At 40.7% G+C, this 72,089-nt stretch overlaps 2 pseudogenes; one reads left to right on the top strand and one right to left on the bottom strand.

Annotated features, from left to right (window-relative positions):
* Positions 1-28,057: 28,057 nt before the first annotated feature.
* Positions 28,058-30,113, top strand: LOC138846851 (SURP and G-patch domain-containing protein 1 pseudogene; annotated as a pseudogene).
* A 4,519-nt stretch (positions 30,114-34,632) lies between these two features.
* Positions 34,633-62,278, bottom strand: LOC103346192 (homeobox protein SIX4 pseudogene; annotated as a pseudogene).
* Between the last annotated feature and the right edge of the window lie 9,811 nt (positions 62,279-72,089).

Genomic DNA, 72,089 nt, shown 5'->3' with positions numbered 1-72,089 from the left:
TTAACTCTCTGAGAAGTAAAGTGTTCAACAAATTGTATGGAAAAGAAACTATTCTTCTGTAGTCAAGACAAGGGGTGTTGAAAGTAATTGCTTCTCAAAGAGTCCATTTCACTTCTATAGATTACATTTTAGGTGCTCTAGTAGTTGTCATAGTTCAGGGAGAACATATGATATTTGTCTTTTTGTCACTGGCTTATTTCAGTAAGTATGATGTTTTCCAGTTCCATCCATTCTGTTGCAAATGACTGAATTTAGTTTTTTTATTACTGCTGTGTAGTATTTCACTGTGTATATCCCATAATTTCTTTATCCAGTCTTGAACTGATGGGTATTTGGGTTGATTCCATATCCTACCTATTGTGATTTGAGCTGCAATAAACATGGGGGTTACAGATCACTCTTTCATTTGCTGATTTCATTTCCCTTGGATAAATTCCCAGGAGTGGGATGGCTGGGTCATATGCTAGGTCTATGCTCAAATTTCTGAGGTATCTCCATATTGTCTTCCATGGTGGCTTTACCAGCTTACATTTACACAAACAATATATTATGTTTTTTTTTTAATACAGTCAGCCAGTCCGTATCTTTTATCTGGAGAGTTGAGGCCATTTACATTCAATGTGACTATTGACAAATAACGATTTGACCCTGCCATTTTTTCATAAATATTTATATTGTTTACTTTGGATTACTTTTGTGATTTTAAAAAATTTTTTTATTTATTTATTTTTTGAAAGGCAGAGTGGACAATGAGAGAGAGAGACAGAGAGAGAAAGGTCTTCCTTTTGCCGTTGGTTCACCCTCCAATGGCTGTCGCGGCCAGTGCACTGCAGCTGGCGCATCGCACTGATCCAAAGCCAGGAGCCAGGTGCCTCTCCTGGTCTCCCATGTGGGTGCAGGACCCAAGGACTTGGGCCATCCTCCACTGCCTTCCTGGGCCACAGCAGAGAGCTGGACTGGAAGAGGGGCAACCGGGACAGAATCTGGCACCCCGACTGGGACTAGAACCCGGTGTGCCAGCACCACAAGGCGGAGGATTAGCTCATTGAGCCATGGAGCCAGCCTACTTTTGTACTTTCATTGAGTGTTTTCTGACTTCATATTCTTTCATAATCATGGTTATCTTTCTGTGCTTCTGGGTATAACACCCTTAAGCATGTTTTGTAAAGCTGGATGAATTATTGACACATTATTTTAATTTATGTTTGCTATGGAAGGTGTTTATTTCACTTTCATTCATAAATGAGAGCTTTGCAGGGTACAGCATTCTGGGTTGAAGTTTTCTTCTCTTAAGACTTGGACTATATCTCCCCATTCTTTTCTAACCTATATGGTTTCTGATGAGAAGTTAGCTTTGATTATAATTTTAGATCCTCTGATAGTAGTCTGACATTTCTCTTCTGCACATTTTAAACCTTTTCTCTTTGTTTTTCTCTTGAAAGTTTGACTACAGTGTGTCATGGTGAAGTCATGTCTGGTCATGTCTATTAGGAGTTGTCTGTGTTTCCTGTTATTAGATGTCCCTTTGGTTCTCTAAATTGGGGTTGTTTTCTGTAGTTATTTCACTAAATAGGCCTTCTAGTCCATTCTCTATATCCAGGGCTTTTGGAACTCCTAAGAACTGTATGTTGATTGCTTGATAGTATCTTATAAATCTCCAACACTGTTCTTAAGTTTTCTATTTTCTTCTTTGTGTTTTCTTTTATCTGACTGAAAGATTTCAAAAGACTTGTCTTCTAGTTCAGATAATACCAATGGCTCACTGAATTTTTGTTAAGGCTTTCCACTGCTTTTCCACTTTATAGTTGATCTATTTTATATTTATATTTATTTATATTTGATCATTTTATATTTGATCTATTGAGTTCTTCATTTAATATTTCATTTTGATTTATATTTGAAATCTCAATTTCATGGGAAAAATTGATTCATTTCATGTACATTTTTCTTTTGTTCGTGGATTTGTTTCAGATTGCTTTTGATTAATCCTAGGTTTAATCTTTGGAATTCATTTCCTGTATTTCATTAATCTCTTCATCTTCACATTCTAATGTTGATATATTGTTGTGTTCCTTTGTGGGGATCAAGGTGTCTTCCTTTCTCTTGTTTCTTGAATTGCTACATTTATTTTTAGGCATTTGTGGTGTCTTGGTTTTTTTCCTTTGATGTCTTTTATCTCTGACCTATTCATCTATGGCTTAGTAGAATGTCTGCACTTTCAGGGAACACCAAGAAGTGTGTGCTGGGCGTGGCCCAGGAGTTCTGGTCAGTACTATAGGCTGGGGCAATTATCTAGGGTAAGACCCAAGTTGGGCTTAGAAGATCCATTCTTTTTAAAAGAAGAGGGAATTTTTCACCTCTGTTGATGCGATCACCCCTTCACCTCTTCTCCTCCAAGCTGAGTGATGCCCACTTGTTAGTTACCAGTGTGTTCAACACTTATCTGCACTGCTGTATGAACCACAGAAATTATCTGCACAGTCCTCACCCTGAGTATGGTTCCCACAGCCATGACCCACTCCAGGCAACCACTGATCATGTGGAGCACTGATCATTTGGGGCCACTCCCAGTGATGCCCAGAGACACAGCTATACCCTGTAGCCTCTCATGTAGACACCAAGTCCCCACAGTCTCAGCTCACAAGGCTCCCTCAGTCATTGGGTGCAGAGGTTTGGCTCTTCTCTGCCAGCCTCTCTAAGTCAAAAGAGAGGCAGATGTTTCCTGAGCCACCTCTGTCTAGGTGGCTTGAGCCCTGGAGCCTATGGTATGTTGGAGGGCTGGGAGCACAGAGTGGGTTCACCTCCACCTGTCAATCCTCCCAGCCAGGCTCAAAGTCTATGGAGACTGTGGATTTTTCCCTCTGCTAGAATCTCTGGATCACACTCATATACAAGAGCCACTCGTCAAATGTTGCCCTCTCCCTGCCACTGCCACCAGTACTGCTGAGAAGATGACATCTTATCTCAGCCGCTTGCTCTGCATATAAAAAGCCCAAAAGTGGTGTTCTCACTTTCTCAGCAGGAAGCAGGTGCTATTGTGGGCAGAATAAGGTGAGATAAATGTGGCTCTTTTACTTCCACTGGGTCTGCCACTGATAATCTCTTGCTTCTAGGCTCCAGGCTAACTCATGCAATGCTCTCCCTCCAGCTATATCACCACAAAATACTACAATCTAGTCTCACCTCTGTCTCCAAGCCTCTGCTTGCTTCTATCAGCTGCTGCAGTCATGTGTTGTGTCTGTGTTTGTGCTGTGAATTTGCACTTTTTTTTATTTTTTATTTTTTATTTATTTTTTATTTTTTGACAGGCAGAGTGGACAGTGAGAGAGAGAGACAGAGAGAAAGATCTTCCTTTGCCATTGGTTCACCCTCCAATGGCTGCCGTGGCCAGTGCACCATGCTGATCTGAAGCCAGGAGCCAGGTGCTTCTCCTGGTCTCCCATGGGGTGCAGGGCCCAAGCACTTGGGCCATCCTCCACTGCACTCCCTGGCCACAGCAGAGAGCTGGCCTGGAAGAGGGGCAACCAGGACAGAATCTGGCACCCCAACCAGGACTAGAACCTGGTGTGCCAGCACCGCAAGGCAGAGGATTAGCCTAGTGAGCCATGGCGCCAGCCAGAATTTGCACTTTCTACATATGTATACAGTATTACCCTTTCTTTGTAGAATTTCTAGTGTGGTTTTTTCTCCAATTTTTCCCTGAGAGTGTACTTCCTTTTTTTTTTTTTCTTGACTATTTTTCGCTAGCCTAGTACAATTCTATTCATTCCATATTCTGCCATTTTGAAGTATTCCTAAGATGTCTCTCTTCTTTATTGTCCCTATTATGTGGTGAATTTATAAAGAAATCATGCTTTTCTAGATGCACATAAAACATGTGTCATCAGGTACTTCCTTGCTGGATTTTTGCTGCCTCCGGAGCCCAGTGATAGTGCTGTAGGTGTGCCAAAAGGTATCCTCACAAAGTGAAAACAGGAATATGTTCTAAACTCTAAGTTCAGGACAATAGTAGCACAGCAATGCTTCTAAATATGAATGCACAGCATGACTCTGGATGACTTACAATGTTTTTATGACATTAAAATATATTGCACAATAATACATTTACAATATCACAGTGATGATTTATGACACAATAATTGATTAAGACAATACAGTGTTTTAAAACATCACAAGAGTTGTTTTATGGCATGATAATATTGCTTTTGATATCAATGGTTTTCATGACAGCACAATTGATTATGATTTTTTTAAAGATTTACATTATTTATTTGAAAGACAGAGTTACAGAGAGAGAGGTCTTCCATCCACTGGTTCACTCCCCAGATGGCCACAACAGCCAGAGTTGCACCGATCCAAAGCCAGGAGCTTCTTCCAGGTCTCCCACGTGGGTGCAGGGGCCCAAGGACATGGGCCATCTTCTACTACTTTCCCAGGCCATAGCAGAGAGCTGGATTGATAGAGGAGCAGCCAGAACTAGACCTGGTGCCCATATGGGATGCCGGTGCTTCAGACCAGGGCTTTAATCCACTGCACCACAGTGCTGGCCCCAATTGATTATGATTTAATGTTGGTTTATGTTATCACAATTGATTATGAAGTCATAATAGTAGATTAAAGATATCACAGTGGATTTTATGACATCACAATTAATTATGAGGTCACAATACATATTTATTATATCAAAATGTCTTTAAGGACATTATAATTGATGTTGACATCACAATGTCTTAATGACATCACAATACTATATTTATGGCATAACAATTGTTTATTATATCATGTTTTTTATGTAAAATTATGACATAACAATGGTTTTTAGGACATCACAACTTATTATGGCATAATTTTGGCTTATATCACAGTCATGATTTATGACTAAGCAATAATTGATTCATAACATCATAATGGTAGGTTTATAGCATAACAGTGGTGATTTTTTAAAATTTATTTGACAGGTAGAGTTATAGACAGTGAGAGAGAGAGACAGAGAGAAAGGTCTTCCTTCTGTTGGTTCACTCCCCAAATAGCCACTATGGCCGGTGCTGCACTGATCTGAAGCCAGGAGCCAGGTGCTTCTTTCTGGTCTCCCATGCTTTTGCAGTGCACTTGGTTGCCTAAGAACTTGGGCCATTCTCCACTGCCCTCTTGGGCCACAGTGGAGAGCTGGACTGGAAGAGGAGAAACTGGGACTAGAACCTGGTGCCCATAGGGGATGCCAGCTCCACAGGCAGAGGATTAACCAAGTGAGCCATGGTTCCCGCCCCGACAATCATGATTTATGACATGAGAATTGATTATGGCATCTCAGTTGATGTCACAATTGTTCATTTTGAAACAATGACCATTTTATGACAGAATGGATTATATCTTCACAGTTGTAGGTTTATACCAGTCCAAAGACAGGAGCCAAGATATTCAACTGGATCTCCCACATGAGCACAGGGTCTCAATTATTTGGGCCGTCTTTGCTGCTTTCCCAGCTTCATGAGCAGTTAGCTAGAAAAGAAGAGAAGCAGCTGATACTTGGATTGGCATCCACATGGGATGTTGGTGACACAGGAAGTGGATTAATCTGCTGTGGCACCATACTGGACTAACAACAATGGGTTTTTGACATCACAAATGGTTTTAACAAAGCAATGGTCTATTTATGACACCACATAAATGTTTTATGGCATAGCTATATTTGTGACACCAAAATTAAATGATACATGTTTTATGATAAATGTTTTAAATGATTAATGTTTTATGACAGCACAATTAATTTTGATGTTGCAATGGTAGGCTTATGATGTCACATTTTATATCTTCTCATTGATCATGACAATGCCATGGTTTATTATATTGCAATGTTTGAATTATGACATACCATTATTGGTGTATGACATTAAATGGTTTTAATGATATCACAATCAATCTCAATATCATAATGATGATTTATGACATCACACTTGATTTATGGCATCAAAATGGTGGTGGTTTATGACACCACAATTAATTATGATGATCTGATTTGTGATGTTGCACTGGTTTTTATGAAGTCATGCTTAATTATGATAGCAGAATGGTTGCCTGAAGATATCACAATGAGTGGCCGGCACTGTAGCACAGCAGGTTAACGCCCTGGCCTGAAGTGCCAGCATCCCATATGGGCATGCCTTCAAGTCCTGGCTCCTCAACTTCTGATACAGCTCTCTTCTATTGCCTTGGAAAGCATTAGAAGATGACCCAAGTCCTTGGGTACCTGAACCCACATTGGAGACCTGGAAGAAGCTCCTCGCTCCTGGCTTCAGATCAGCACAGCTCCAGTCATTGCAGCGAATTTGGGAGTGAACCATCAGATGGAAGACCTCTCTCTCTCTCTCTCTCTCTCTCTCTCTCTCTCTCTCTCTGCCTCTCCCTGCTCTGTGTAACTGACTTTCCAAAAAAATCTTTAAAAAAAAGATATCACAATGGTAAATTTGTGGTATCACACTATTGGTTAATAGCATCACAATGGTTAGTGATATCACAACAGATTATGATACCAAAACATCGATTTATGACATCACTGATTATGATGTCATACTCTTAGAATTATCAATCCCAATTCCTTATGATATGACATCAGGTTTTCTATGACATCACAATATAGGTTTATTACATCTGAATTGAATATTTATGACATTAAAATTGCAGTTTAGAACATCAGAATTGATTTTGAACAAAATGATTTTTATGATAAAATTATTTTCATAATCTCATGATCTATTATGACATCACAATGGTAAATTTGTGATAACAATGATTCTTTTATTTTTAAAAAGATTTTGTTTATTAATTTGAGAGGTAGAGTTACAGAGAGAGACACAGAGACAGAGATAGAGAGGTCTTCTAGCCATTGGTTCAGTGCCCAAATTGCCACAATGGGTGGAGCTGAACATATATGAAGCCAGGGACCAGGAGCTTTTTTCTGGGTCTTCCATACAAGTGCAGAGGTCCAAGCACTTGGGCCATCTTCCACTGTTTTCCCAGGCCATAGGTAGAGAGTGGGATTTGTAAGGTGAGCAGCTGAGAAACAAACCATCACCCATATAGGATGCAAGCACTACAGGTGGAGGCTTAGCCCACTACACCACAGCACTGGCCGCATAACAATTATTTTTATTTCACAATTATGACAACACACTGTATTTTTATGATATCATCATGGTTTATTACATCACAATTGATGATGACAAAATCATCATCACAATCTTAGCTTATAACATCACAGTGTTTTTATGGTATCACAATAGTTTTTGAAAATACATTTCATTATGACATTACAATAGCTTTTAGGACACCACGATTATTTAAGATATCACAATGGAGGTTTATGACATTACAGTAGATTATGACAAAAATGATTGATTTAAGACATCATAATTGTTGGTTTATGACCTCCCAATTATTTCTGGCATCACAGTGGTTTTATGACCTCTCAATTGATTATGAAATCACAATGGTTTTTAGGATATCATGATTTGTTATGACATCACAATTTTTAGCATATCACAGTGGTGGCTTATGACATCACAATTGAGTAAGTCAAAACAATGGTTGATTTATTATGTAAATCCTGTTTTCACTGTCCACCATATTATGCTTCTGTTTAGAATTATATCTGTGGGCCTGCAAGAACCTGGTTAGCAATTATGATACCTAATCTCATATAACTATGGAAGCCACTGCATCTTGATGAAACAAACTTTTTTTAAAGAAATTTCTCTCAGGTAGTTTAGTAAAATAACAAATAGTGGGGTAATTCAGAAAATTGGTGCCAAGAAGTTGAGTTATGCAATTAATTGTACATGAGGTTGTGGAGGAACCTTTGAAATTGCTTTGATGTGAAAGGTTGTAAGAAATTGGAGAAGGCTAGAGAAATCATAAATTTATGATAAGGGCTCAGAAGACTAGAATGCTGGTAGAAATGTGGACAGTAAAGGCCATACTGATGAGATTTCAGATGGAAATGAGATTCCTATGGGGAACTGAACTGAAAACTATGTATGTTACGTGGTGGCAAATAACTTCACTGTTTTTCATCCTTGTCTTGAGAGTGTGTGATGCTGAGTTTAAAGACTGTGTATTGATTTTATTTTGGCAGAGGGGACTTCAAAGCCATAATATATTCAAATGGTGGCATGGGTGTTAATCATATATTTTACAGTGATAATCAGTAGCCAAAGGGAACAGGGCAAAAATACTTGCAAAATTCCTAGGTTGGCCAGAGAATGAAAGAAGAAGCACTCTTATGTTTGGGACAGGCAGATGTCAATGACAAAAGTCTTGTTAAAAATGTCAATTCAGACAAAAGACAATCATGTGTTAATAAGCAAGACAATGGAGAAAGATCCAGAAGGCATCATAGAGGTATTTGAAGTTGCTCTTTCAATCACTGCCACATCAAATTCACAGAAGTGAAGAAATGTTTCAAAATCTTCCAAGAAACAGTAATTTTTTTTAAGAAATTGCAGGTGTGTCATCTGTTGATGTCAGAGCTTGACATTTTCCATGTAGCACTGGTTTTGGAGGCATATAGCACTGAAGAGATAAGATAATCTTACAGTCTTTGATGTCTCTGTGACATCAAACAGGAGCATGTAAGGCCAGGTTGAGTTGTACTTAATGGCAGGAAGACCTCTATGGAGAAATATAAAGTGAAAGTGTAAGAATTGAATTCCAGAGGAATTTACAAAACAGCATAGGTGCCAGCAAGGTGAAACATATGCTGAGGAAATCTACAACAAGTGTGTCACTGTAGTCTGGACAACAATATCAGCATGCAGCCTCAGAGTACACCTATTTAGTGAAGACCAACAAATCCATGAAGACAGAGACTTCCACCCAGATTTCAAAGGATGGTTTAATCAGGGTGCCCATCCCAGCATCATAGTCACTATAAGGAAGTTCCACTAGTATAGCTCCTCATGAAGCTGTGTAGAGTAGACACATCTGTGACATATATCACCAGTGAAGAAATGATAAAACATAAAAGAGATTCCATTGAACATCATAAGGATTGAGGACAGAGAGATGTCTGCAGCCAGCTGTGTGGCACAGCCAGCTGCCAGCTGGGAATTACCACCTTCCCACTGTAAAAAGTTGTTTTTTGTGCCCCATTGGTGGCAGTTTCACTTGAGGGAGAATCTTTTTTTTTTTTTTGGACAGGCAGAGTTAGATAGTGAGAGAGAGAGACAGAGAGAGAAAGGTCTTCCTTTTTCCATTGGTTCACAACCTAAATGGCTGTTGGGCCAGCACACTGTTCTGATCTGAAGCCAGGAGCCAAGTGCTTCCTCCTGGTCTCCATGCAGGTGCAGGGCCCAAGCACTTGGGCCATCCTCCACTGCCCTCCCAGGCTGCAGCAGAGAGCTGTACTGGAAGAGGAGCAACTGGGACAGAATCTGGTGCCCCAACAAGGACTAGAACCTGGGGCGCTGGTGCCACAGGCAGAGGATTAGCCAAGTGAGCCATGGCACCAGCCTGAGGAATCTTACAGTCCCTAACTCATGCTAACTGGGAGCCAACCATGTCTGAGCAACAATTTGGTTCTGAAAAATGAAGCCACCTAGCTTCCCTCCCGTCCCCTACATCTGCAGAACACCAGACTCAACTTTCCAGGGTCATGCAGCTAATATCTGTTCTGCTGCTATTAGAAGTGACAAGAACAGAGTCAGAGCAACTCACACCATATAGAACAGATGTCTTGCCCCCTGTGACAGTAGGAGTTTTGGGCATAATCCCAAAAGCTGTATCCATTGACTCTATATGATTCAGGGGAGTTCTCTTCTGCTACTTGGGAATAGCAAGAACAGTAGCCCCCAAAATATCTGGATCTGACATGAGGAAGTTCCCGCATTACTTCCTAGACCATAGTGCTAGGAGCCATGGGCACAAAGCAAAAAAAAAAAAAAAAATCCATGTATGTCTTGTGAGAACTGGGGTCAGTTTCTTTGACTTGCAGAACTGGGACTGTTGACATTTATGTTATAAACTTTGGAGTGATTTGCACATGTGATATCTGGAGTGCTCTATCTACATCACTTTGCTTCAGATAGGTGGCTATCACTATCCCCCACACCTGACTCATACTCTGAAAGATCTAAATAATGATTCCATGGTTCCTGGATACTCTAGCACTGTAAAAATCAGTACTAATTTGCTCCACTCAACTAGAATTGGCCCTGTGGACCCCAAGGAAGATCTGTCTGCATTCTATTCTGAACCTATATCTGCCACTGCAAAATATTCTGTATACCTTATACTCATTCTGTAGGACTGGATATGGTTCAGTTCACATCTCTCAGTCCAGGGACTAGGAATGTTGGTTTTACCAGTCTGAGCACCATTGCCACTTTCTCAGCAAGACCTGAAGAAGGAACCAGTCACATCATACAGTGATAGATCCCCAGATATTGGTGACAAATGCCCCCCAAATCTCCCAAGCTCTCTGGTGAGACAATGGGACAGTCAGCTTTTTGTCAATATGAACAAAAATTAGACCCTGGCAATCACAATCCCTAGTGTAATGCACCAAACTCTCTGGGGACTGAATATACGCAACTTGAAAGTCCACATTCACTTCCAAGTCACACTTCTATCCTATGAACTACATCAGAATAGACCACTGTGTCACTTATAGACACATCTGACACTGAATAAAAAGAAATCACTCAAAGGCTACCCTTGTGGGCTCACCTAGAATCAAAGACAAAGCAACAAATTAAATGATACTCTACATGCCATCTAAACCATAAAATCTTTTCTAATAAAACTTGCTCCATAGAGAAGGGATTAGTACATCAGATGCAAAGACATCAACATGGGGACCAAGTAAAACTGAAGCAATGTAGCAAGACACCACCAAAAGCACACAGGATTTCTCCATAATTAGATCATCATCTAAACAAAATCAATGAAATTGCAGAACTAGAATTCAAAATAATGATTGTGAGGAAACTTAATGAGATGCAAGAGAAATGGAGAGAGCAATGTTGAAATGAATGAATATTTCACTAGAGAGATACAAATCATTAAGAATAACAAAGTAGAAATACTGGAAGTGAAAACTTCAGTTGGTGAAGTAAAAATATAATAGTTTCAAAAGCAGAATACATCAAGTGGAAGAAAGGATTTATTATCTGGACAAAACTTTTTTATATTTTATTTTATTTAATGAACATAAATTTCCAAAGTACAGCTATGGATTACAATAACTTCCCCCCCATAACTTCCCTCCCACCCACAACACTCCCCTCTCCTAGTCCCTCTCCCCTTCCATTTATATCAAGATTGATTTTCAATTATCTTTATATACAGATGATCAATTTAGCATATGTTAAGTAAAGATTTCAACAGTTGGCACCCACACAGAAACACAAAGTGTAAAATACTATTTGAGTACTAGTTATAGCATTAATTAAACACCTAAGAGTAATTGTGTATTAATTATAGAGTTTAACCAATAGTTTTAAGTAGAACATAAAAAATACTAAAAGGGTAAAGTACTAAGTTCTTTTTTTTCTGTTTTTTTTTGTTTGTTATATAGTTATTTTTTTATTTAATAAATGTGAATTTACAAAGTGCAGCTTTTGTATTGTTGTGGCTTCCCCCCACAACCTCCCTCCCTCCCATGGCCCTCCCCTCTCCCACTCCCTCTCCCATCCCACTCTTCATTGAGTTTCATTTTCAATTACCTTCATATACTGAAGATCAACTTAGTATATACTAAGCAAGGATTTCAACAGGCTGCACTCACACAACCACACAAGGTATAGGGTATTTTTTTGACTAGTAGTGTTGTTTTTAAGTTTCATAGTAGAACACATTAAGGACAGAGATCCTACTTGGGGAGCATGTACCCAGTGACTCCCGTTGTTGATTTAACAATTGGCACTCTTATTTATGATGTCAGCACTGGACAAAACTTTTGAAATAGCCCAACCACCCAGTGCTGTGATGTAGTGGTTAGAGCCATTGCGTGCAGTGCCAGCATCCCATATGGGCAATGGTTTGAGTCCTTGCTGCTCCACTTCTGATCACAGCACCTCTCCTGTTCTGGTCTGGGAAAATCAGTGGAAGGTGGCCCAAGACCTTGGACCCCCACACCCATATGGAAGACCTGGAAGAAGATCCTGGCTCCTGGCTCCTGGCTTTGAATCAGTGCAGCTCTAGCTGATGTGTCCATCTGGGGAGTGAAACTGTAGTTGGAAGACCTCTCTCTCTTTGTTTCTGCTTTTGCCTCTCTGTAACTCTGACTTTCAAATAAATAAATAAATCTTTAAAAAAGAAAAACAAATAAGTAGAAAAAAACAAATAGAAAGTTATTTAAAAGAATGAACAAAGTTTATGTGAAATATGGGTTTAATGATTTAAATGGACAAATATTCACATGATATTGATTTCTGAATAAGAAGATGAGTAAAATATATTGAAAAGCTATTAAATGAAACAGTAGTCATAAATTTTCCTGGTCTTGAAAGAGACAGGGACATCAGGATACAAGGAACACAAAATACCCCAATAAGACTCAACCAAAAAAATCTTCTCCAAGGTATATTGTAGAAAAGTTGTCAAAAAAAATAAAGACAAGTAGAGAATGTTAAAGATAATAAAAGTGTCAAATTACATAAAAAGAAAAAACACCCTAACAGAAAACTTTTTATTAGAAACTCTATAGGCCAGAAGAGAGTGAGAGGTTGTATTCAAGGTCTGAAAAAACATCTTCCAGCCAATAATATTATAAGCAGTGATGCTATCTTTAAAAACTAAATGTGAAATAAAGTATCTCCAAGATAAGCAAAAAAGAAAAAAAAGACTTCACCATTACCAAATCAGCCTTACAAGAAATTCTGGGTTGCAAGATAGTAGAATAGGGAAAGGATGGGCTGCTATAGGCTAGGGGAAAATAGTTTTTAAAAAGTGGAGAAAGTGCATTCTCAGGAGAGGGTTAGAGGAAAATCTCCATTGGAGATTCTGCAGCAGGAGGAGAGACATCATGGAACTGTGTGGAAGGTGCAAATGTGCAGCAATGAGCACAGACACAGCACAAAACCTCAACAGCACAGAGCCAAAAAAGTGCCAGCTTGGAGAGGAAGGTGAGATCAGACTGTAATTGCCCATGACACTGGAGATTTAGCCTGAGGGAGATCCTAGAAGACTACACTGTCTTTGATTCTAGCCAAGAGCCCTGAGAGGATCAGGATGCCTGCTCACTCAATCAAGAAAGGGACACTTTTCTTTTTCCCTATCCCCTACAATGCTGCCCAGAAACCAGATGAGAAAGGGAGGGCACCATTTTAGACAAAAGTAGGTAGCAGCTGTCATAGCTCTTTTGTGCACATCTCATGAATGTTGGAGCCTTGTGTGCTGAGACAGAAGGAACTTTGTGACTGCATAAGAGGGTATGAAGTGTAGCTGGATCTCAAGGAAATCACTGTGTGCAGCTTCACACCCTCAGAGCTCCCTGATTACCTGTGGTGGGTCACAGGAGTGGGAACCATGCTCACATTCAGAACTGCACAGATTCCTTGTTCATGTGGAATCTCAGATGAGTATCACATTCACTGATGGCTAATACCTAAGCATTGATCACATTTTTAGAGAGGAAGTGAGGGTGTGGTTAGAGAGATGACAATACCTCCCTTTCTGTTAACAAGAGATCTACCATGCCCAAATTGGTAGTCACCTGGATACTTGGCCTACCCTTTAGCGCTGATCAGAGCTCCCTGGAAACACTCAACACACACCTCTGGGTATTCATTGAAACAGCAGACACCCTATTAAACCACAGAGGCCTAGTTCAAAGGTAAGAACAGTAAGAGGGAAAAAATCAACAAGTATCTCCACAAATGCATAAAAATAAGTACAGAAATTCAAGAAGCAAGAATAAGGAAGTTGGAGGCAGTGTTTTGGCATAGTAGACTAATGCTCTGCCAGTGGCCTGGCATCCCATATGGGCACCAGTTTGTTTCCCAGTTGTTCCTCTTCTGATTCAACTCTCTGCTTGTGGCCTGGAAAACCAATGTAAGATGGCCCAAAAGCTTGGACCCCTGCACCTGCATGGGAAGCCTGGACAAGGAACCTGGCTCCTGGCTCCTGGCTTTGAATCAGCTCAGTACTGGCCATAATTTCCATTTGGGTAGTGAACCAATCGACAAAAACCTTTCAATATGTCTTTTCCCTCTATATTTGTAGCTGTATATCTCAAATAAATAAAAATCTTTAAAAAATAAGGAAGACAAAATGACTTTCCTAAAAGAAACATGAAACTTCAATATTAGAATGTTAAGATGAAGAGATTGATGAAATGTCTGAAACAGAATACAAACAATCATAGGATTACTCAGAAGCAATGAGAAGCAAATTCACAAATTAAAGAAATCTGTAAATGACGTGAATGAAAAATTTGCCCATGAAATTAAAATTTAGAATTCAAAATGAAATACAACAAATGAAGAAATCAATATATCAATTAAAAAATACAGTGGAAAGCCTTAAGAACAGACTTTGTGAGGTAGAAAAAATATTATCTAAAAGACAAAACTTTGGAAATGTTTCAGTCATATACACACACACACACACAAATGGAAGAGGAAAATAGAAAAATTATAAACAGTGTTAGAGATTTATGGGTTACTATTAAATGACCCAATACACAGGTCTTAGTATTTCCTGAATCTGTAGAAAGAGAGAACAGATTATAAGGCCTTTATACTGAAATAACTAAAGAAAATTTCATAATTTGGAGAAAGAAATAAATGCCCAAGTTCAGAAGTAACATAGAACTCTTAATACACATGGCTAGGAAAAATCTTCACCACAACACATTGTAGTCAAAATTTCCACAGTAAAACATAAGGAGAGATATAAAAAATGTGAATGAGAGAAAAATGGATTAGTTTCAGAGGATCTCTAATTAGACACATAGATGAATTCTCATCAGATTCTATAGGATATAAGAGATTAGAGAGACATAGTACAAGTCTTAAGATAAAGAAACTGTCAACCCAGAAAACTGTACATTGCAAAGCTCACATGTATGATTGAAGGTGAAATGACAACCTTCCATAACAAACAGAACTTGAAGAAATTTGTTAACACTCATCCAACCTTACAAAACATGATTAAGTATGTGCTACACACAGAAACACAACATGATATGCATCATTATGATGCAATGTGAAGGTAAAAATTCTCCTAGTAAAAGGTCAAAATATAGAAAGTAAACAATAGGAATATTTATGAAAATAATTGCAGGGCCACATTGTCACTTATCAATAGTAACCTTAAATTTAAATGGCCTAAAATCATCTCCAATTCAAAGATATAGACTGGCTGAAGGAATTAAAAAATAAGATCTAATTGCTGTCTACAAGAAACACTTCACCAATGAATATACACATAGTTTGAAAATGAAAGAATGGAAATAGATATTCCATGCTAACTGAAGGCAAAAAAGTAAGTGTAACCATCCTAATATCAGACAAAATAGACTTTAACATTAAAAAAAAAAACAACCCGGTGCCATGGCTCAATAGGTTAATCCTCTGCCTAGTGGCACTGGCACACTGGGTTCTAGTCCCTGTCAGGTGCCAGATTCTGTCCCGGTTGCCCCTCTTCCAGGCCAGCTCTCTGCTGTGGCCAGGGAGTGCAGTGGAGGATGGCCCAAGTGCTTGGGCCCTACACCCCATGGGAGACCAAGATAAGCAACTGGCTCCTGCCTTCGGATCAGTGCGGTGCACCAGCCACAGCGCTCCAGCCAGCTGCGGCAGCCATTGGAGGGTGAATCAATGGCAAAGGAAGACCTTTCTCTCTGTCTCTCTCTCTCACTGTCCACTCTGCCTGTCAAAAAATAATAACAGCTAAGGAATCTCTAGAACATATGCAAACACATTGAGACAGTACAACATGCTTGTAAATGAACAGTGGATCTCAGAAGAATTCAAAAGAGAAGTAAAAACTCTAGAATTAAATTAAGAATAAATTACAGGGCCGGCGCCGCGGCTCACTAGGCTAATCCTCCGCCTAGCGGCGCCGGCACACCGGGTTCTAGTCCCGGTCGGGGCTCCGGATTCTGTCCCGGTTGCCCCTCTTCCAGGCCAGCCCTCTGCTGTGGCCAGGGAGTGCAGTGGAGGATGGCCCAGGTGCTTGGGCCCTGCACCCCATGGGAGACCAGGAGAAGCACCTGGCTCCTGGCTCCTGCCATCGGATCAGCACGGTGCGCCGGCTGCAGTGGCGGCCATTGGAGGGTGAACCAACGGCAAAGGAAGACCTTTCTCTCTGTCTCTCTCTCTCACTATCCACTCTGCCTGTCAAAAAAAAAAAGAATAAATTACAACATATAAGTTTAATGGGATACAGCAAAATCAATATTAAGAGGGGAGTTTATGACAATTGGTGCCTGCATCAAGAAATTGGAAAGGCCAAAATAAGTGAGATATGAATGCATCTCAAGGAACTAGAAAAACTACAGAAAACCAAGCCTCAAATTAGTAGAGGAAATACTTAAAACTAGAGAAGTAAACAAAATAGAAACCAAGAAAAAATAAAAAATATTCAGTGAAATGAAAGAGCTGATTTTTTGAACAAATAAACAAAATTGATACACCATTTGCCCAACTAACCAAAAAAGAGAGTGAAGACCCAAATCAATAAAATCAGAGATAAAAAAAGAAACATAATAAAAGATACCACAGAAATAAAAATAATCATCATGAATTACTACAAAGAGCTGTATGCCAACAAATTGGGAATCCCAGAAGAAATGGATAGATTCCTGGACTCAGACAATCTACCAAAATTGAGTCATGAAGACATTGAACATCTAAACATACCAATAACCAATACGGAATTTGAATCAGTAATAAAGACCCTCCCAACAAAGAAAATCCCATGTCCAGGTGGTTTCACTGCTGAATTCTAGCAGACACTTAAAGAAGAAATAGTTCCAATTCTTATAAAGCTTTTCAAAACAATTGAAAGGTAGAGTATCCTTCAAAACCCCTTCCATGGGACCAGCATTACCTTAATTCCTAAACCAGAAAAGAAACAGCAGAAAAAGAGAATTGGAGACAAATTTCCCAGATGAATATAGATGCAGAAATCATCAACAAATACTAGCCATTCTAATCCAACAGTACATCAGAAATATCATTCACCTGAACCAGGTGGGATTTGTATGCAATCTATTTGTATGCAATGATGCTTCAACACCCCAAAATCAATAAATGTGATACATCACATTAACAAACTGAAGAACAAAATCATATGCTTATCTCAATAGATGCAGAGAAAGCATTTGATTAAATTCAATACCTTTTTATGTTGAAGATATTAAGCAAATTGGGTATATAAGGATCATTTCTCAACATAATCAAGGCAGTTTATGACAAACACACAACCAGCATCCTACTGAATAGGAAAATATTGGAGGTATTCCCATTCAGATGAAGAACCAAACAAGGATGCCCACTCTCACCCTTGCTGCTTCATATAGTCCTGGAAGATTTAGAAAGAGCCATTAGGAAGGAAAGAAATTAAAGGGATACAAACTGAGAAGGAGGTAAACAAATTATTCCTATTTTCAGGTGATATGATTCTATACATAAGGGACCCAAAAGACTCCACAAAGAGAATATTGGAACTCATAAAAGAGTTTTGTAAAGCATCAGGATATAACATCAGTACAAAAAAATCAATTAGCTTTGTATACCCAGACAAGTAGGTGCAAGTAGTTGCAAACTATACAACTGATAAAGGGTTAATTTACAGAATGTATAGAGTTCTAGAAACTCGGCCGGCACCGCAGCTCACTAGGCTAATCCTCCGCCTAGCGGCGCCGGCACACCGGGTTCTAGTCCCGGTTGGGGCGCCGGATTCTGTCCCGGTTGCCCCTCTTCCAGGCCAGCTCTCTGCTGTGGCCAGGGAGTGCAGTGGAGGATGGCCCAAGTCCTTGGGCCCTGCACCCCATGGGAGACCAGGAAAAGCACCTGGCTCCTGGCTCCTGCCATCGGATCAGCGCGGTGCGCCGGCCGCAGCGGCCATTGGAGGGTGAACCAATGGCAAAGGAAGACCTTTCTCTCTGTCTCTCTCTCTCACTGTCCACTCTGCCTGTCAAAAAAAAATTAAAAAATAAAAAAAATTAAAAAAGAGTTCTAGAAACTCAACAACTACAAAAAAAAAACCCAGTTAAAAATTGGGCAAAAGAACAAATATTTTTGATGAGCATAAATTCGAATGACCAACAGACACATGAAAAAATGCTCAGAATGGATAGCCATCAGGGAAGTGCAAATCAAAATCACAATGAAGTTTTACCTTACACCTGTTTGAATGTCTTTCCCATAGAAATCAACAAACAAGTAATGCTGGTAAGGGTGTGGGGAAAAGTGAATCCTCTTGCACTCTTAGTGAGAAGGTTAACTGATACAGCAACTGTGGGAGACAGTATGGAGATACTTCAGAAATCTGAATATAGATCTGCCATATGATCTAGAGATCCCACTTTGGAATTTTTCCAAAGGAAATGAAATTGGTATATGAAAGAGTAATATGTACCCCCATGTTCATTTCAGCTCAGTTTACAATAGCTAAGATATGGGGGTGCCAGCATTGTGCTATAGTGGGATAAGCCTCTGCCTGTGATGCCCACATTCTGTATGGGTGCCAGTTCATGCCCTAACTGTTCCTCTTCCAATTCAGCTCTCTGCTTATGTTCTGGGAAAGAAGCAGAAGATTGCCCAGGTATTTGGGCCCCTGAACCTGTGTGAGAGACCTGGAAGAAACTCCTGGCTCCTGGCTTCAGATTGGCTCTGTTCCAGCCATTGTAAGGAGTGAGTCAGTGGATGGAAGACCTTTGTCTCTGTCTCTGTCTCTCTCTGCCTGTAACTCTACCTCTAAAATAAATTAAAAAAATCTTTAAAAATGAAGATATTTAATCAACCTAGACATCCATTAACAGAAGATTGGATATGAAACTATGGTATATATACACTATGGAATAGTACACAGTGGTAAAATGATATCCTGTCATTTGCAACAAAATTGATGCAACTTGAAACCATTATACTTACTGAAATAAGCCAGTCACAAAATGACAAATATTATATGGTCTCTCTGATCTGTGGTTACTAAAGGGATATCTAAAAGTTAATCTATAGGAGTGGAACACTTTTGATATGCCGAGATTTTGAACAGCCCTTGTCTTGACTGTTGAAGAACAATGTTTTTTGTTTGTTTATTTGTTTATGTTCTTTTTTTCTCATGCTAGTCAGTGGACTCTCTACTCATTGAGTGTAGGGTTAAACCCATGAGTATAAAATTAACTGAAAATAAATCTTTGTAAAAGTAAGAATGGGAATGGGAGAGGGAGGAGGAAGAAGAGAAATTGCAATGAAATATTAGGAATGAAGAACTCAACAGATCAAATAAAAATGTAATGGACAGCCATAACAGCAGACATGGTGAGGAAGAAGAAAGAATTTCCAAACTAGAAGAGAAATATTTGGAAATATTACAGTTAGACCAAAAAAAAATAAAAGCAAAACAAGATAAAAATAGAAAATGTAAAAATAGCTTTGGAGACCTATGGGATATTATCAAAGGACCCAACATCCAGGTCTTAGGATTTCCTGAAGGTGTGTAAAGAGAGAATGGACTAGATGGCTTATTTAGTAAAATGTTTACAAAAACTTCACCAATTTGGGGAAAGAGAGGGATGTCCAAGTACAGGAAGCACACTGAGCCCCTAACAGACATGACCAGAAAAAGATTTCACTTTGACACATTGTAGTCTAACTTTTCACAATAAAACATAAAGGAAAGATTCTCAAATATTCAAGAGAGAAATGCCAGATTACTTCTAGAGGATCTCCAATAGGACTCACAGCTGACTTCTCATCAGAAACCCTACAGGCTAGGAGGGAAGGGAGAGATATAGTCCAAGTCTTTAAAGAAAAAAAAGATTTCAATTCTGAATACTGTACCCTTGCAAAGCTTTCACTTATGAATGAAGGTGAAATAAAGACTTTCTACAACAAACAGAAATTGAAAGAAGTTGTTGCCACTCATCTAGCCTTTCAAAAGATGCTTCAGGATGTGCTACACACAGAAACACAGAATGATATCCATAATTGTGAAAGAATGAGATGGCAGAAAATCCCCTAGTAGAAGTACAAAAGAAATCCAAATTTAACAATAGGAATATTTATCAAAAAATGGAAGGGCAAGTCATTATTTATCATCACTCACCTTGAATGTAAATGACCTCAACTGTGCAGTTAAAAGATGCAAACTTATTAGAAATTAAACTGATTGAGCCGGCGCCGTGGCTCAATAGGCTAATCCTCCACCTTGCGGCGCCGGCATACCGGGTTCTAGTACCAGTCGGGGCGTCGGATTCTGTCCCGGTTGCCCCTCTTCCAGGCCAGCTCTCTGCTATGGCCAGGGAGTGCAGTGGAGGATGGCCCAGGTGCTTGGGCCCTGCACCCCATGGGAGACCAGGAAAAGCACCTGGATCCTGGCTCCTGCCATCGGATCAGCACAGTGCGCCGGCTGCAGCGGCGGCCATTGGAGGGTGAACCAACGGCAAAGGAAGACCTTTCTCTCTGTCTCTCTCTCTCACTGTCCACTCTGCCTATCAAAAAAAAAGAAATTAAACTGATTATCATTAATTTATACTTAATGAAGGCTGGAACTTATGATAACTAAGTAAACTGAAAGTAGATGTTTGTAAAAATTAAGAATGGGGATGGAAGAGGGAGGAAGAAGAAGGGTTGGTCTTGGGTATTAGGAGGTTTGCATGGGACGTATATCTATGTTCCTAAATCTGTACATATGAAATGCATGAAATTTGTGTAACTTCTATAAAATTTCAAAAAAATAATGCTTTTTATTTGGTGTGATTTTGCTATCATTGAAACAAAATGGTCACAAGTTTCATGAGTGATAATATGGGCTTATACTATCAGGGCTAAAGTAATAGCTTGATATGCGCTCTCCTATGTATATTACTTTTCTACGGGGATTGCACCACAAGGTGTAAATCTGACTTTCCTTCAGAAATAGCCTATAATAGTCATTTTAGATATAAGTTTCTGGCATATAATACTATATTCCACAAAATCTGCTTTATCATCTCAACTGAATAGTTAACTTATACTTAACAAATAAAGGCTAAATTACTTAGAAATGGACTTAGAACTAACTATAACATCAAGTGTGAAAAAATAATAGGAGAAATCCATTATGTCTATCCATTTATTTGAGCAAAATTATGACACAACACATTCTCTTCTTTTTAGTGAGGTTTAAACCCACCTTAAATTTGACTTTGGTGTAGCTTCAGTTTTGTCTTCTTTGTACTATTTCCAAGATGGTTCCAAGATCATTAGGAGGGCTAAAAAGAGTAAAAGACATAAAATATTACTGTAGAAAGTCTTTCTTTAGTTGTGACTCCCAAACTCCAAACTACACAGAATATATAAATCTTACACAAGGCTAATAATAGAAGTATAATTTTATTTTGTCAGTTGTGGCCAACCACATTAGGAGTATTTTCAATAAAAGCTACATCCAAATTGTATCTATGAACTACATGGAATACATCTTCATTTTTGTATTAATATCATATTAACATGAGAATTGTGTCATAAAAATCTAATAGAAGCATAGAAAAATTGGCAATAATTGTCTGAGACTGAACCAAAGCCAGCAGCCACCCAGTTGTGGACTCCTTATGAAGTCAGAAAGAAAAATGTCCCTCATTTCAAGCTGCCATAATTGCATTTTCTACTACTTGCTGCCAAATGCATCTTTGAACTATACAAATACCTTCTAACCTCTTTAAAAATGAAGTAGTGGATAAAATATATACATAACTAAAGGGGGAGAATCTCTAAACTAAGTGAAAGTAAGAAGAGAAATTGAAGAATACCAAAGACTTGACTTATTTTCCTTTCTTGGCGGGCTTTGTTTTCCATTCCCTTTCTGGTGCCTTCTCACAGAGTGGGTATGAAGTGAAAGGGCTGCACACACACTTGGTACTTTCTAAGTACATCCTTTAATTCTCCATGCCTGAGGCCTCAGTGCTCTGCAAGGGAAGGGGAAAATTAAGGATCTCTTGTCCCCATGGCCACTCTTACAGTTTTCTAGGCACAAGCACTAACAAGTACTGGCTTCTAGCTGCAAGATGTTGTTATAGAGAGGCAAGCAGTTCCCCATCCTGCACATATACCCAATGCATGAAAGGCAGTTATACCAAGTGGGCAGGTATCTCTAGGCAGGCAAATACTGTGATGCAGCTCAGTTCCAAGAGAAAGACAATTGCAGTTTTCAGAAAAGAAATGCGCAGGTAATGTAACCTTTCATTAGCTTTCCTCCTGTTTTTCTGAATCCTTTTCTTTCCTTGGAGGTTCTCCTTCCTCCTGTAACCCACCTGCAGACCCATGGACCAATGCTGGCTGTCTGATGCATCCAGTTTCAGCAACTAACCATGTAGGATGTGTTGAAGATAATGTGCTTTTACATTAAGCCTTCTCTCCAAGGGTTGTACAAAAGGATTTGTCCTTTCTAAAGATGTTCAGTTGTGTATCAGTAAAATGAAAGGTAATATTAGAAGACAGGTCAAGTGAGGCCGTCTCTGTTATCCTTAAAGTCACATACAGGAGGTGGCCATAGCTTTCCAGATGCTAGGTAGGTCCTATCTTGAATCCTTCTGTTATTTTTCTAAAACATGAAACTCTCACATAGCAGACAACTGTGTGAGAGGAGGTCCATGGGATTTTCTTAGTAGGAGGCTCTCTGGTTTTGAAAGCTCATTTACTCTTGGGCCAAAGTTAACCAGTGTCCTCTGGGTGCCTGTATGAGGAGACAAAGGGATTGGCAGAAGGATGGTGATCTTGCTGAGGGGCTGCTGGCAAAGTCCATTCTTCTGGCAAAGTAGTAACCAGCATTTTCTCTCTCCCACTTCTCTGTCCTGGTGGGATGGTTGCAGGGGCTGACCTGTGGGAAGAGCATCTTGGTGAAATTGAGAAGCTGCACCAGCACCTAGAGGAACCCATCTACAGCAGAGGAGGGGAATGTGTGTCCCATGGGCCACATCAATTGATTCGTTGTAAGTGATTGTCCATGTTGTGTATGTGATTTTGTAGGGTGAAAACTGTGATGTGTGTTACACGTTTGTACATGGTACTAGTTGTGTCTGTAATGTAAAATCCCCTTACTATTTCTGATAATTTGGCACATGGACAAATGTGTACTCACACAAAGAAACTAATCTAAGTACTCTTGGGGCCCATGCCTTAAATAAATCTGTGGTACACTAGGTTGTCTGAAATTTGTTGGTAAAGGAGTAGGCATAGTGTGATGGATAAAGCCTTCACTTGCAATGCCTGCAGCCATATTTGAGTGCCAGATGAATTCCCAGCAACTATGTACTACTGATCTGGGTTCTTGCTAATGGGCCTGAGAAGGCAATGGGTATGTCCCAACTAGTTGGGTGCCAACCAAGTGGGAGACCAAGATTTTCCAGCTAATAGCTTTTGTGTGGCCCAGCCCTGGCCCATCCTTGTACTCTTTTCTTTCACACCACCCCATAACTCTGCCTTTCAAATAATTTTTTTGTAAAAACAAAATAAAAATGTTTTCAGAGTTATTAACATATGTCTGTGCCTAGGTATGCTAGTCAAGCAAATGTTACTTATTTTTGGTAGACATTTACAATAATAAAGGTATAATTTTGACCTAAAACCAAACAGTGTGCACTGCTTCATATACATGAAGTAAAATTCAGTTTTTAGAGTTTTTTTTTTTTTGTCAAGAAAATGGCCCAACCATGCTTGTCTAATAGTTTGGTTTCTTAAATCTAAGTATAATTGTTAAAACTTAGGTAAATATGAAGAAGGAAAATGTTTCTAAATGTAAAGTTGACATCTTAAATTCTATAAAAAGCACTGGGATGATAAGTAGCTGCTATCATAAATTATTAAAATATGTCAATTTAACATTGTCTGCTAATCTTTCACTAGATATTGAGTAACTAAGATTAAGGAATAATTCTAACAAATATATGATACTCAATATTAAGAGAAAAGTTTAAAAATCTCTTTGTCATAGACAGACATGCATCAAGTTATGGAATATAAATGATGTGTTTTGATTAAGGGGAAAAGTGAGTAATATTTGTCCTAAAGTAAAATGGTGTTGGCAAGGAAAAAGTAACAGAACAGGACAATGAGCTGAGAGAAATATAAAATGTTCTAGTTTTGTGAAAGATGGATCCTGTGTGAAATAACATTGGCTGATGTTACCATGGAATTGGCCATATGAGTTTCTATAAATTAAGTATTAATGTCAAAGGCATATTGTTATGAAGTTAGAATTTGTTAATGTTAAATGTTAATATCAAAACAACCAGGTTTTCTGATAGGAAAAGACTCACAAGAAATTTTTATCTTTGAATTTTGAAATCTGATCTTTGACATTCTTAACCCATCTTTGATTGTAATTTTCCTTGTTTCAACTTTTCTATTTTTACAGTTTGCATTTAGTTGGAGATTTCCTCAGTTTTTCAATGAAGGAGGTACCTTTCTCTGAAGGGAGGAGAGAACTTCCACTTTGACTATGACCTTGTCTAAATAAGATTGAAGTCAGTGAACTCAAAAGGCTTCCATAGCCTTGGAAACTCATGACTAGAGCCTAGGGAGATTACTGACGCCACAAACAAGAGTGTCAAATTGTTAAGTCAACAACAGGAGTCACTGTGTACTTACTCCTCATGTGGGATCTCTGTCCTTAATGTGTTGTCCAATGTGAATTAATGCTATAACTAGTACTCAAACAGTATTTTACACTTTATGTTCTGTGTGGGTGCAAACTGATGAAATCTTTACTTAATATATACTAAATCAATCTTCCGTATATAAAGATAATTGAAAATGAATCTTGATGTGAATGGAATGGGAGAGGGAGCAGGAGATGGGAGGGTTGTGGATGGCAGGGAAGTTATGGGGGGTGGGGAAAGCCATTGTAATCCATAAACTGTACTTTGAAAATTTATATTTACTAAATCAAAGCTTAAAAAAATGAAAAAAAATCTCCCCCAAAAAAAGTTTAGAGATTTGATTCTTGACCTTTACTTTTCTCAATACATTTAAACTGCTCCAAGTAGTAGGGTGAGTATGTGTGCTAATTCTCCTATTCAAGGGTTTTTTTCTTTGCTGTTTTAGTAACTGAGCTAGGAAATGAGGATTTCATGTGTATTGAGTCTTGGATTTTCTGGTATTGTTGTTAAGCTCTCATTGCTTGAAAATACCTAAGTCTTACTAATAGAATGACAATTGCTTGAAGTAGCACTCTGTTCTCAGAATAAGCCCTTATGGCTTTCTGGTGTGGCTGAAAAGCCCATGAGAGCATTTTAGTCATGGAAAGCCAAGATACTGTGGCAAAAACTGTCCTACATGAAGGACTTCTATGGGTGAGATCCCAATGGAAAAACATGGCCGCCAAAGAAGGATGTGCTTTTCTCTGATGGAAGGAGAGAACTTCCACTTTGCTTATAGCCTTGTCTAATACTGAAGTAGTTTGTGGATTTGAAGGGCTCCCATAGCCTAGGCAGACCATGTCAAGGGCCTCATGTGATCACTGACATCATATATAAGAGTGTTAATAGTTAAATTAACAAGTGTCACTGTGCACTAACTTCCCATGGAGGACTTCTGTCCTCCGAGAGTTGTATTATGAGAGTTAGTAGTAAAACTTGTTCTCAAAGATTTACTTTTTTTAAGTGTATTAAGTGGAATTTATTCTTATGTCTCATAAACTATAGTTATATCTAAGTACTCGCAACAGATGTATTATTCTTGGGTTCTCCTTTAAAGTAAGTTAAGTTTCTCAAAAAAGGTAAAAAAAAAAAAAACCTCAGATGTAATTTATTTAATTAAAGTTATTTTTTCTTATTGTAAAAAAAAACTTGGTGTTCTCTTGCACAGAGTAGGGTAAAAATAGTTAACAATAACATATTGTATATTTCTAAATAGCTAGAAGAAAGACATTTGAATGTTGTTACTTCAAAGAAATCTTGAATATATGAAGCAATAGATGCTAATTATTCTAATTTGATCAATACAATGTTTGCATATATCAAAATGTTACATTGTACCCTATAAAATGTACAACTATTGTGTGACAATAAAAACAAATAATCTAAAATTAAAATACCTGAGTCTTAAAAGAGTTAAGATTTTTCTGGAGTATCTACTCATTCTGAAATATTTGATTGATCACTTTGTGACTGGTTAAATCTAGTTTATATATAGCTCTGGCTGAAACACCTTATCTGGATAGATGATTGTTATTTTTCAGAATGGTCTGAGTTCCTGTTTTGACCAAGTGTTTTAAACCTCTGACATCTTTGATAGACTTGTTTTTAGATTCAGAGTTGTAAATTAATTCTTTTGACTTTGATGTTTCCAGTTGGATTCCTGGAGCTGTCAAAGGATATAAGCCTCATCTTGGAGATGCAATAGTTATTTAGGTTGTTTGGATTGTGTAGAATGCATTGCTGGGTTTGCACAGGTTGCCTAATTTTAATTGTGTCTATACAGGTATGTTACTCATGTGAAAGTTCTAAAAATTACATAAAGTTATGACTCCTTGTGGTCCTAGTGTGATGTTGCATTATTGGTGCACACATATATTGCTTGCAATATATCTACAGCAACACAGAAATAATGATGCAACAAAGTAAGGCAAATAGGTCTATAAAGCATTTGTTTTCCTTATAAGAAAGTTTTTGTAGAGGAAATAAAATAACTACTGTTCAAACCAGATTTATATGCTTAACAATGATTTAAACCTTACATAAAATTACATCTAAGCTTCACTATTATGAATCCATAAGGAGTCAGAAAAAGGATTTATAGGTCACAAGGTCTTGACTATGGTTGTATTCTACTTTCAAATCAGTCTGAGATAAATAGCATTTTTCCAAGATTTAAAAAAATAGATTTTATAAAAGAGATTCTTTTTAATGACTGAATACATCATTTTTGCTACTGAGAGAAACAGGTTATACTTTTTGCCCCACTATAATTCACTCTTATGAAAGAAATAATTCTCTTAACTTCTAGCAAATGTTACAGGTTTGAGACTACAGGAATTATCAGGAGTCGTTCTTTCTTATCAATCTGTAATTTATTTCTAAAATATGTCAAGTAAATTTTTAAAGACTCAACGAGGGGCAGCTTCATGTTTGCTGTCTCAGTGAATTCTGAGGAGGCTCTTCTGGCTTCACGGCTTCACTGTAGTCTTTCTCTTTTATCTAATCTTCCATTTTCTCATCCTCCTCACTGTCTAGAGGTTGAGGAATAAGCTTATTACCTACAATGACTTGCCTATTAATTCTGTTTCACTCTCTTTCTTTTCCTTTTGGGAAATCCCTTTGGCCTGCATCTTATCATTTATGAAAGTTCTAAGTTTGCAGCAAATGTAAATACTGGACAAGTCCTGCAGTTTTCTGACAGGTCAGGGAGGCAGTCCAACAATGGCAAGCTTGCCATAATCATTCTCACTTTGGTGCACAAGTGGAGCAAATGAAATAGCAAGGTTATTTTTACTTTCCCAAGTAGTTTCTCCAGTTAGCATAATCTGTGTTAACTGATTTTCTGTAAGCATGACTAGTATGCCTCCCACATTCAGTAAAATGTTCATGTAGTTTTTTCTGGACTCTAGAATCACAATAAATCTGATCGTACTGATGTCTGTCAGATGATCTCTGCAGGCAATTACCAACCACCAATGAAGGTTCACAGAACTCAAATTTATCAAAGCTATCACTATTTTTATAAAGCACCCAAATTTTTCCTTGGCATATTCTACCACATCTGAATGAAGCTGCATCCCATGATTTGTTCCAAAAGACCTGTGGCATGGCTGTCGGTCCAGCCCACAGCAGCAATGTGCAGGGCCAGGCTCCTGAGACCCTGGCAGCTGGCTGCCACTACCACCACAACACCGCTGCCTTTTAAAAATGTATTCTTGGAGTCTCAAGATGGACAACCGGGATGTTGCAGGTAAGGCTAACCGGTGGTTTGGGGTCGCTCCCCCCAAGTCTGCAAAGATGAACATGAACACCCTGCACCAAGAAGAGCTCATCGCGCAGAAGAAGCGGGAAATCGAGGCCAGAATGGAGCAGAAAGCTAAGCAGAGCCAGGCGGCCAGCCCTCAGCCCCCGCATCCCGGAGAAGTCGCGAACGCACACAACTCTTCTTGCGTCTCTAACAAATTCGCCAATGACGGCAGCTTCTTGCAGCAGTTCCTGAAGTTGCAGAAGGCACAGACCACCACAGACGCCACCGCCAGCACAGCCGGCGCCCGCCCAGCACACCCCCGCCCAGCGCTGGCAAGAGGCCCCTGCTGCTCGGCAAGCAGCAGGCCTGGGGCTGGGCAGCGCCCCGGGCCAGGTGAGGAACTACTCGCACGCCAAGCAGCTGCCCGTGGCCCAGCGGCCCAGCGTCTTCCAGTCCCCCGATGAGGACGAGGAGGAGGACTAGGAGCAGTGGCTGGAGATCAAAGTTTCACCCCCAGAGGGAGCCGAGACTCGGAAAGTGATAGAGAAATTGGCCCGCTTTGTGGCAGAAGGAGACCCCGAGTTAGAAAAAGTAGCTATGAAGGACTACAAGGATAACCCAGCGTTTGCGTTTTTACACGATAATAATAGCAGGGAATTCCTCTACTACAGAAAGAAGGTGGCTGAGATGAGGAAGGAGGCGCAGAAGTCCCAGGGAGCCTCTCAGAAAGTTTCACCCCCAGAGGACCAGGAGGCCAAGAGCCTCGCAGAAAAGCTGGCCAGGTTCATAGCGGACGGGGGTCCCGAGGTGGAAACCATCGCCCTCCAGAACAACCGCGAGAACCAGGCATTCAGCTTTCTGTACGAACCCAACAGCCAGGGGTACAAGTACTTCCGGCAGAAGCTAGAGGAGTTCCGGAGCGCCAAGGCCGGCTCCACAGGCACCCCCCCAGCACCTGAGCCCAGCCCGAAGCACACGTCCCCTCCTGACGCCCCGTCGGGGGCCTCGCCCCCTGCCGCCACCTGCCCCACCTCATGGGCCCCCGCGCCGGCCACTGCCCCCGCGCCGGCTGCCCCCGGGAAGCCGGCCTCCGCCATGGCCGCCGTGAAAAGAAAGCGGAAGAGCAGGTGGGGACCCGAGGAGGACAAGGTGGAGCTCCCCACTGCGGAGCTGGTGCAGGGAGAGGTGGACGCCTCGCCCTCGCCTCTCTCAGTTCAGGACCTCAAGGGGCTCGGCTACGAGAAGGGGAAGCCCGTGGGTCTGGTGGGCGTCACGGAGCTGTCAGACGCCCAGAAGAAGCAGCTGAAGGAGCAGCAGGAGATGCAGCAGATGTACGACATGATCATGCAGCACAAGCGGGCCATGCAGGACATGCAGCTGCTGTGGGAGAAGGCGCTGCAGCAGCACCAGCACGGCTACGACAGCGAGGAGGAGGTGGACAGCGAGCTGGGCACCTGGGAGCACCGGCTGCGCCGCATGGAGATGGACAAGACGCGGGAGTGGGCCGAGCAGTTGACCAAGATGGGCCGGGGCAAGCACTTCATCGGAGACTTCCTGCTACCCGACGAGCTGGACAAGTTCATGGAGACCTTCAAGGCGCTGAAGGAGGGCCGCGAGCCCGACTACTCGGAGTACAAGGAGTTCAAGCTGACCGTGGAGAACATCGGCTACCAGATGCTCATGAAGATGGGCTGGAAGGAGGGCGAGGGGCTGGGCTCCGAGGGCCAGGGCATCAAGAACCCGGTCAGCAAGGGCACCACCACCGTGGACGGCGCCGGCTTCGGCATCGACCGGCCGGCTGAGCTCTCCAAGGAGGACGACGAGTACGAGGCTTTCTGCAAGAGGATGATGCTGGCCTACCGCTTCCGGCCCAACCCCCTGAACAACCCAAGGCGGCCGTACTACTGACAGCTGCGCAGGCGGCTTTCCCAGCACCGGTCCTGGACCGTGGAACGTGGCCGCGCTGCGCCCGCCCCTGCCGTCACCAGTGTCGTGCTGTGTATTAAAGTCTCAGTGCTCAAAAAAAAAAAAAAGTATTCTTTTAAAAATGTATTCATTGGGGCTGGCTCTGTGGCATAGTGGGTAAAGCTGTGGCCTGCAGTGCCCACATTCCATATGGGCACCAGTTTGAGTCCAGGATGCTCCACTTACAGCCCAGCTCTCTGCTCTGGCCTGGGAAAGGAGTGGAAGATGATCCAAGTCCATGGGCCTCTGCAGCCACATAGGGGACCTGGAAGGAGCTCCTTGCTACTGGCTTTAGATCAGCCCAGCTCCAGCCCTTGCAGACATTTGCAGAGTGAACCAGCAGATGGAAGACTTTTCTCTCTCTGCCTCTGCCTCTCTGTAACTCTGCCTTTCAAAGAAAATAAACAAATCTTTAAAAAATGCATTTATTTTTTGGAAGAGCAGGATGGTAGAGATAGGGGGGAGAGAGAAAGAGAGAGAGAGAAATGAATGGGAATGAGAATGAGAATGAGATTGAGAATGAATCTTATTTTCAGTTCTACTCCCCAAATTCCCTCAGTAGCTTCAGCTGGGCTAGGTCAAAGCCAGGAGGCATAAACTCCACCCAGGTTTCCTATATCTGTGGCAGGAACCCATCTAGTTGAGCCAATATCTGCTTCCTCACAAATAAATATCAGGACGGTGGATTGACGTGTACATTCTAAGTGTCAGCCTAACCTGATGCGCTACAGCAGTTACCCTAAGATAATTATTTTGTGGGTAAATAAGTGATAAAAATGAGCTAGGCATTACTAGCAGGAATTGAACATGTGTAACTAACAGGCAAGTGTTAGCATGCCCCTTCATAGATACTTATTTAAATTATAATATCTTTTCTTAATTTCTCCTGCTCTCTCACTGCCATCTGTTAATTAATCTAAAGGGAAAATTGTAAGAAATGTCTTGAAAATTGCTTTCTCTATACTTGTCTTTATTGTAGAAAAAGAAAAAAAAAGCACATAAGTGAACTGATACTGAAGTAAAAATAATACTGCTGTTTTTGGTTTAGATTAATTATAACCAATAGTGTCTTTTAATAGAACAGATAAGAGGAACAAGTGTCATTTTAGATTTTAAAAGATATTATAGTCTGCAAGATATCTGTATGACTTGGAAGATCTTTCTCAAAGTTTTACTCCTGAAGTAATACTAGGATTATGTTGAAACTGAGAGGAGACAGCTACTGGAAAATCTTTTCCTCATTACCAGAGGGACTTAATGCCTCATTTGTTGGAGACTAAAATATCATAAGGGACAACCTGGGTAAGAGATAAGGAGGATGATTTATAATAATTATAATTAAATAATAAATAAAATAAAATAATACTGTTTCCATTCAGTTAAGAATAAACTTGGCCGGGGCCACGGCTCACTAGGCTAATCCTCTGCCTTGCGGTGCCGGCACACCGGGTTCTAGTCCCGGTCGGGGTGCTGGATTCTTTCCCGGTTGCCCCTCTTCCAGGCCAGCTCTCTGCTGTGGCCAGGGAGTGCAGTGGAGGATGGCCCAAGTACTTGGGCCCTGCACCCCATGGGAGACCAGGATAAGCACCTGGCTCCTGCCATCGGATCAGCGTGGTGTGCCAGCCGCAGCGTGCCAGCCGCGGCGGCCATTGGAGGGTGAACCAATGGCAAAGGAAGACCTTTCTCTCTGTCTCTCTCTCTCACTGTCCACTCTGCCTGTCAAAAAATAATAATAATAATAATAAACTTGATTGAACATAATAGATAATTGAAGTCATAGGCTTATCTAAATCATTTTATTTTTCTGTGTAACAAGCTCCCCAAATTATATGATTTGGGACTAATATAGTAGTCTGAGAATGTAACATTGACATGATCCTGACAATGTGGCTTATAGTCTCCATAATCTTACCTCATGGCTACATAATAGCTGCTGTATGACTAGCATACTGTGTTTCAGGAAGGAATAAGGAAAATGATTTTGCAGCCAAAGGTTTTTCCTTTATAATGAGCATTCCAACAAAATTATCTCAATTATTTCATCTTATTTTTCAAGAGAATACATCACAATAGATATTTTTTCATATGAATTGTAAGTTATTAAGCAAGATATGCTAACAGATTTTACATGTCACGTTGATACACATGAAAAAATATAGCAAAATGTTCAAAGTTCACCCTGTTCTCTATTTAAAAATAAAATTAAAAAGGCAAATATGAATTGAAAATAATAATCAAATATTAATACATTTAAGATATAACATGGAAAATTAACATTAAAGCATAGGGCCAAAAATATGACTCTAAATGAAAAATAAGTGTATTTGAAAACAGACAATATGAAACAAAGCAGAAGATCAAAATAGATGTTAAAAATAAAGAAGATTACCTATAGTGTGCATGATTTTAGGTAAAAATCATTTTCCTATATACAGATGATGAATTTGGGAGATTTATAAGGAGTGTGGTGTGATGGTGTTGATAAGATGCTCTAACTTTAATGATTTAAATATTTTTATTTATTTTGTAAGATATCAACATAATGAAAAACAGTATTCCCGGGGCTGGTGCCGTGGCTCACTTGGTTAATCCTCCACCTGCGGCACAGGCATCCCATATGGGCACCAGCTTCTAGTCCCAGCTGCTCCTTTTCCAGTCCAGTTCTCTGCTGTGGCCTGGGAAGATAGTGGAGGATGGCCCAAGTGCTTGGGCCCCTGCACCCATGAGGGAGACGAGGAGGAAGCACCTGGTTCCTGGCTTCAGATCAGCGCAGTGCCAGCTGTAGCGGTCATTTGGAAGGTGAACCAACAGAAGGAAGACCTTTCTCTCTCTCTCTCTCTCTCTCACTCTCTCAAAAAAAAAAAAAACAGTATTCCTTGCTGTTCAATTATGTATGTCTTCACCCTTAAAGGCAGTGCATAACACTTCAATCTCCACTCTTTCAGAGATATTCCACACATCAAATAAATGAGTTTATACTTCATTGTTTCAGAACCAACAACAGAATAATAGTTACTTGTCTCCATTTTGTTACTGTATCCAATTGATATATATATATATAGAGAGAGAGAATTATAATTCTATAAAGTGCTTTTGTACCTGTTTAAATGTCACATGATTTTACATTTTATATACCTTATTTATTGTTTGAAACACAGATTTCCTCTATTCATTTTTTACAGAAACAAAAAATATTTACTTTTAAAGAAGACATGATAATATAGTGCAAACAAGAGTCATGTATCATTGCTTAACAACTGTTTCAAAAACATTTAGAATGAAGTTTCAACAGGATTTTGCTCAAGAGAATTTACAAATTCTTTCTTAACTCTATAATGGTGTTTTCATAGCCTGAAGAATTGCTTTTATGTGGTATCTATAATGCTGTTCTTATTTTCAGTGGAGTAGAAAGTAGCAACAATAATTAGCTGTTCATCAATTTGCATTATAAACTTTATACTTAAAATTTAGTGAAAAATTCTGTGATGAAATTAACACTGTTAGACTAGAAAAGAACCATCAGTGCTTCCATGGACAGTTCCATATGTTACTACTAATTAAAAGGCCACAAAGTAACAAGGCATGCAGAATTCTATAGAAAACATATTTAAATGAATCAGAGTTGCTAACTAAAGAACAAAGATTTGAAAAAATTACCAAATTCCAACATTAGGTGTTAGATTTCTGATTTCAACGTTATTAATATTGACCTAAAGAGACTCCTGTTAAAAAAGTCATTGCTTTTAAAATCCTATAAAAAGTAAAACTTTGTTGGAAGCAACTATGTTCACTTCCTGTTCAAACAATAAAAATAAACAGTAAGAAAACATTTATCTTTTCAATTCATAGTGCCTGAAGTGTAAGAGGAAAATATATAATATAAATAAAATTCACTGCAATTACTCAAAGCCTGCATGTAGAACTCATATATTTACATTCACAGTGAAGTTTTTTCAGAGTTTTTCTTGGAGTTTCCAGCTTGCTCAGCTACACTGAGCTATAAGCAATCACATTTGCAAATGTGCAGAGACCTAAGCCAAAGATGCTGAAAAAGAGAAGTGTGTCTCTCTCTACCTACACACAAATATATAATTAAGCCACTGAACTTTAAAAAGACACCCTTAGAACAGTTTGGAGTACAATTTATGCTTAACTTTATCAATGGCCATGGTATAAAGGTAAACAAAAATAATTGCATTGTTTCTAATGGTCTGCAGCTGTATTTAGTTTTCTGTGTTACATGTAAACATTTTTAATTTAAAAAATTATTAAGTTCCATTTTCACTTTAGAATGATATTGTCAATAAAGGGTAAAACTTTGCCTTGAGACATTTCATCTGATTCTTTTGTCTCCATCAATTTAAAAGAGATCATTGTATGTGAACAAAAAGGCTGCAGTAATGCAGTTGTACTCTATATAATTAACTGTGATCTTTGTGCAGATCTAAAGTCTCTTGAATGCATATGCTTGTAAAAGCATAGTTTTCCTTTGAATGGGGAAATTCTTTGTGTTCTCAGGGCTTCAGGACAACATCTGCCTCTGATGCCAAAAAGGGAGAGGAGGGACACACGAAGTTTATAAGCCTTGTATATCTTCATCCAACTGGACAGTTTGGAGCATAGCAAGCTCTATTTTGTCTGTTTCCAGGTCTTCACACACAGTCTCAATCATGCCATCTAGCACATATTTAGATTTGGTGTCCAGCATAATTAGGCTGCTTGTTGCTTTGTTCTCAGAATCTGATAAGAGGTTCTCTTTTAGGTTAGCTACTGATTGCAGAACCAAATGGTGTTCTCTGACAAAATTCTGGTGCACTGCTATGGAGGCATGGCCCATCTGGTCTTCAGAGGTAGGAACAATTTCCCCCAGGGCATGGACAACAGGTCCTGGCCAGTAATGAGGGAGCAGTTCTGAAGAGTTGCATAGTTAGCATTGCTGACCGCCACCCCTGCGGATTTGCCTGCCACAGGTGCAGGCATTGGCTGGTTATCAGTGATGTCAGGGTTGAGCTCAGTGGAAGTTAGCAGCGCAGGTGGAGTCAGAGAAAAACTGAGTTAGGGACACATTCACCAACAAAGAGGCCAGAGGGTGAAGGCCACTCCTTGAGGGATTTTTCAGATGACAGGTTTGTATTTCCTGAGCATTCTGATTGATGGCCATCAACTGAGAAAACACCAGGCTCCTTTCCAAGCCTTCCTGTTTCACAGATCCCAAAGTCTGGCCAGAAATACTAACAGTGTATACCACTGCACTTGGAGTGAGACAGCTTAAGAAAACCTTGCCTTGCTGCACTGGGGTGGACTCGCTGGTGAATGTGCTCTAGTCTGAAGTGCTTGAATTTATGGAACTGTTACTTGGTGAAGCTGCCACTGAGACAGGCAGCAACTGCAGTGGAGAGAATCCAATGCTCCAATTAAGAAACTGGCCCTTGGCTCTGGAATTGGGGATCTGGACAATGCCGTACTGGTTGATTTGCCCTGGGGTAGTGAAAGTCACCACAGAGCTTCCCTCCAGGGAAGCCACTGTTTGAATGCCTTCTCTTTTCATCTCAGCACTGGGGATGAACCCTGGGAATGACACTTGGACACTGGGGCTGTAGGAGGTGGTGGATGCCAAGTTGGCTGCAGAACACTGCAGCACATTGAATTCCTTCACATCCCAGGATGTGGGCCCCAGGATGTCCATCATGGAGATACCATTGTTCACAATGTTGGTTGACATTTTTGGTGGGCTAAGGACACTGTGTATTTCTCACATTTAATCCATTTAGGATGACTCCACTGGGTCCCTGAATGAAATAGTTACCATTAAGGAAAACAGGCAAAGTAATTGCAGGTACTAAGCTTCCATTCAACAAAACTCCAGAATAGCTTAAGGATATCTTTTTTTAAAGATTTATTTCTTTATTGCAAGTCAGAGTTACACAGAGAGAGGAGAGGCAGAGAGGTAGAGACAGGAATAGAGATAGAGACAGAGAGAGAGAGAGAGAGAGAGGTCTTCTATCCAATGGATGGTTCACTCCCCAATTGGCCAAAACAGCTGGAGCTGCACCAATCCAAAGCCAGGAGCTTCTTCTGGGTCTCCCACATGGGTGCAGGGGCCCAAGGACATGGGCCATCTTCTACTCCTTTCCCAGGTCATAGCAGAGAGCTGGATCAAAAGTGCAGCAGCCAGGTCTTGAACTGGTGCCCATATGGGATACCAGTGCTTCAGGCAAGGGCGTTAACCTGCTGAGCCCACAGCACCAGCCACTTAAGGATATCTCATTATTTCCAATTCGTGGGCTCCATGTGACTGGACAAGCTGAGGTTGGTGACACCATAAGAGGAACTCTGGAGAGGGTAAGGAGACAGATCCTCCTGTCCTTTGCTGGACTCACCTTCATTGCTGGAATTGCCATCTGACTCACTTTTGGACTGGCTCTCCAACGGGTTCCAGGCACGGTGCTGTTGGTTCTTGAATCAGTTGCTGACCTGGATGAGGGAGAGGATGGTGATCTTGGCCAGGTGCAGCTTCTTGGAGGGCGAGGGGTAGCGATTCTGCTTGTAGAGCTCCTTGAGCATGTTGTGCAAGTTTTCCTTGAAACAATACACCATCTCCTCCCAGTCCAGATGGTGCAGGTCAGGGGCAATGTCCTGTGCAGCTGGTAGTTGTCTATGGCACACAGCCACAGGGTCCCTCGGCCTAGGCCACCTTCTTGGTGCACCTTCCCGGTGTAGCGTACCTTGTACCAGAGCTGCTGCAGCAGCAGGTGGTTGGGGCTCTCCAGGATGCTGTTTCTTATCCAGGCATCTGGGAAGATGCCCTAGTGGAAGGCCAGGAGCACCTGCCCCTTCAGCAGGCTCTTGTTGCCATGTAGCAGGTTGCTCTGGGGCATTGACCACAGGAACCTGGCCAGGTGGTCCAGGTTGCCCCCTGCTGCAGCGCCTCACGTAGGGAACATGGTCTAGCGAGAAGGCGAGAGAGGTCTCCGCGCCCACAGCAGTGGCGAAGACAGCGGCGGCGTTTTGGTGTTGGCCCAGAAGTTCCAAGTGGAGTTGTACCTAATTGGGCACCGCTCTGCTCATCGCCACGTCGCTTCCGCCACCACTGCCCCTTCCACTCTGCTCACCTTGGTGGCAGCGGGAGCAACGTCCCCTGGCTCCAGAGGGAAAGGGGCTGGAGCCTAGGTTGGGGGGTGTGGGAGCCCCGCCGCCACACCCCCCCCACCACTTCTCAGTGTGCCTCCTGCCCTTCTGAGGCACTTTCAATCCCATTCTCCTGCTTGATGTCCGCCGCACTTGCAATTGTTAAGATGGCTGCTAGAGCAAAGCAGTGTAAAGGGATAGCTGCTTTCTGCCGTTCTCCCCTCATTTTATCTATTTTTCCTGGACTTGGAGGATGGGGTCTCTGCCTGGTCTCTTCCAAGGATGGTAGGGAACAAAATGCCATCATGGCAGTAGAGACTGTAGCAGCCATGTGTACAGAGGGAAACATGGGCCTAACATTAGCTGTGAGTAAAGTGGATGGGATGGGGCTAGTGCTGTGGTGTAGCAGGTGAAGATGCCACCTGCAGTGCCAGCATCCCATATGGGCACAGGTTGGATTCCATGCTTCTCCACTTGCGATCCAGCTCTCTGCTATGGCCTGGAAAAGCAGTGGAAGATGGCCCAAGTCTTTGGGCCCCTGTGCCCATGTGGGAGGCCTGGAAGAATATCCTGGCTCCTGGCTTCAGATTGGCCCAGCTCCACTGGTTGAGGCCCTTTGAGGAGTGAACCAGTGGATGGAAGACCTCTCTGCCTCTGCCTTGATGTAACTCTGCCTTTCAAATAAATATATAAATGGTGAAAAAAAAGAGGATGAGGCCTTTCTATGACAGATGTTGATGCTTCTATGTCTACTCCAAGTGTCCCATAGTGTCCTTCCCTCCAGGCCCCTGTTCCAGCTCTTGGTGTGGAGTGAGAGAGGGATCTGAAGGACTCAGAGACAGCAAAGCAGCAAAAGCAGGGCCTGAGGATGGAGGCTGTCGGACTGATGGGGTGGGTTGTACACTCAAATGTGAGGGAATGTCTGGTTGAGAGGGGTCCCCCAGGCTTGCCCTCAATCTTCCCTCAATACTCATCAGGGCCACCCCTCACCACTGAGCCTCTGAGTCTGAGGGGAGAAGGGGTTGCTGGCTGAGCCCACCTGGCTGGGTTTCTTAGAGGGTCTGTCAACTGACACTGGTTCCTTTCCAAAAATAAATAATTTACTGAAAAGCATCTTGCCAAACCATGGTGATAAAGGCCTGGTAGCTGAAATGGGGTTTCCAGCCAGCTGGGCCCATTAGCAGCCATTCCTCTCCTCTCACCCCACCCAGGTACAGCTGTCAGGCCCAACAGGCCTGGGACAGCAGATGTCAAATCAAGGTCACGTTGCAGAGGGCAGCATGGGGGTTGGTAATGATGGCTTTCCTGATGTGATCTTATATAAGATATGACAATGATATGTGGTGATCTCCAGGACATGAGCAGCAACAGCTGTCCATATAGTATAGAAAGTACCAAGTTCACAAAGCAGTTATGTTCCTGAAAGCATTCCCCTAGCCTTGGCAAACTGTGGTGCCTGGAGCAGGCACAACATCTGGTAGCATTGTGGCTGGGACTTGTCATGGCCATGCACAGCCACATGATCATTATGGAGCCAGTAAGAGCAACACCAAACCAGAAGGCCAGACCATGGACCGTCCCTGAATACAGCATGTGGAGTTTGAATTAGCTATATTCTGTGCAAATCTCTCTCTTTGGCATCTAAGATGTCCCTGCTGGCATCTGAAATCCTGTCACAGCCTTCCCCACCACCCGCCTTTGCCACATATGACATTCTGCCACCAACCCTGTCACTCCTGCCGCTATGTTACATCCCACAACTGCTTGGGTTGACCACATCCTATATCACAGAACCTGGGCTTGAGTCCAGGCTCTGTTTCCAATTCTGCTTTCTACCAATGCATACCCTGGGAGGCAGCAGGTATGTGGTCCCTGCACCCACATGGGAAAACTAAATTCAATTCTAGAACCATGGCTTCAGTCCATCTCACCCCAAGTGTTGTGAGCATTTAAGAAGTGGAACAGCAGATGGAATATTTATTCTCTCTCTCTTTCTCTCATAATTAATTTAAAATCTTTGGAAATGCAAAAGATATTAAGTTCATTAGGAATTTGACATACAAAAAGTAGCCATAGGACTTTGACATAGAAAAAAATAATGCTTTTATCTGTTTTTGTCCATATATGTATTCTCTTCTTCGTGTGACTGTTAATTTCTTATAAATTTATATATCTCACATTAACACATGATGTGCAATTTTGCTACATTCCCTTTCCATTTTATTTTTTAAAATTTTATTAGTTTATTTATTTACTTGAAGGATAGTGTGACACAGGAGAGATGGAGAGAGAGTGAAATCATCCTTTTTTTGTCAATTTACATAATTATGGGACAGATTTTCTGTATGTGGAATCATGGCATCAAGGCATAAAAGAACATACACTTTGCTAAACATCCTCATATCCACATCCACAGAAGCTGTAACAATTTGCATTCCACACAGCAATCAGGGAGGGAACTTCCTCCCCATAAAAACATTTTCCAAGTTTGGGGACTTTTGCTAGTGTGAAAGGTCACAAAATTTCTTTATTTATTTGGAAGGCAGAGTTACAGAGATGCAGAGAAAGAGAGAGAGAGAGAGAGAGAGAGAGAGAGAGAGAGAGAGAGAATCTTCCATCTTTTGGTTCATTCCCCAAATGGTCTCAGTGGCCAGAACTGGGACGATCTGAAGCCAGGAGCCAGGAGATTCTTCTGGGTCTCCCAATAGGGGGCAGGGGCCCAAGGACTTGGACTATCTTCCACTGATTTCCCAGGCCTTAGCAGAGAGCTGGATTGGAAATAAAGCAGCCAGGTCACAAACCAGTGCCTGTATGTGATGCCAGCACTGCAGGTAGTGGCTTTACCTACTACACCACAGCGATGGCCCTTCTATTTTTCTCCTTGTATCTTTCTGTATCTCTCTCTCTCTGCCTTTCAAATCAAATGAATATAAATACATAATTCAAATTTTGGTGAATTTATTTCCCAAGTAAATGGCTTCCATAAAATGCTCATGTATTATATCACAGTGAGACTACATTTTGGGAATGCATCATTAGGCAAGTTTGTCACTGATGGACATCACAAAATATAACCACACAAGCTAGGATGTACACCATTACTAGTCAATATAATCTGATGTGATGACTATGGTTCTATGGGGTCCATCAATCACTGAACTTTTTTATTAAGTAAATGACAGAATGTCATGCTTTTTGAAGAATTAAATATTAAAAGTTTATTTTAGAACAATTTTCCATTGTGATGTGTGTGCTTATTTGATATCTAAGAAATACTGTTCAATTATAGTCAGCATGGTTTTCTTCTATAATTTGTTTTTGAAATTTTGTTGTGTTTGTTTTTGCCAGGAACTCTATAGTTTTCTAAATGTGTATATGCGTGTTTCCATGCAGGGATCAAGGTAAATTTCATTCCACAGAGACCATTTATAGAAAAGTCTAACTTTTAACCCTTTGATTACATGAGGTTCATTAGTTGAATATCGTCAACTGAAATGTTCAGGTTTGTTTCTTGACTCTTAATTATATATTTGAAAAAGCAGAGTTCCAGAGATAGAAGAACACACACACACACACACACACACACACAGAGAGAGAGAGAGAGAGAGAGAGAGAGAGAATGAGATCTTCCACATGCTGATTCACTCCCCAAATAACCACAACAGCCAGGGCTGAACCAGGCTAAAGCCAGGGGTCAGGAGCTTCTTCTGGGTCTCCCATATGGATGCGGAGGCCCAAGCACTTGGGTCACATTCCACTGCTTTCCTAAGCACATTAGCAGTGAGCTGGATGGAAGTGAAGCAGCCAGAACATGAACCAGCACCTTTATGGGATGTCAGCATCACAGGCAGTAGCTTTATGCTCTATGCCGAAATGCCATACCCCCTTTTTAACTCTTGGTATCAGGTAGTTGAAAATCACAATATTTGATCTTTCTTAAAATAAGCTTGACTATTTTATGTCCTTTCCATTTTAAAGTACATTTTTCAACTAGGTGATTTTTCACAAGGGCACACACACAAACACACACACACAAATTCATCTAGCTCTCCCACATGAGTGGCAGGACCCCAAGCTTTCAGTGTATAATCTCTGCCCCCTAGACAGATAAGTAGAGAGCTATATCAGATGTGGAGGTGGGATTTGATCCCAAGTAGTCTAATATGGGAAATTAGCACCCCAAATGGCAACTTAACCCACTGCATGACAATGACCACCCCAACACTGAGTTTTATAGCCAATGCACATATTCCAACTTTCCACTTCACTTGAATCTTCTTTACATACAACCAGTAATATTTTGTTTTTCACAATATGGGGTATTACATAACATGTTATTTTTTCCCAAGTATTTTATATTTTAATGCTTTTTAAAAAGATTTATTTATTTATTTGAAAGAGTTACACAAAGAGAGAAGGAAAGGCAGAGAGAGAAAGAGCGAGAAAGAGGTCTTCCATCTGTTGGTTCATTCCCCAATTGGCTGCAACAGCTGGAGCTGCGCTGATCCAAAGCCAGGAGCCAGGAGCTTCTTCTGGGTCTCCCACATTGGTGCAGGGGCCCAAGGAGTTGGGCCATCTTGTACTGCCTTCCCAGGCCATAGCTTTTGTAAATAGTTTTATTTCATTGAATTTGTTCCTATAACAAATTTCATTGAATTTTGCATGCTCACCTTCCTTCCTGAGGTTTTTGCTAATACATTAAATTTATTTGATATTTTCCAAATATTCTTATTGTGATCCTAAAATCTTTTGAGAAAAAAATAACATTTAAAATCTGATATTAATGTGTCCTTATTTTTTAATTTTAATTTTTTCTATTGTAAGCTGTTTTACATTTTATTTATATCCTGTTGTGTTCTCTATGAATTTGGTTGTGCTTAATATGGTGTTACTTTCCAGTTTTTAAAATTATATATTTTTAAATTTTAACTGTGATAAAAAGTATATTTTTTTTTTGACAGGCAGAGTGGACAGTGAGAGAGAGAGACAGAGAGAAAGGTCTTCCTTTGCCGTTGGTTCACCCTCCAATGGCCGCCGCAGCTGGCGCACCGCGCTGATCCAATGGCAGGAGCCAGGTGCTTCTCCTGGTCTCCCATGGAGTGCAGGGCCCAAGCACTTGGGCCATCCTCCACTGCACTCCCTGGCCACAGCAGAGAGCTGGCCTGGAAGAGGGGCAACCGGGACAGAATCTGGCGCCCCGACCGGGACTAGAACCCGGTGTGCCGGCGCTGCAAGACAGAGAATTAGCCTAGTGAGCTGCAGCACCAGCCTAAAAAGTATAATTTTTATGAATCAAACTAAAATTATATTTCTATTTATGGGATACCATGTGCTATTTTGAGACATGCATACATTGCATAACATTCAAATCAGGGAAAACAAATCTAAGTCTTCAAACATATCATTTCTTTTCTTTCTTTTTTAAAGGTGTATTTATTTATTTGAAAGGCATATTTACAGACAGACAGAAGCAAAGAGGCAGAGCTTTTGCTTATTGTGTGGGTTGAGGAGACTGACATAGGCCCTAGTATCTGAGGAGTGTACCATGGTGACAGGACTGGTTCCATGATGTCACAGTTGTCCAGTGCCCCCTCTATGTTCTCCTGCAGTTAGAGGAGACTGGTTTGTTGATGAATTACCGATTTGGGGCTTAATTTTGTTATAGGAAGTTCATTCAGCACAGGAGGATAATTTCAGGACCTCTGTGATTAGGACCCTCTTTCTTCATTTCCTGCAGAGTTGGGGACAGTCAATCCAAGGTGGGTGGCCCTGATTTTTCTTGGTTGCTGTGGAAGGTATTATTTGCTGTACCCTCAGTGGTGCACATTGTATGCTGAGTATGAATACAGTGGTTTCTGACTCTATGGGGTGGGTTCAAATTTCCCTTTTATATGGGCCTGTGGAGGTACATGAGTCCCTAGGGAGGCATTACAGTCAGCACTGATCTCAGTGCTGTGGGTGCACCAGACTCACAGGCTTCGTGAACTATAATGGAATGGGGATGACCCTTCACAGTGGAAAATTGTAGCCATTGGAGGATACTCAGAATCCCAATCTGTGTGAGGAGTGGTCTTCTCATGTGTCAAGGAAGTTGGACAAGGACTCTGATACTCCCTCTGTCTCTGTCCTTTGCAAAAGTCACTTTTCTGGGAACTAGATTCCAGGTGCCATACACCTGTCTGTGGATCTGAATCTTCCTTTGATGAAATGTACAAGAGCTCTGTGAGGAATAGTTACCTGCAGTTATCCAGTACTGTTTTATGCACATATTTCTGTCTTGCAGCTTTTAGCAGATGTGGGCCCTGAAGGTATGGTAGGCAAAGGGGTGAGCAGACATCATAGCCAAGAATGAGCAATTACAGAACTGTATACTGCCTGAAGGAGGGAGAACTGAACATTGTACTGTGCCCATGATCACAGGGCTCTGGGATCCCTCAGGACAGACAGGCCACACTGCTTCCCCAAGACTCCAAGTGCCTCTGGTCATTCACCTGATTCCCCCTATTGGTTGCAGCACTGCAAAGGAGGGAAGCAGGTGGAGCCTAGGGAGGAGAAGGATATGAGCATCTGCCTAGTCATAGACAGGTTAGGGGTCCTGCAGTGAGCAAGTCCCATCCAAGTTGCATCTAATCAAAGTTGTGAGACTATGTGTAGAAACACCTGCCTTGAGATAAGACAGGTCTCCACAAGGTTGGAACCCTCCTTCTGGCTGCCATCACAGTGCTCATCCTGGTGTACATCAGATTAGATCTGACTGACCCAGTGAGTGACCCATGATGACTTGCAGGGCTGGAGCCAGATGTGAGGTATTTGTGGTTTATGCAGTGCTGAGGCCTCTGGTCTCCACAAGGTTGGAACCCTCCTTCTGGCTGCCATCACAGTGCTCATCCTGGTGTACATCAGATTAGATCTGACTGACCCAGTGAGTGACCCATGATGACTTGCAGGGCTGGAGCCAGATGTGAGGTATTTGTGGTTTATGCAGCGCTGAGGCCTCTTCTGCAAGTGGGGGTGGTCATTCTGACGGTCTCACCTGTGTCTGAAATAGCCTGCTCTTTTCAGCACCATTATAGAGGGTGTGTCACAGGGTTAATGGCATCTATTTCTTAATCATGGCCAGTGGTCAGAAGGGGTCCAGTGGGTTCCTGAGTCTCAGGGGTCAGGCTAAGTCTCTTAAGGAAGGGCCCAAAGGGAGTCACCATCTTGGGAAAAATATGATCCAGAGAACAAGAATTTCAGAGCAGGCCTTGAAACTGTGCTTAAGAAACAAACATGGATGGCGGAATAGTGAGGGCACGCACCGATAGTCCGGGAAAATTTAGTTTAATAAAAGGGGAGTTACAGTAACCTCAGAAAAAAGAACCAGGAAAATATTGCAGAGGAAACCCTTCTGGATTGAGTGGTCGTGAATCAGAGGACCTACTGGGAGAACAAGGTCGCCCACCACGCGGAAGCCGAGCCGCGGGACCGAGCTGCGCAAGCTGCAGGCTCTGCGTGCCAGTGCTCGAAGGGGAGTGCGTGCCACACAGACAACAGTGGGGAGACTTGGGACGTCTAGGGCTCCGAGTCCACACATCGGCGCTGGAAGGGGAGCGGACCTGCGTGGAGAGCATGGGAGCCCACAGTTCGGGACACCAGCGGCAGACTCAACACACCAGCGCTGGAACGCGAGGTGCACCGAACCTCAATAGCCTGAGACACCGGCAGGCAAGCGGGGAGAGGAGACTAGAGGGAACGACCCCCGGGGGTGGGGGAGAGAGGAAAAAAAAAAGGTGACTGGTACGGACACGGGTTTCTCTCTCTCCACTCACCTCTCAAGGGCGAGCAAGACAAAGAGCAGGCGCCATCTTGGACATACGTCATAAGCAGAGCGACCTCAGATCTGCACCGGCCCTGCGCCTAGCAGAAAAACCTGACTCTGGGCAGGGCAAATTAACAGGAGATTAGGACCTAGTAAATTTGTGGTGCTACTGAACTGAGACTGTGAAAAAAGAGATGGTGGGGGAGAGAACTCACGGAATTCACGTGAGCACTCTCCAGAGACGCTACAATTCCGTAACTTTGGCAACCCAGTGGGAGACTGAAGGAGAATTTGAGCCCACTATGAGGGCCGAACAGATTCCCTGTGTGGTCCTTGGGAAAGAGCTTCTGATCTCTGGCTCCTGTGGGTATATCATTTGCCTGCTAACTACCTCCAACTTCGTTCAGTTGTGCAGAATAACTTCCCTTTTGAATCAAAAAAAAAAGAAAGAGAGAAAGAGAGAGAGGTTTACCACGCCTAACCTGGGAGTGTCACCTTTGGCACACCAAACAGAGCTCTCAGGCCACACCCATCTCAAGCCCTAAGGCTCCATCAAAAACAGATAGTCCACTTAATCTAGAGTCATAGTATAACAAGAAAAAGCACCAAAGTGAAGAAACCAAATATCTCCAATATGCCAAATAACAAACGCAAAAACCAAGGTAATAAAAACAAGGAAGTCACCATGAAGCCCTCAAATGAAAAAGACACCCCAATTCAAGATTATGAGGATGATGATATAGAAGAAATGCAAGAAGCAGATCTCAAAAATTGATAAGAACATTAAGAAGTTCTCAAAAACAAATTCTTGAACTACAGAAATCCTTAATGGACAAGATAGAAAATCTCTCTCGTGAAAATGAAATATTAAGGAGGAATCAAAATGAAACGAAACAACTAGTACAACAGGAAACTGGGATAGTGACTGAAGTGAAGAATTCAATAGATCAAATGAAAAACACAATAGAGAGCCTTAAAAACAGAATGGGTGAAGCAGAAGAGAGAATATCAGACTTAGAAGACAGAGCACAGGAAAGGATACAGTCAGACCAAAGAAAAGAAGAGGAAATTAGGAATCTAAAACATATTGTCAGGAATTTTCAGGATAATATTAAAAAACACAACATTCGGGTTCTAGGAGTTCCTGAAGGCATGGAGAGGGAGAAAGGATTAGAAGGCCTTTTTAGTGAGATATTAGCAGAAAATCTCCCAGGTTTGGAGAAGGACAGAGAAATCCTAGTACAGGAAGCCCACAGAACCCCTAATAAACACGACCAAAAGAGATCCTCACCACGACACGTTGTAATTAAACTCTCCACAGTGAAACATAAAGAAAATATCCTAAAATGGGCAAGAGAGAAACGTCAGATTACTCTCAGAGGATCTCCAATCAGACTCACAGCTGACTTCTCATCAGAAACTCTACAAGCTAGGAGGGAATGGCGAGATATAGCCCAGGTACTAAGAGAGAAAAACTGCCAGCCCAGAATATTATATCCTGCAAAGCTATCATTTGTGAATGAAGGTGAAATAAAGACTTTTCATAGCAAACAGAAATTGAAAGAATTTGTTGCCACTTGTCCAGCCCTGCAAAAGATGCATAAAGATGTGTTACACACAGAAACAAAGAAACACGGTCATCAATATGAAAGAAGGTAAAGGAAGGAAACCAAGGAAGGAAAGCTCACAGCAAAAGATCACAGGAAATTCAAAGCATATATTAGAACTTATCTTTGGCAAATGGCAGGGCAAAGTTACCACTTACCATTAGTCACATTGAACGTGAATGGCCTGAACTGTCCAGTTAAAAAACACCGATTGGCTGATTGGGTTAAGGAACAAAACCCATCTATTTGCTGCTTACAAGAAACACATCTTTCCAACAAAGATCCATACAGACTGAAAGTGAAAGGCTGGAAAAAGATATACCATGCCAACAGAAATGAAAAAAGAGCAGGCGTAGCCATCTTAATTACAGACAACATAAACTTTACCACAAATCCGTTAAGAGAGACAAAGAGGGACACTACATAATGATTAAGGGATCAATTCAACATGAAGATATAACAATTATCAATGTATATGCACCTAACTACAGGGCACCGGTTTATCTAAAAGATTTGTTAACGGACTTAAAGGGAGACTTAGACCCCAATACAATAGTACTGGGGGACTTCAATACTCCATCTCAGAAATAGACAGATCAATAGGACAGAAGATCAACAAGGATACAGTAGATTTAAACAACACTATAGCCCAAATGGATCTAACAGATATATACAGAACTTTCAATCCTACAGCTAAAGACTTTACATTCTTCTCAGCAGTACATGGAACCTTCTCTAGGATTGACCACACACTAGGCCATAAAGCAAGTCTCAGCAAATTCAAAAGAATTAGAATCATACCATGCAGCTTCTCAGACCATAAAGGAATGAAGTTGGAAATTAGGAACTCAGGAATCCCTAGAGCATACGCAAACACATGGAGATTGAACAACATGCTCCTGAATGAACAATGGGTCATAGAAGAAATCAAAAGAGAAATCAAAAACTTTCTGGAAGTAAATGAGTATAACAGCACAACATACCAAAACTTATGGGACGCAGCAAAAGCAGTGTTAAGAGGAAAGTTTATAGCAATAGGTGCCTAGCATCAAGAAATTGGAAAGGCACCAAATAGATGAGCTTTCAATTCACCTCAAGGATCTAGAAAACCTACAGGAAACCAGACCCAAATATAGTAGGGGAAGAGAAATAATTAAAATCAGAGAAGAAATCAACAGGATTGAATCCAAAAACACATTACAAAAAATCAGCCAAACGAGGAGCTGGTTTTTTGAAAAAATAAACAAAATTGACACCCCATTGGCCCAACTAACTAAAAAAAGAAAAGACCCAAATCAATAAAATCAGAGATGAAAAAGGAAACGTAACAACAGACACCACAGAAATAAAAAGAATCATCAGAAATTACTACAAGGACTTGTATGCCAGCAAACAGGGAAAACTATCAGAAATGGATAGATTCCTGGACACATGCAACCTACCTAAATTGAACCAGGAAGACATCGAAAACCTAAACAGACCCATAACTGATACAGAAATTGAAACAGTAATAAAGGCCCTCCCAACAAAGAAAAGCCCAGGACCAGATGGATTCACTGCTGAATTCTACCAGACATTTAAAGAAGAACTAACTCCAATTCTTCTCAAACTATTCAGAACAATCGAAGAAGAGGGAATCCTCCCAAATTCTTTCTATGAAGCCAGCATCACCTTAATTCCTAAGCCGGAAAAAGATGCAGCACTGAAAGAGAATTACAGACCAATATCCCTGATGAACATGGATGCAAAAATCCTCAATAAAATTCTCGCCAATAGAATGCAACAACACATCAGAAAGATCATCCACCCAGACCAAGTGGGATTTATCCCTGGTATGCAGGGATGGTTTAATGTGCGCAAGACAATCAATGTGATACACCACATTAACAGACTGCAGAAGAAAAACCATATGATTATCTCAATAGACGCCGAGAAAGCATTTGATAAAATACAACACCCGTTCATGATGAAAACTCTAAGCAAACTGGGTTTGGAAGGAACATTCCTCAATACAATCAAAGCAATCTATGAAAAACCCACAGCCAACATCCTATTGAATGGGGAAAAGTTGGAAGCATTTCCACTGAGATCTGGTACCAGACAGGGATGTCCACTCTCACCACTGCTATTCAATATAGTTCTGGAGGTTCTAGCCAGAGCTATTAGGCAAGAAAAAGAAATTAAAGGGATACAAATTGGGAAGGAAGAACTCAAACTATCCCTCTTTGCAGACGACATGATTCTTTATTTAGGGGACCCAAAGAACTCTACTAAGAGACTATTGGAACTCATAGAAGAGTTTGGCAAAGTAGCAGGGTATAAAATCAATGCACAAAAATCAACAGTCTTTGTATACACAGACAATGCCATGGCTGAGGAAGAACTTCTAAGATCAATCCCATTCACAATAGCTACAAAAACAATCAAATACCTTGGAATAAACTTAACCAAGGACGTTAAAGATCTCTACGATGAAAATTACAAAACCTTAAAGAAAGAAATAGAAGAGGATACCAAGAAATGGAAAAATCTTCCATGCTCATTGATTGGAAGAATCAATATCATCAAAATGTCCATTCTCCCAAAAGCAATTTATAAATTCAATGCAATACCAATCAAGATACCGAAGACCTTCTTCTCAGATCTGGAAAAATTGGTGCTGAAATTCATATGGAGGCACAAGAGACCTCGAATAGCTAAAGCAATCTTGTACAACAAAAACAAAGCCGGAGGCATCACAATACCAGGTTTCAGGACATACTACAGGGCAGTTGTAATCAAAACAGCATGGTACTGGTACAGAAACAGATGGATAGACCAATGGAACAGAATAGAAACACCAGAAATCAACCCAAACATCTACAGCCAACTTATATTTGATCAAGGATCTAAAACCAATTCCTGGAGCAAGGACAGTCTATTCAATAAATGGTGCTGGGAAAACTGGATTTCCACATGCAGAAGCATGAAGCAAGACCCCTACATTACACCTTACACAAAAATCCATTCAACATGGATTAAAGACCTAAATCTATGACCTGACACCATCAAGTTACTAGAGAACATTGGAGAAACCCTTCAAGATATTGGCACAGGCAAAGAGTTTCTGGAAAAGACCCGGGAGGCACAGGCAGTCAAAGCCAAAATTAACTATTGGGATTGCATCAAAGTGAGAAGTTTCTGTACTGCAAAAGAAACAGTCAGGAGAGTGAAGAGACAACCGACAGAATGGGAAAAAATATTTGCAAACTATGCAACAGATAAAGGGTTAATAACCAGAATCTACAAAGAGATCAAGAAACTCCACAAAAACAAAACCAACAACCCACTTAAGAGATGGGCCAAGGACCTCAATAGACATTTTTCAAAAGAGGAAATCCAAATGGCCAACAGGCACATGAAAAAATGTTCAAGGTCACTAGCAATCAGGGAAATGCAAATCAATACCACAATGAGGTTTCACCTCACCCCAGTTAGAATGTCTCACATACAGAAATCTACCAACAACAGATGCTGGCGAGGATGCGGGGAAAAAGGGACACTAACCCACTGTTGGTGGGAATGCAAACTGGTCAAGCCACTATGGAAGTCAGTCTGGAGATTCCTCAGAAACCTGAAGATAACCCTACCGTTTGACCCAGCCATCCCACTCCTTGGAATTTACCCAAAGGAATTTAAATTGGCAAACAAAAAAGCGGTCTGCAGCCTAATGTTTATTGCAGCTCAATTCACAATAGCTAAGACCTGGAACTGACCTAAATGCCCTTCAACAGTAGACTGGATAAAGAAATTATGGGATATGTACTCTTTAGAATACTATACTGCAGTAAGAAACAACGAAATCCAGTCATTTGCAACAAAATGGAGGAATCTGGAACACATCATGCTGAGTGAAATAAGCCAGTCCCAAAGGGACAAATACCATATGTTCTCCCTGATTGGTGACAACTGACTGAACACCAAAAAGGAAACCTCCTGAAATGAAATGGACACTATGGGAAATGGTGACTTGATCAGCATAGCCCTGACTGTTAATGAACAACTTAATACATTTTCCCTCTTAGTAGTTTTTTTGTCTGTTCTACTTAATTCGACTGGTTTAATTCTGTAATTAATACACAGTTATTCTTAAGTGTTAAAAATTAACTGAAATGTGATCCCTGTTAAAGATAAGAGTGGGAATAAGAGAGCGAAGACATGTACAATTTGGGACATGCTCAAGCTGACTTGCCCCAAATGGTAGAGTTAAAAACATACCAGGCGATTCCAATTCAATCCCATCAAGGTGGCATGTACCAATTCCATCTCACTAGTCCAAGTGATCAATTTCAGTTCACAATTGATCATAATGAAAGGACTAAGAGTCAAAGGGAGCACATAAACAAGTCTAGTACCTGCTAACACTGGGGTGCAAACTGTTGAAATCTTTACTTAATGTATACTAAACTGATCCTCTGTAAAAAAAAAAGAAAAGAAAAGAAAAGAAAAGAAAAGAAATTATCAACTCCCAACTTGACTCTCACTGGGATTAAACATGACAATAGGTCTGATCTGATTTCATCATCATTTAAAAAAAATCATCTATTATTTTTCACTTTATGTTTCTGTGTGAGAGCAAACTGTTGAAATCCTTACTTAATGTATACTAAGCTGATCTTCTGTATATTAAGATAATCGAAAATGAATCTTGATGTGAATGGAGGGGAGAGGGAGTGGGAAAGGGGAGGGTAGTGGGTGGGAGGGACGGTATGTGGGGGAAACCATTGTAATCCATAAATCATACTTTGGAAATTTATATTCATTAAATAAAAGTTAAAAAAATAAACAAACATGGAGATACAAAAAAAAAAAAGAAACAAACATGTAACTGTTCTTCCTATCTGAGACTACAGTCAAATTATGCAGGTTTCCAAAGCCTGGTGTTTTCCTGGTGTAGTATGATGGAATCATTACAATATAAGATGGAGGTGTCTTCTAATTTGATGTAGGCTTATGGGGCAGCTTTAGGTTGTTTTCCTTATGGATGTACATGGGTGTTTGCCTGTGTTATGTTTCTTGTTCCTACTTATCCTGAAACCTTCAGTACACTATTGGTAATTGTAAGGCCTGCTCTGAGGTGTTTTGTGGGAAGTTAGAAGGTCAGCTACAGTTGTTTAGCTGACTGGGAGAGCAGTGCAACTTCCTACTTGGGACAAACTGTGGTAACCGTTAAAACCATCTAGGACAGTTTGAAGGACAACTGTATACTCATGGGGGAAACTGTGAGCATTAAGTTTGCAATGTCTTAAGATTCTGTGTCCCCACTCAATATTGTAAATGAGGAAAGAAAAGAATCAGAAAGATTGCTGGAAACTGAGATAGAGCAGAGGTAACCATCAACAGGAGCTAAATCCTAGCAATTATGGTGCATGTTCTTGACAAGTGATGGTTCAAAGATCATAAAAAATAAGAAAAGCTATATTTTAGCAGATATAAGATGCACAATAACCTATGATTCTTTCTAGTTTAATGACTACATGTGTTGACACGACTTTAGGTATATAAGTTTTTATCACTTGAACTAATGGTTCCATTAAACATAGAACCTGTTATGAATTCAATAAAATGCTAATAAACGTGTGCTAATTTCCAATCTGAAGTAATTTTTCCCATTTGTTCTCAAGCCTCACAGTGGGTAGCATGATCAAATTGCCTCAAATACACAAATATCAAACAAACTTGAATTCATTTCTTTGAAACTTGTATTTGATTGAAAGGAACAGACAGATACAGAGAAATATTCCATCCTCTGGTTCATTTCTCCAAATATTCACAACAAATGCTAAGTCAGATCAAAGTCACAGAGAAACTCAATCAGTGCATCTCACAAAAGGAGCAGGCATCCAATCGCTTGAATGATAATTCAATATTGCTGCATCCCAGAGTGTACAACAGCAGAAATCAGAAGCAGAATCAGGATGTAAACCCAGGCATTCATGTATGAGGTGAAGCAACACCAAGCGGTGACTTAACATGCATTCCAAATACCTACTCAATGGCGAGCAACTAGACATACAAACATGAGGCCATCCTATAATAGTAGACTGAGATGTTGCAGAAGATCAGGCAAGATTAGGCAAGGCTGGCATAGATCAGCAGCACTGTCCACCAGATCTCCAGTATCAAAATTCACATCTAAAATATGTTTTTTTAAATTTCATGGCACCAAAGTGCTGCCATTTCAAGCAATTAGGGTTGCCACCATTATCAAATAAAAGCTGCTGAATGTTTGTTCTAATTGGATACATATAGTGCATTGAAGGAAAGTGTTTTGAATACCTGTAGCGATCAAACACACATTAGCATTTTAGTCTGAAATATGGAATACACACTGAAATAATGTTAATAACTTGGAGAATTGATTTTCAAATTTGATTTTGTAAAAGCATATAATACCATATCCATGTCATGATTCACCTTTCCATTCTTAGCATCATGCTGCATATCTTGATCAGTACCTTTTTTTCTTACAAAAAGAGCTTTATTATATGTTTTTATTCTGCTCTCCAACAACTACATTTCATGATTTCACTTTTTCTCATCCTGGAAGAATATTTACCAACATCTATTTGCAAGAATTTAATTTTTTAAGTTTTAAATTTTATTTCAAAAAATAGTCATGACAAACAGCTAAAACAGTTTTACACCTCAAATCAAAATTTACTTTGACAAGGATTCCAAGGTGGCAGAATAGAGAAAGGGCAGACTACTCTAAGCAAGAAGAAAATAATAAAAAAGTGGAGAATGTGCCTTGTCAGGGGTAGTTGGAGGGAAAACTGCAGTGGAGATTCTGCAGAAGGAGGAGATATTGTGGATCTGTGTGTGGAAGGTGCAGATGTGCAGCAATGATCACAGACATAACACACAACCCCAGAAGCCGAGAGCTGGAGAAAGAATCAGCTTTGGAGAGTGAGGTTAGATCAGACTGCAGCACCCCATGCTACTGGTGATAAAGCCAGAGTGAGAGCCTAGAGGCCTACACTTTGTGTCTGGCCTGGAGCCCTGAGGGGAACAGGATGCACACCCACCCAGGAAAAAAAGGGGGCATTATTCTTTCTATTCATCTTTACTTCCTCCCCACAACAGTGCCTGGCAACCAGGTGAAAGAGGGTGGGTGTCATTTTGTACATAAGTACATATCAGCTACAGCAGCTCGTCTGTACTTGCCCAGCAACTGGCAAGGACAGATGTCATTTTGCCAGCTCCCAGCAATGGGTGCAGATACAGTGACATTCTGACATCAGTACTGGACGCAGAATCTCTTGCATGTGCCCAGCAACTGGTGGGCAGAAGTCATCATTTTGAAACAAGTAAGGCTGTGTCCAGCATGCATTGTGCATGTTTGGGATCCAGTATTTTACTGGAGGGAAAAATACATGTTCTCAATAGACTTTGAGTCTGTTGGGATGATTGACAGGGGGCTAGGTTCCCATGTACAAGTGCAAGGTGCCCCTAGCCTCTCAGCACATCACTGGCTCTGAAGCTCAAATTGCCTAGGCAGAATATTCACATGCAGTTGGCTCTGGGAACATCTCTACCTCTCCATGAATAGGACAAGGCTAGTGGGGCAGAGTGGATCCTCTGCACAACATGACTGTGCCTGCCCCATGGGCTGACACTGTGTGAACTCTGTGACTGAGTGGGTGCAAGGTGTTTCTGGGTTTCTGGGCAATCATTGTTTACAGATCCACACATTCTGAGCTCCCTGATTGGGGTGGGATATCCCAGAGGATCCGTGCTCATCCTGAGGACTGCACAGATCCTTTGTGCAGCTCATGAATCAGCATGGTGGAAGGATGCATCCACTGAGGCCTAATACTCAGGCACTGATCACCTTAGAAGAGGGGGAGGTGTGTGATGATGCCAGCATAGGTGATCATCCACTCCCCATTGCTGACAATAAGGAAAACATACCACATCCAACATGGGTGTCACCCTGAATACTCACCCCACTCTGGAGCACAGACTAGAGCCCTCAGGCCACAGCCAGCTCAAGCATCTGGGTATTCACTAATATAGCAGAAGCCACACAGGCATAGCAGAAAAATAAAAGCCATCAGAGGAAAGATCCAACAAGTGTCTCCACAAATGCCTAAAAATAAACTCAGAAATTCAAGAAACAAGAATAAGGAAGACAACACGAGTTCCCCAAAGGAATACAAAAACATTCCAATATTAGACTTTGAAGATGAAGAGATTTATGAAGTGCCTGAAATGGAACTCAAAAAATTAATTAAAGGATTATTCAGAAGCAATAAGAAAAAAAGTTCAAAAATTAAAGAAATCCATGAATGACATGAATGAAGACTTCTCCCTCAAATTGAGATTTTGAGAGAACCAGAAGGAATTCCAGGCTCCTAGCTTTGTCCTGGTCCATTCCCGGCTGTTGCAGGCATTTTGAAAGTGAACCAATACTTGGGAGCACTCTCTTTTCTCTTTCGTTTGTCTCCCAATTCCCTTGCTGGCTTCCTTTCTTCCTTCCTCTCTCCTGCTCTAACAAATTAATAAAAATATTTTTAAAAATTAATAAAGGCAAACCATGTTAGGGCTAAATAGGCCAGGATATTATCAGGGTTGAGGATGTTGCCCCAATACCAGGTGGAGATTAAACACCCTTGTCAATAAGGCCTTGCTCTGCCATGCATGCAAAGCTCTATAGATGTGTATAGTATTTTCATACTTACATAAAAGACAGACACATTTAACTTAAAAGCATATATAGCAGGTTGTACTTGTACCTTTAAAGGTAAAAAAAATCACAAATTCTATTTAATTCTCTCCACAACCTAATGGGTTGCTGTGCATCACTTAGGGGTACCTGCATGTACTTTTTGTTAATATTTTATTTTTTGAAAGGCAGAGTCACAAAGGGAGATACAGGGAGAAAGAGTTTCCATCAGTTGGTTCACTCCCCAAATGGCAGCAACAGCCTCATCTGGGGTAATCCAAAACCAGAGGTCAGGATCTTATTTTGGGTCTCCCACATGAGTGCAGGGGCATAAGCACTTGGGCCTTCTTCTACTGCTTTCCCAGGCCATAACAGAGATTTGCATAGGAAGAGGAGCAAGACAGAAGCTGGTGCCCATATGGGATGGCAGCACCATAGGCAGAGGCAAAGACTACCCCCCTCTGCTCTGGCTCCCCCACGCATGTACTTTTGAGATTTTGTATTTTCTAACTTCACTGAACTCATTTATTGCTTCACTACATTTTTGGATTATGCCATCAAAATTTTGTATGGATCTTTTTATTTTTAGAGATATCTTAAGTTCCTATTAAAATTAAGAGGAAGGCATAGAGATTTTCCAAGAATCATTCTAAAACAGGAATCTCTGCATGTCCCAACAAAACATGTCCCATGGGAGAATATTAAAGACTAAAACTGAAGACACAAACAACAGGTTCACCTCACTGATAATGGTCTCCAAACTCTGGGCCTCTCCTGTCTCATAGGACTCTGTACAGCTTTCTACACAATAAACTCACTTTGGCTTTGCACTCTTGAACTTAGCTCTTTATTTCTATACTGAGATATAAAATCATCATGCAAAAAATCAATACCTTTGTATTCACAGAAAATGCCATGGCTAAGTAAGGACTTGTAAGGTCAGTACCATTCACAATAGCAACAAAATATTTAAGTACCTTGGAATAAATTTAACCAAGGATGTCAAAAATCTTTGCAATGAAAATTACAACATATTAAAGCAAGAAATCAAAGAATACACAAAAAATCTTCTATTTTCATGGATAGGAATAATTAATTTAATCAAAGTACTCATACTATGCATATCAATTTACATATTCAAAATGATGCAAATAATAAGAAACAATGCTAAAATTATTAGAGAAGACAAGAGACCCTGAATAGCTACAGCAATTTTACACAAGAAAATCAAAGCTAGTTCCAGCACAATACCAGATTTGAAAACATCCTACAGGGCAGTTACAATCAAACCACCTGGTATGGGCACAAAACTACACATGAAGATGAAGGGAACAGAATAGAAACCCAATAAATAAATCCACACTTCTAAAACCAACTAATATTTGACAAAGGAGCTAACATTAATCCTTGGAGAAAGGACAGTCTCTTCAACAAAGGGTTGTAAGATTATTGTATCTCCAAATGCAGAAGTATGAAACAAAATGGCTATATAACAACTTATACAAAAATCAGCTCGAGCCGGCGCCGTGGCTCAATAGGCTAATCCTCCACCTTGTGGCGCCGGCACACCGGGTTCTAGTCCCGGTTGGGGCGCCAGATTCTGTCCTGGTTGCCCCTCTTCCAGGCCAGCTCTCTGCTATGGCCAGGGAGTGCAGTGGAGGATGGCCCAGGTGCTTGGGCCCTGCACCCCATGGGAGACCAGGAAAAGCACCTGGATCCTGGCTCCTGCCATCGGATCAGCGCGGTGCGCCGGCTGCAGCGGTGGCCATTGGAGGGTGAACCAACGGCAAAGGAAGACCTTTCTCTCTCTGTCTCTCTCTCTCACTGTCCACTCTGCCTGTCAAAAAAAAAAATCAGCTCAAAATAGATCATGGATCTAAATATACAAACTGATATAATCAGATTACTAGGGGAAAATGGGGAAACTGCAACACACTGGCATAGGCAAAGACTTCTTTGAAAAGACCCCAGAATCACAGGCAATAAAAGCAAAAAATAGAAACATGGGATTACCTCACGCTAAGAATCTTCTGCACCGCAAAGGGAATGCTCAGCAATGTGAAGAAGCAACTGAGAGAATGGAAGAAATTATTTGCAAACTATGCAACTTAAAAGGGATTAATATCCAGAATCTATAAAGAGCTCAAGGAACTCAACAACAAGAAAACAAACAACCCAGTTAAGAAATGAGTAAAGGACTTGATGAGGCATTTTTCAAATGATGAAATCTAAATAACCAATAGACACATGAAAAAATTCTCAAGATAACTATCCATCAAGTAAACGTAAACAACAAGCACAATGAGATTTCACCTCACCCCAATTAGAACAGCTTTCATAAGATATCAAAAAACAATAAATGTTGGTGAGGTTGTGAGGGAAAAGGTTCCCCAATCCATTGTTGCTTGAAATGTAAACTGGTCCAGCAACTGTGAAAGATAGCTCAGGAATCTGGAAATATGTCTACCATATGACCCAGCCATCCTACTTCTTAGAATATACTCAAACAAAGTGAAATCAGCATATGGAAGACTTATTGGTACCTCTATGTTTACTCCAGTTCAATTCACTGTAGCTAAGAAATGAAATCCAGGCAAATGTCCATCGACCAATAGTTAAAAAAATGTGGCATATGCACACTATGGAATACTATTCAGCTATAAAAACATTGAAAGTCTGCTGTTTGCAGCAAAATGGATAAAATTGGAAAACATTATACCTAGTGAAATAAACAAGTTCCAGTAAGAAAAATATTTTTCCTGATTTGTAATAACTAATAGAGTACCGAAATTTAATGTATGAGTGAAATTGACATTTTGTGATTTGATTATTGTTTACAACACAAGTCTCTGCTGTTGAAGAACAGTGTTTTTTGTTTTTTTTTCTCCTTATTATTACTTGTTGAATTGTTTTCTTAGTAGAGGGTTAAGTTTATGATTATAAAATAAACTGAAGTATATATCATTGTAAAAATTAAAAGAATAAGTAAGGAATGATGAGGAAAGGTAGTGTGGGTATGATGAGAATACAACTAAATCTACATATATATGAAATACATGAAATTTATTCACATTTAATAAATTTAAAAATTATTTTAAAAAAAACAATGTACAGCGGGTTTTTTAAAAAAATTGTTAAAACTGTCATTCCTTAAAATGCCACTTATCTACTAGCAGTGTTGGTTATTTTTTAAGCATTGACTTCCCCCAGATAACTTCCAGTTATGTAAGAGAAGAAGCCACTTGCACCCTTTCTTATCTTGCAGCATCCCTCACTCCATTCCAACACCAATGGTGGTAGTTCAGTATATACGTTCAATAATACGTTCCACATAAGGTGAATTAAATGTGTTCTTAAAGCTTATTGAGAACTAAGTGCATGCTAGCCTCTTTTCAAGCACTTTAGAAAGATTAACTTCTTTATTTCTCACATAAATCTGAAGAATCACAGCTTTTGTTACTCCCATTTTCCACAGAATAAAACTGGGATTCATTAAATAATCTGGCTAAGGAATAAGAAACTGACAGAGACAGAATGAAATACCAGCTGGTTGAGTACATGTTCCATTTTACCACCCAACATTGGCTCTGAATGGGCCTATTTACTGAGCTCTGTAACTGTGTGGCCAAGTTCTTACAACCTGACTTCTGATTTGCAAGAATTAAAAGTCCTTGTTTCAATTGAATTTTCTGTAATTCACTCTTTCCCTCAAATATAGAGGACAATCAAGCCATCTGCAGGTGAGAGAAATGTGCAGCTCTGGAAATACAGAGATTCAGTTCCTTGGCACCACATTCTCATGGGCATCAGTGAGGCTGGCAGGAAAGCTGCTCAACCTCAGGGTGGCAAACCATGCGCTGCCAAAAATGCATTTCAGTTCTGCTTCTCATTGTTCAATCTCTTCTGTTCTCCCTCATCTCTCCCCCAACTCTGACCAATATGAATAAGGAATTGTCATTTCTCTTAAGCAGCGATATTCCACTGATACATGTGAGACCTTCACAGGGATTTAAATCTGAGAATGTATATCATCTTGGAAATCTGGAATGTCCATAATAGGAAATCTAAAATGCATCTGGAAAGGAGGCAGTGTGACTGTCCTCAGCAGCTGCTCTCAACCCTGACTACATATTGGAATCACACAGGACAGATTTTAAAAATACTATGCCTAGTTTCCCACCTCCAGGGACTATGATTATATTGGTCCCAGGTTTACCCTGGAGATCAATGTGTTTTAAAAGCTGCCTAGATGATTCTAATAGTCAACAAAGCTGAGAATGTTTGGTCTTGGGTATGATTGTTGTAGTGAACCTTCATTCACAGATGCCTTTATTCAAAGGTGAACACAATCGATGTTATGACTCACCAAGTTCAATTTGTATGCATCTCTGCAATCTGGGATGCTTCACACATGCTTTGTTCTAACCCTGGTGTGCCTAGAGGATCTTGTCATTCATTTCTGGAAATATTTTTTTAAGATTTATTTATATATTTGAAAGGCAGAGTTACAGGGAGGCAGAGGCAGAGAGAGAAAAAGGTCTTCCATCTACTGGTTCACTCTCCAGATGGCTGCAACAGCAAGAGCTGCCCTTATCTGAATTCAGGAGCTTCTTCTAGGTCTCTCACATGGGTGCAGGGGCCCAAGGACTTGGGCCGTCTTCTACTGCTTTCCCAGGCCATAGCAAAGAGCTAGATATGAAAGGGAGCACCTGGGACTTGAACTGTGGCCCATATGGGATGCCAGCACTGCAATTGGTGGCTTTACCCACTATGCCATAGCATCATCCCCAGGATATACCTTTTAATTTTAACAAAATTAATAAACTATGAATAAAAGTAATTGAGGAAACACAGGGGAAAGTAACAATAGTGTCCATTTTCATGTATTAAAACAATTGTTTACAGAGAGAAGAGCCTTGTCAAGATCAGAAAAAAATATTGTAAAACTCTTAGGGGTAAGGCCAGTGCCGCAGCTCACTAGGCTAATCCTCCACCTGTGGTACCGGTACCCAGAGTTCTAATCCTGGTTGGGGCACCGGATTCTGTCCCGGTTGCTCCTCTTCCAGTCCATTTTCTGCTGTAGCCCGGGAAGGCAGGGGAGGATGGCCCAAGTCCTGGGGTCCTGCACCCGTAAGGAAGACCAGGAGGAAGCACCTGGCTCCTGGCTTTGGAACTGTGTATCCCTGGCCATAGTGGCCATTTGGGGGTTGAACCAATGGAAGGAAGACCTTTCTCTCTGTCTCTCTCACCACCTAACACTGCATGTCAAAAAAAAAAAAAAAAAAAACTCAGGGTAAAAACTTGACTAGAGATAAAAATCCACTATACTTTGAAAATCAAATTCCCAAACACAAATATAAATTCCTAAAACCCAATATAAGAAGTATAAAATAGGAAAACTCCAAATTAAAACAAGCAAGTTGAATCTCAATTTGAAGGCCACCAACCAATAAAACAGAGAAGCAAAACTTCAGTTATAGAAACACAAAATATTTCAAACATTTAAGAAATAAAACACCTATATTTCTCAGATGTACCAAAGTATAAATAAGCAAAGCATATTTTCAGATTTCTTTTAGAAAGCCAGCATTACATTTATAATGATGCCAGGTTGACTAGAACTTTCAATATAAATTAAGTATAAACCTCTCTTTCATATACAGATGTATAAATCCTTAGTATTTTTATAATAAATGAAAGCACATATGAAAATATAATGAATAACAAGTCACATATAATAAAAAATACAAGAGGTTGTTAACATTTCTTAACAAGTCAAGTAAATTTTCCAGGTAGGTGAAAAATTCAAGGAGAAAATCACATGACAATTTAATGTTCAAAAACATTTAGAAATCAGCATGTAATTTTTAAAAACTGCTTGCAATATAGTAAAAAAGAGCAATGGCTTTCTTTTTCAGATCAAAATTTTTTAAAAGGATCCTACAATGAAAACCATAATTAATACAGAATCATTGACAGCTTTTACCCTGGAAGTAAACCTAGACCAGGAAGTCTCCACTAGTGCCAACTTCTTATTGGAGGAGTAGTTGGGGGCGAGGGGGAGAGCGAAAAGAAATAAAATAAGATGTAAAGATCAATTTTCTAACAATAAATTGCCAATATATTGGAGATATTTATTTAGGGAGAATCCATAAAATCTAAAAACAAATAAATTGATAAATGAATTTAATGTTGTGGGAAAGATCAATGTTTTAAAAATCCATTAGATTACCAAGTGCCAGCAAGAAATAACTAGAAAATATAAAAGATCAATAGGCAGAGTAGAAAACAGAAGAAAATAAAAAAAATTAAATTATGTTATATCTAAGTGTTATTCAAATCAATATTAAAAAGTAATAGAAACGACCCAACAGAATGAGCAGAAATACAAGGAAAACGAAAGCGCCGAAAGCGGATAAACAGAACTGTAACTCACTGCAACAGGTTACCGCCAGCTCCAGGCAGCATCCGCAGGGAGAAGGACGGGGACCCAGGGCGAGGCCAGTGGGTAGCAGGAGCTCAGAGGTGAGAGCCCTCCAGCCGCGGGGAGGCAGAGCCCAGGGGCGGCCATTTCAGACCTGAACCCAGGTCTGTCTCTCGCTGTTCCCATCCAGGACAACTTGAAGTTAGGGGTCCTTGCTATGGGGGACGCTGATTGGCTCTGTGCTTTGTGACGTTCCGTGCACTCAAGGCTGGCAAACTGTCCAATCAGGCAAGGTGACGTCCACAGTGCATCAGCACGCGGGGCCTGGACGTCACAATCTCCTCAGAGTTTTGCCTGCAGAGTGAACTCCTGGGAGACAGCTCCGCCGCCAGGAGGCTCCCAAGCGAAGTCGACCTCTGCAGCTCTCCATCTTCACTCACCAGGGACGCTGGGCACCTCGGAAGCTGACAACTGCGACATGGTGAGTGTGTGGACCTGGTTGTACTGAGAGGGGAAAACGGAGCCGAAGGCCAGGAGGACACAGGCCTCCGGCATCTGTGGGCTCCATATTGGCGCTGGCATAGGGCTTCCCCTCGGTCCCCTCAGACCCGTGGGTTGGGGGCTTTACCGGCACCCAGGACCCCCGAGGTCCTGCCCCTTCCCTGCTTGGGTGAGACTTCTCAGCCCAGAGTCCTAGCAGGCCAGCTGTGTGGCAGTAGCTCCATGTCTCCCCCGATTGTGCAGTGGGGACTGGGCGGTCTCTAGGGAGAATGTGGGCTCTGTGTATGTGGTTCATGCGGGACAGGCGCTGTCGGTTCCTCCTTCCCTCCCCACAGGGACCTGGTTCCCCCGAGTTTTCTCAATATGTGGCCTGCAGGGTATTTTCCAGGGCATTGACCTCTTTACACAGCTGTTTCTAGGATGTCTCACTCCTTCATATGTTTCCAATATCACAGTAACATAGACTGAGTAAGGTAGAGACAGAAGTTTAACTTGGCTTGGGGTTTTCACCCAGGTTTTAGAGAAGCAGAAAGACCCTGTAATTTGGTATTTGGGCATCGTCTTAGCACTTACACTTTCTCTGTACAGGGTGCCATCTCTATGTGCACTTTCAAAATAGAAATTTTGACCACTCAAATTTATGTGTGTTTTAAAAATGATTTTTCTTGCATGAAAGTCTTCCAAATCCTGTAGATATGTCTAGTTTACCAAGTTATTTTGGATTTATATTTTAATATAGGAGCCTGTTTAGTTTTGCTTGTTTTAATTTTTTCAAGATTGTCAGAGTATGACTGACACAATTTGTGTATCATCAAGGTATGAAAACTGATATTTTGCTATGTGAGGGACGTTAAAAAGTATGGACAATTCACATTATCTTTTGATTACATTTTTTCATAAACTTTCTGGAATCCTCTTGTACATATACATTATGAAATGATTAAGACAATCTAACATATCCATCACATTACATCCCTATGTTATTAAAGAATATGTAAGATATTAGCAAGTTGTGAGTATGTGATATCATAACCAACTGTTTACTGTGTTGAATATTAAGGTCTTGAGGTGTTAATTTTGTTAATTTATCTCATAGCTGCAAATGTGTGTTCAGCTAACATTTTCCCATGTCCTTCACTCTCAGCCCATGACAACCACCATGCTATTCTGTGATTAAGTGCGACTTTCTTAGCTTACACATATGAGTGATATTGTGTGGCATTTATCTTTCTGTGCCTTATTTCAAATAGCCTAATGTCCACATTCATATTTTTGGATCCACATCCTGACAAAATGGAAGAATTTCCTTATTAAGGTTGTCTGCGATTCCTGTGTATGTGTGTTTATCACATTTTCTTTATTCATATGTTGACAGTGGGGTTGTCTCCATATCTTGTTCTTGTAGATAATGCTGCCAGTAGTGTGGAGATAAAGGTATCTATTTGAGATACTGATTTGATTTCCTTTGGATATACACACAGTTGTGAGATTGCTTTGTCATGTTCTTTGTTTAATTTTGATTGAAAACCTACATAATGTTTTCTGTATTGGATGTAACAATTTACTTTCTCAGCAACAATTTTTATATTCCTTTTTTCCACCCTGGGACAATGTTATCTTTTTACTTTTGGATAATTATTTTAACGTATATGAGATGATAATCACTGTGGTCTTAATTAGCATTGTAGTCTTCATTAGCTGTTTCTGACCCCTTTTAAGTTACCTGTTGGCTACTTGTATATATTCAATGGAAAACTGATCAATCCTTTGTGCAATTTTTATTACAATATTTGCTTTTGAGTTGTTTGTGTTCAAACTCAGGTTGTCCAATGTTTTCTTCATTCCTTGCTTTATCTGTTCTGTTTTTCCTATCATATGCAGAATATTTCTTAGATTTTTTTTCAGTCTTTGCTTTTGTCACCTATGCACTTAGTGTCATATCAAACAATCATTGTTGAGACTAATATCAATGAATTTGCTTCCATTTGTAAGGGGTTTTATATTCTCAGCCCTTTTATGTAAGCCTTCAATTCATTTTGATTTGACTTTCATGCCTGGGTAATATAAAGATATTATATTTCAGTTTTTGGCATGTAGATGTCCAATTTTCCTCTGCTTCAGATGTGGTCACTAAACACTAAGTGGCAGGATCCAGGCAGAAACTGTCACAGTCCAGTTTTTCCCTAATCTGCCTTGTCTCCCAGACCCACTCTTCTGTGCTCTGCTGCTCTTCCCTGTCTGCCTGAAGAGACCTCAGAAGTGAGCATGCACAGAGAGAGACACATGAAGCAGTGTGCAATGTTGGGGAGAAGCAGAAACTATGTAGTAAAGGGGCAGGGCCCAGAAGGCTCTGTCTCCTTTCTCTGAAAGCCTTGGATATACAGAGGCACTTCAAAAATTCCCTGAGGGATTGACATTTGGCATGTGTTACAACCCTGCTTAGTATGTCCACATCCTATATTGGCATGCCTAGGTTACAGTCACAACTCTCAATTCCAGCTTTATGCTAATATGCACTTTTGGAGGGAGTGATGGCTGAAGTATGTGGGTCCCTGTAACCCACATGAGAGACTCATATAATCTGGGAAGCAGAGCTGATGGGGTCCTCCATGCAGAGTGGATGAACATAAGGTGTTCCTTTGCTGCAATGTGTGTTGGTGATCTGGAAAATAACACTCCATCATGAACTTTGTATGTCAAACAATGATGCACAACTGAGAAAAGGAGGCCACTGAGGTATTCAGGCATTTTTTCAATTAGTCTATGCAGCTGCCATCCCAAGAGGGAAGGGGCCCAACTGGGATAGTCCCAGTCTGACCACATGGATGCAGGAGGTTTATTTAAATTTTGAAAATTAATTTTATTCACATTAAAGGCACAGCGATCTCTCATCCACTGTTCTCTCCAGATATTCACAATAGCTGGAATTCAGCCAGGTTGTGATGTGAAAACATCAGGTTTTATGAAGTGAAAATCCCAGAACTCAGTGTGGGTGGCACAGACCCAAGTACCTGAGCTATTATATGCTGCCTCCTAGGGTGCACTTTAGTAGGAAGCTGGATTGGAAGTGGAGTGGGACTCAAACCCACACACTCTAATATAAGATGTGGGTCTCAAAAGAGCCATCTTACATGCTGTTCCCCAAGGCTCACCCCTCTGTTATTTTGAGGACTCCTACAACAGTCCAAACCAACTCTCCTGGCCCTGATGGTCATAGTCCCTGAAGTTAAGCTGTGCAGACCCTCAACACTCTAGAAAATACCCAAGTACATCCACGCAATGGAGTGTTCACAGCAGCAGCTTCCTGCTGTGCTTGTCACTCAGAACTATGAAGCTAAAGGTGTGCCATCAGGTGCTGTTCTGCCTGACAGCTCTTCATCCACTTTCCACAAGCTGATACCACATCTGGCCATCCACATCAAAGTGGTCACTATTAGATGCTGTGTTGAAGGGGGATCCCAAGTTGTCTCATTTCAGATAAACTTCATGTGTTGCTTCAGACACTCCTTGGCACTGATATGGCTCATCCCCCCAGATAGTCTCCATAGCAGGTCCCTTGGCACAGTAGTTCATACACCCCACAGGCACCTTTGTGAGTGACAGTCATCTGTTTACTGGGCTCATAGCCTAGATAATTGTGACCTCTTGGACACTGAATCAGGTATTACTTCATCAGTGTGGTGAACCAGCCTGCTGGGTCATTGGCGAAAAGGAGGACAAGTCCTTAGTATACCTGCATGGTCAACATATTAAGGCGGGACTCTTCCTTTTACCATGAACCCTGGTATTGTTTCTCCCCACTTCTCATTTACGGTTTCTCATCCTTGGTTGGCATGGACAGTCTGGAATATCTTCTCCACCAAGCCTCATGCTTTGTACAGATGGGGTATGCTGACAAAGGGCCTGTGCATTTCCTCAATTACCTCTGCAGCATCAACACTCAAGCAAGGCCATAGTAGAATTTGCCTCAGTTAATCACCACATAATGGAAATATGTGTTTTGAAATTTGTATTTGTAACTTATTGCAGGTGGAAGCTTAACATTCTGCCTCACAATCATAATTCCAACCAGCCTATTTTTACAGGTTAAAAAAAGAAATCATTTTCAGACTGCATTGATTTGCAAGAATATGGTAAAATAATTCTAGTGACATTAGGGTTAGATGTTTAATATGTTGGTAAATTTGCCTAGAGAGAGTGCCTGCCTTCTAATTTTGTATTAGGAAGGAAGGCAAGTTAGGGGGTGACGACCATAGCATTATGTAATGAGTAGTAGACAACTTTTCTGTTTGGTTTAACCCTTTGAACAGCCTAACATGGAATAGAAACTGCTCAAATGTTTGTTGAGTGAGTAGAAATATCCAAGGAACCTGGAAGATATGAGAAAAACCCAAAAACCTATATTTTTTCAGTGATTTACTGAATACCCAGCTTTGGCTTCATGCTGTGGGAGCCAGTGCTGTGTCTAGGAATACTGATAGCAGCAGCAATTTATTGTGCTTCTTGTGAGCCAAGCATTATGCACACATTTGTTTTTCATTCTCTCTGTTACTCTGTGAGTTGGACATTGTGGGTTTTTTTATCCATAAGGAAACTGAGGCCAAAAGAGGCCAAGTAGCTGGACAACAAACAGTAAGGTGTTCCCTTAACTCCTGTATTCTAAGGCCTGCTTGGCTCATAAAGCATCCTTTCTTGTGGGAAGTAAACATAATTGGGACAATTACAAATTAACATGCTAGGGAATAATTGTATAGTATGCCTCTCTTTCTACATATTTGTGTGCTACCAGCATTTCATAAAGTGTGGGGTTTTGTCATGATTAAGTCTGTATGCTCTGGAGTTAGATGCATGGATTGGAATCATTCCTGTGTGTGTAAAACTGGACATGTAGCCATGCATTTAAACATTTATTATCACTTCATATAAAGTGTGGATGATAAAGGCACCTGCCTCCTTGTTGTGAAGGATGTGTAACTTGTGTAAAATAATTCAGTGTGTGGTAGGCATTGCATCTCAGCAGGTTAAGCCACAGCTTGGAATGCTCACATCTCATATTGGAGTGCTGCATTGAATGCTAGCAACCACCATTCAGCTAGCTATTGATGTACTTGGGAAAGCGGTAGAGGATGGTCCAAGGGCTTGTGTCCTGCCACACCTCTGGGAGGCTTGGATGGAGTTCCTGGCTCTTGACTTTGGACTGATTCAGTCTTAAAGATGGGCACTTGATGATTGATCCAGTGGTTGGATGCTTTCTCCCTCTATTCTCCCTCATCACACTCTTCCCCATCTCTCTTTACCGCCTTCTTTATCTTTTACTTTGCCTTTTAAATAAATAAAAACAAAATGGTTCAGTGTCTGACAAACTGTGGTTCTCATACAATTCAGTGTCTGACAAACTGTGGTTCTCATACAATGTAAGGTTTACAAATCCACTGATTTGTATCAGTTTTATTCATCTATCCCACATATCTCAAATGATGATTTAAAATAGGTAAACAGTAAGTGTTTAATGAATAATATATTTTAATATGTAAATATCTAGGTCCAATTACATTAGAGAGATCCTCATTCTATTTTCACATGTAAAGCAAGATAGGGATGGACTGAATATGGGGCAACAGAAACCCAGAGGCAGAGGGGAACCAGAAGGAATGGAGAAACTTTTGCAAAATGAATTATTGGAAAGTTTGCTGGCTAAATAGCTCATTTACATATTTTCTTACTAGTTTTAGAATGAGTATACTCTCTATGTTTTTCTTGGTAATCACAATATAATGTGACACACGTGTTGTGGCAATAGGACTCTATTCTAATGTTGATCCTACAAAGCTGTTTTACTGTTTCTTAGAATTAACACTGGATTCCACCTCACTTGCAATTTTCATTAGAGAGCTGCTATGGAAAATTTCTATACCTCTCAAGAAAGAGTAATATTGACATGTAAGGCCAGGTGCATCACTCAAATCATCCCAATCAGATTTCTCAATGCTTGATATAATCAGAAAACTGTGTTTTCTTAGCTTCTTGGTAAAGTTCATTCATAAACTCAGAAAGAATTTATTCAAAATATGTGTGTCTGTCCATGCCTGTAGTGTAACTAGTGTAGTCTATGAATTCAGTCCTGTACTTTAGGAGTTTATAGGATTATTTAATGAAGCAAGGAGCATAATAGATTTCTATTTAAAATGTATGATGGCTTTTGCACTTAAAATATGTTCTAGGTTTTTCATGTCAGTTAATTGACATTAACTGTTATTTTGTATCCTTGGAACTGCATTATGGAATATTTTCCTTTCATATTTCAAAGTAAACACCACAATTCTCAAAGATGGTTTTGTGATTCTGGTCATTGCTTACAACATGTTGCTGTGAAAATAATAGAATGGTTGCAATCTCATGGTTTTATTGAATGTGGATTTGGGAGATTCCAAAATGGAGGAAAGAATAAGTTGAAATTCTACTGATTTTTCTCTTCATTGGAGCACTGCACAGCATAAAACCATTGCCCCTCCAAGCCTTCTTCAACCACACACCTCATTCTACCAAAGTCTTTTTTTTACATATTCTATAATTCCATTTGTATAGAAAAGGCAAATATATATGGAGAGATAGCAGTTTATGACTTACATGGGTCTGCTGGGTAAAATTGGTAAAATTAGAGAAAGACTTCAAAAATGCTTGTAAGAACTTTTGGAGTGATGGGACTTTCCTAAAGCTGGATTGTGGCAATGGTTACCCACCTGTATACATTTACCAAAAGTCATTGAACAGTATTGTTAGAATGTATGATTATTTTATGTATATGATATACACAAACTTTAATTTCAATCTAAAAATTAAAACAAATGTATGCACAGTCTTTTTACCTTTAACAGAAGAAAGAATAATCAATGTTTTAATTCTATCTAGACAAGTAATATAAAATATCAAATCATATTATATAATATATATAAATAATATCTGACAATAATACTAACACTACTACTAGATATGTGCTGTCTATATGTTAATTTGCTTGATCCAACCTGCCTATGAAGTACAATAATCATCTTCATTTTACAGAAGAAGGACAGTTATCATGGTTTTATATTTTGCCTAAGGTAACACAAATTGTAGTTGGTAGAGGTACAATTTGATTTTTTTGACAGGCAGTGTTAGACAGTGAGAGAGAGAGACAGAGAGAAAGGTCTTCCTTCCATTGGTTCACTCCTCAAATGGCCACTATTGCCGGTGCTGTGCCGATGCAAAGCCAGGAGCTGGGTGCTTCTTCCTGGTCTCCCATGCAGGTGCAGGGACCCAAGCACTTGGGCCATCCTCCAGTGCCCTCCCAGGCCACAGCAGAGAGCTGGACTGGAAGAGGAGCAACTGGGGCTAGTAGCTGACACCCCAACTGGACTAGAACCTGGGATGCCAGCACTGCAGGCAGAGGATTAGCCAATTGAGCCACAGTGTCAGCCGGTAGAGGTAGAATTTGAATCCTTTTTTTTTTTTTTTTGCCTGTAGATTTCTAAGCATGAAACGCGCCAATTTATTTTTTTTAACTTTTATTTAATGAATATAAATTTCCAAAGTACAGAATATTGATTACAATGACTTCCCCCCATAACATCCCTCCAACCCACAACCTTCCCCTTATCCACTCCCTCTCCCCTTCCATTAATGTCAAGATTCATTTTCGATTCTCTTTATATACAGAAGATCAGTTTAGCATACATTAAGTAAAGATTTCAACAGTTTGCTCCCACACAGAAACATAAAGTGAAAAATACTGTTTGAGTACTAGTTAGAGCATTAAATCTCAATGTACAGCACACTAAGGACAAAGATCCTACATGAGGAGTAAGTGCACAGTGACTCCTGTTGTTGACTTAACAAATTGACACTCTTGTTTATGGCATCAGTAATCACCCTAGGCTCTTGTCACGAGCTGCCAAGGCTATGGAAGCCCCCAGGTTTCACTGACTCTCATCATTTTTAGACAAGGCCATGCTCAAAGTGGAAGTTCTCTCCTCCCTTCAGAGAAAGGTACCTCCTTCTTTGATGACCCATTCTTTCCACTAGGATCTTACTCGTGGAGATCTTTCATTTAGGTTTTTTTTCCCCAGAGTGTCTTGGCTTTCCATGCCTGAAATACTCTCATGGGCTTTTCAGCCGGATCCGCATGCCTTAAGGGCTGATTCTGAGGCCAGAGTGTTGTTTAGGACATTTGCCATTCTATGGGTCTGCTGTGTATCTCACTTCCCATGTTGGACCATTCTCTCCCTTTTTTATTCTATCAGCTAGTATTTGCAGACACTATTCTTGTTTGTGTGATCCCTTTGGTTCTTAGTCCTATCATTATGATCAATTGTGAACAGAACTTGACCACTGGGACTAGTGAGATGGCATTGGTACATGCCATTTTGATGGGATTGAATTGGAATCCCCTGGTATGTTTCTAACTCTACCGTTTGAGGTAAGTCAGCTTGAGCATGTCCCGAATTGCACATCTCTTCCCTCTCTTATTCCCACTCTTATATTTAACAGTGATCACTTTTCAGTTAAGTTTCAGCACTTAAGAAGGATTGTGTATTGATTACAGTATTCAACCAAAAGTATTAAGTAGAACAAACAAAAAAAAATACTAAGAGGGATAACATATTAAGCTGCTCATCAACAGTCAGGGTGAGGGTTGATCAAGTCACCGTTTCTCATAGTGTTCATTTTACTTTAACAGGTTTCCTTTTTGGTGCTCAGTTAGTTGTCACCTATCAAGCAGAACAAGTGGTATTTGTCCCTTTGGGATTGGCTTATTTCACTCAGCATAATTGTCGCTCCCCCTCTTCGTGGAGGAACGACACAGGACCCTGCGTTGTTCTTTCGTCTGCTCGGCCCTCCCCGGGTTTGCTGCTGGCTCCTCCCGGGTTGGCCACCGACCCTTCCACCTCCGTGGAAGGGCGGCTCCCCCTGCCACATTCCCCACCTCCGCGGGGGAGTGGCACACCGCCGGCCGGCTCTCTCGGGGGCTGCACAGGTATTCCTCTTAGATGTTCCCCTTAGATGTTCCTGGTGCATGCCGTCTCTCTCCTCCTTTATAGTCCTCCTCTGCCAATCCCAACTCGGCTGCCCACACGCCGAGTACGCTGCTCTCCTCCAATCAGGAGCAAGTCCTACAGTTTATTGGTTGAACTGGAGGCAGCTGTGCAGAAGCTGTTTACTTCTCTCCCAGCGCCATATTGTGGGAGAGCAGATGCATAGAATAAGTCTTAATTCCAGTAACTCAGTCTAGTCCGGATTGCTCCCCACACATAATGTTTTCCAAATTCCTAACAGGGATCACTTTTCAGTTAAAATTTAAATCCTAACAACCTCGAGAGTCTGGCTGACAATATCTGATAGGATGATACCATGGATTTCTTCTACCTCAGAGCTTTTGCCCATTCTGTTTCCTTTAGAAGAACACACTTACACCCCTTTCTTCCTTTAATAACTCTTATTCATTTTGAAGTGGAGCATAACTCTTCTGTAGTCTTTTTTTACCCTCTTGATACAGGACAGCTTCTTGCATTATTCAGTGCCCTTGCATATGAACTCTACCTTTCAAACCAGCTATCACTTGTGCTCACACCCTCATGTGCTTATTGATATTGACTGCCCATCTGGAAGGCATAACAACAGCAGTCTTACTCCTCACTCATGACCAGCACCATGCCTAGTATCAAATACTTACTCTTTATCTGGCACTATCTGATCTGCACTTGTGTAAAGCAGGAGTTAGTGAATAAGTAAGTTTAATGCTGGTTGTTAAATGCCATCTGTGGATCTTATTTCTACCAAACTCTTAAATGTCATTTTCAAAATCAATTCAAATAGAAAAATAATGTAT

Source organism: Oryctolagus cuniculus, chromosome 19, assembly GCF_051225735.1.
Source record: "Oryctolagus cuniculus isolate XC-2025 breed Fujian yellow rabbit chromosome 19, ASM5122573v1, whole genome shotgun sequence".
NCBI lineage: Eukaryota > Metazoa > Chordata > Mammalia > Lagomorpha > Leporidae > Oryctolagus > Oryctolagus cuniculus.
This window is presented reverse-complemented; position numbering and strand designations above follow the sequence as displayed.